Genomic DNA, 71224 nt, shown 5'->3' with positions numbered 1-71224 from the left:
AGCTAGCTAATAATAAGCCTGAGCCACTGATCCAGCATTTATAAGTAATATTAAACCTCTTATTTGGGAACTGGTGGGCAGGAGAGAAATGCCCAGTTACACAGTCCACATCTGAGCTAAGACAGGAACTCAAGGCAGGAACCTGGAGGCAGAAGCTGAAGCAGAGACCATGGAGGGGTGCTGCTTACGAGCTTGCTCCCATGGCTTGCTCAGCCTTCTTTCTTGTAGATCTCAGGTTGGCCTGCCCAGGAGTGGTGCTGCCCACAGTGGGCTGGTCTCTCCCACTTCAATCAGTCATCAAGGAAACGCCCTAGACGTACCTACAGGCCAAGCGGATGGAGGAGATTCTTCCTTCTCAGTTCCCTCTTCCCAGGTGACCCTAGTTAGTGTCAAGTTGGTGAAAGGGACCAGCATGCCATCTGTAGTGTGTGACACATGCCTAGAGCCAGACGGAGATGCTCAAGGGCAGCTAGCCCCTGTGCACAGCCACAAGACAACCGTCGAACAAAGTGGGAGGTGAGGTCACCCTTTAACCTCCACGTGTGCCCGCACTCACACCCAAAAGTGCATACAAACACACGGACATACATTCGACATACAAAATTAAATAAAAAAGCACACAAAATAATTGTTTTCTTTCTTGCAGGAGGAGTGTGGAACGGGAGTCAGTATTTAATAGGCATAGCGTTTTCATTTGGTTCTGGAGACGATGGTGCTGATGACCGGCCCCAAGGCATCTGGAATATGCTGAATGATACTGAGTCACACAATTAAAAAGGTTAAAATGTGAATGTTATGTGTGTTTTTCTATAACAGAGCACTGTATTTTTAAATTTTATTTTTTTATTTTTTACATACCAATCCCAATTCCCTCTTCCTTCTCTCCTCCCATTCTCCCTCTTCTCTCCCCGCCTGCTCCCCCATCCCCAGTCCTCAGAGAGGGTAAGGCCTCCCCTGGGAAGTTAACTAAGTCTGTCCCATCACCTTGTTGAGGCAGAGCCAACTCCTCCCCGGCACACACCCAAGCCTAGGCTGAGCAAGGAATCTCTCCATAGAGAATGGGCTCCACAGGTCAGTTCATGCATTAGAGTTAGATCCTGGTCCCACTGCCGGTGGCCCCATATACTGCCCAATCCACACTATTGTCACCTGTATTCAGGGGACCTACTTCGGTCCTAGGAGGTCACCAGTTGTCAGTCCTGAGTCAGTGATCTCCCACCAGCTCGGGTCAGCTGACTGTGTGGGTTTCCCCATCATGGTCTCAACCCTTTGTTCATATGATCTCTCCTCCCTCAGAATACTGTATATTTTTCTGGTGTGTTTTATTCTTGTATATTTTTTTTTCCCTTACAGATTAACTTGAGAATCAGCTTGTCCTGTTCTATTAAAAGTCCCCTTTGATATCTTTACTGCAGTTACATCAAGTTTATAGATTGCTTTGGGGAGAGCTGACGTTTTTATGGCCCTGAACCTTCCCCAAGGTGGAGCGCCTCCCATTGACTGGGATCTCTCTTTATGCCCTTCGGTAAAGCTGCGCAGTTTTTTCCCTATCAGCATGTCCTTAGCTATGTGACAGTGTTAGTTGTTTCTGTGATTAGAATCTTGGGTACAGCGCAGGGCCCCTTTCTCCAGTGGCTCCAGCCCAGCCCGGGGACGCAGGGCTGACTCCGCTAGCACCTGGAACAGGAAGCTCACTCTGCTGGAGACATTTCACCAGGGCCTCCATGAAGTCAGCAGGGGGGTCTGTGACAGTGTCATGACAAAGGGACAGTGGGGTTGGGCTCAGCGGGAAAGGAGCTGGCAAGGTTCAGCGGAGGGGCGTTCTGGAAGGATCTTCTAGGTCAGAGGAATCTGAATGTGTCATCAAAGGGATCACAAAGAGGACAGGACTGAGGTACTGGAGATTGGAGCTGTTGCTTGTTGGACAAGATGCCTCTCAAGCCGTGGCACCATCGTGGCCTTGGAGCCAAGAGATCCTGCCATGCACTGAGTTTCTTGGTTTCTCAGATCCTTACTTTCCTCACCAGCAGATAAGGGTGGATTCTTTTTTTCTTTTCTTTTCTTTTTTTTCTTTTCTTTTTTTTTTTTTTTTGGATTTTTCGAGACAGGGTTTCTCCGTTGCTTTTTGGTTCCTGTCCTGGAACTAGCTCTTGTAGACCAGGCTGGCCTCGAACTCACAGAGATCAGCCTGCCTCTGCCTCCCGAGTGCTGGGATTAAAGGCATGTGCCACCACCGCCTGGCCAAGGGTGGATTCTAAGAGTAGGTTTCACTGTCCGCACTGGGCTGTCACTGCCTGTGATAGGGACTCTGTCAGTTGGCGTCATTCCTGGCCAGGGTTCTTGCCGGTCGGTCCCCAGTGGACAGAGATGGCTCTGAGTCCACAGTCTGGCAAACAACGGGGCTGGTACTGTGTCCCTACTTACTCTCGGGCCAGGTACCTACCCAGTACCCAGTCTGTGCACCCCATGCTGAGCACACGATGGTGTGTGGGCAGTGAAAAAAAAAAAAGACTAGATATGGGTCTTTGGAGACACGGACGAGGTCTTCCCCCTCCCCAAAGAGTCCTAACTTATGCTCCAAAGGAAGCCCCCTGCTTCCTTTTGTAGAATACCATGGAATCTTCCGAGTGTCTCAGTTTGTTGACAGTAATTTCTGTTCCGCCCAGTCCCGCAGCCATTCAGTCCCAAAGAAACACACAGAGGCCTACATTAGTTATAAACTGGTTGGCCTATTAGCTCAGGCTTTTTATTAACTCTTATATCTTATATTAACCCATTATTCTTGTCTGTGTTAGTCATGTGGCTTGGTACCTTTTATCAGTGAGGCATTTTCATCTTGCTTCCTGTGTCTGGGTGACAACTGCAGACTGACCCTTTCCTCTTCCCAGAATTCTCCTGTTCTGGTTGCCCTGCCTATACTTCCTGCCTGGAATAATAAATGCCTGGAAGCATTTTTATTAAACCAGTACAACTGCAAACCTTTACAGGGTTCAAGACCATTGTCCCACAGCATCAATTTTCATTCTTCTTTCTTTTTACGAGGGGTCTCAGGTAGCCTAGGCTGGTCTCTAACTCACTGTTAGGTCTCAAACCTGGGACAAATGGCTGAGGTGCCTACTTAACATATCAAAGCAGACAGTGTCCGGCCAGGTTCTCCCTGTGTGCCTCAGTCCCCACCTATTACCGGGCCCTCCTGGCTGGCATATTCCACCCATTACTCTAACTTTCTCCAGCCCAGGGGTTGGGCTGCCCTCCCCCAGCTGCCCTTCCCTATATAATCCAGCCATTTTGGTTACCCCTCTCCATTCCCCTCCCCCTCTCCTCACGTGGCCTAACTTGGGCTGGTCACGTCCATTCTGGACTCTCCCAGAAACTTCTGCCTCTGGCTGTGCACTCTCTTTTCTCTGTGATAAACTATTTATCCCACCACACCCAGGACCAGTTATGTCCTTTCCTCTCTTTCCCTTTTCAGCCACTCACTACGTAACCAAGGATGGTCTTGAGCTTCTGAGCCTTCCTGTGCACACTCGGTGCTGGGGATCAAGCCCAGGACTCCATGCATGTTAGACCTGCAGCACCAGAGTTACAGACAAGTGCCATGGGGGTGCTGGGTATCGAACCTGGGTCCTCAGGAAAAGCAGACAGTGCTCTCAACCGCTGAGCCATCTTTCCAAGACCCCTGTTTGTGTTGAGGTACGGGATGGCATGGGACCTCTGCAGGAATGGAGAAGTCGACGATATGGGAGGATGGGTGCTCCTACTTACATTAGACTTGGAAGCATCTGTGGCATGCACTTCTTAGATAGGAGTCCAGCTTGCTTAACAGACTTTGAAGAGTCCAGAGACACGGTTATAAAGAGCACCCAGGGAGGGAAGCTGCATGATACTCATGTCCCCTACAGCTGGCAGCCTTGCTACATTGTCACAACAGGGCTGTATAGTCCACCCACCCACCTATACAAGTGTGCTGTCCCGCAGCCTACTGCTTGTATGGCAAACCTGCCGGCGTTGCCCTCACACTACAGGCCAAGGCTGCCTCCTTTTAATGAAGCGTTTAGCGTGGGTAGAGGCTGTTTGTCTCATCCCTTTTAGGAAAATACTCCTCTATGCTTATGGCCCTATCTCTAAAGTCCTGTAAGTGATCCAATAGCAAAGTCAAAGAAGTTGTGTTTCGAGTCTGTCCCCTCACATCAGTCTCGTAGGTCAGAAAGAGGGAAAGAAGGCCAGGTGTGGGGACACACAGCTTTAATCACAGCCTTGGGGAGGCAGAGGCAGGCGTATTTCTGTGAGTGAGAAGCCAGCCAGGTGTTGTAGGAGTCAGCCATGATAAGCCAAATATGAACAGATCACCCAAAGGAAGTTCTTTACTTCCAACCATTATCACCTGCCAGAGTTGAACTCAGCCATTGATAAGTTTAATGGAGGCCTGAGTTTCAGTAGTTTACCCTGAAGCAATACCTGGTTGCAGGAAGGACGATAAGATTATCTGAGCACCACCCAAGAACAGATCATCCAAAGGAAATGCCTAACGTTCCAACTGCTGTAGATAGGATCACCTGCCAGCACACACTCACCAGGACACCCCTAGGCAAATGTCAGCCAATCAAAACCTCAGAAACCCCTCACCCCACCTTAACTACCATAAAAACCCATCTCTAACTGAGCTGGGGCTCAGTTATTCCAATACTTTGGACATACGGAGAGACCGAGTTTGCAGACTTGCATAAAATAAAGGCTCTTTGCTTTTACATATGAGACTCTGTCTCTTTGTTAACTTCTGGGGGACTTCGCGGATTTGGGCATAACATTTGGGGGCATAACAGTCTACACAGTGAGTTCCAGGGCAGCCAGGTCTGTTTAGAGAGACACTGTCTCAAATAAAGAAACAAACAATAGAAGTAGAAAGAAAAGTCACAACTGAAAGACAAGGAGGTGCCAGGCCCTGAAGAGCAGAGAGGAGCATTCTAGGCTAGGGGACAAACATGCAAAAAGACCTGAGTCTGGATGGCGATGTTTGGTACCTTTGGAGAGCTGAACATTAGCCAGAGTGATTGGCCTTCCTTAGAACTGTCAGCAAATTGGTGTCCCTCGGGATTTGCAATGGTCCTGCCCTCCATGAGCACGGTGAGTGATAAGTTTTGAATTCCTGGTTAATGGGACTCCGCTGCTGCTGATGCAATAAACCAATCAAACTGAATTAATAAAGCCAGGTTTAATCTGAGCAAAACACTCCTGGGTGACCCTCTGGAGGGTGGGGGAGGAATCACATGGCAAATATGTCTACCAGGTCTTAAGTAGCCTATAGGCGTGGTCTTGATCAGCTCCAAAGAGGGGCTGACTTTTGGTATACTTTCTTAAGGACAGAGTTTGAAGAGGGTGGCTCCAGGGGAGGGGGCCACGGCTCGGTGCCCTGAGGGCGGGGTCGGGAACGGGGCTCTGAGCTGGAGATTCCAAACACCCCAGACTTTTTGGGTATATATGGATGCCAGTAGGGTGTCCACCTAAATAGTGAGTTTAAAGGACCCGATACACACTGTGTTCCTGTTTTCCCTTCCCCAGCCTGTACATTACATTCCACAGGTCAGGTGACAATCCCAGCTCCACCTGTGTTGCCTGTGGATCCTGTCAGCTGGCAAGTCTCCTCCTCCATCTGTAACACGGAAGTAAGACTGGCAATTGGAAGATTCAGCCATCAGTAAGTGCAAGGATGGAGGCAGAAGAGCTTGCCCAGTCATAAGGCACTTGCTGTCACCCGTGAGGACCAAATTCTACCTTCAGCTCTCACATAAAAAGCTGGGCATGGTGGTGCGCACATGCAATCCCAGCATTGGGCAAGCGGTGACAGGGCCAGTCCTTAGGACTTGCAGACCAGTAGCCGAGCCTGATCAGCGAGCTCCAGGCCCAGGGAGAGATCCTGACTCCAAAAATAGACTGCGTGCCTTCTGAGGCAGATTGGCCTGTGGCCTCCACGCGTGCAAGCCTCCCTCCCTCCCTTTATCAGATGATCTCGTCACGGCCTGGCTACCCTTCCTCTCACCTCCTTCTCGGTCACAAGCCAACTCACCTCTCACCTTTGTAACACTTGGACACGGGACCCAGCGCATGCTCACATCTTCAGGCATCCATTGCAGAGATCCAGGGATGGACCTTGGACTAAAACTCGGATCACCGTAAGGAAGAAGCTGAGTTCTTCCATCAAAGCCTCGCTATACTGTTCCCCAGGCTCCAGGCTTCCTGCATACCTTCAAACATTTTGCCTTTGGCTTTTATACTCAAACAACAGAACAACAGTTTGGCTGAAAATTAAGTATACCTACATACACACATGTGCACACATGCGCACACACGCACACACGCATGCACGCACACACACGTACACATACACACACTGACACGTGCGCATTCACACACATGCGTGTGCGCACACACATGCTTGCACACACACACACTCACATATGCATGCACACACACACACACACACACACAGGACTTTGTAGGTTTTTACATCTAACACGAGATGCTGCTATGACGGAATCCGAGGCCAGCCTGTGGTTTTCCCACTTGCGTGTTGCTTGTTCCTTTTGTTTAGGCGACCAAAGGATTATTTCTTAGCTTTACAACCTCATAACTTTTATTACAACCAATTTTCCAAGGTCTTAGTAACTTTTCAATACACCTCTTTTTTCTCTAAAACATGTTCTTTATGTTTTAGAATATTTAATGTTATCTTCCTTGTCTTCTTCAAAGATTTCTTATGCATCTATGATCCATGATAGGTCTTTGTCACCGTAACGACATGCCCAATCAATCTTTTATAGAGAAAAGAGATTTATTTATTTCCCACTTCTGATCAGCATGGCACAGACTCTGGTGAGGGTCCTCCTGGAATATGTCACAACGCTGATACAGCTCTGCTTCCATGCCACCTCTCTCCCTCTCCTTGTGAAGACACTCGGACCCAGGCTCGTAATTTTACTCACATGACCTAGTTGGGTCCCTTGCCTCAGGCCCCACCTCTGAACACACAGTCAGACTGAGTTTCCAACCTCTCACTAACCTACCACACTGTGACTTCAACCCCTACGAGTTCATGGGCCTATGTTATTGTCTGTGTCCTGTGCCGCTGTAACAACGCGCACAAATCTGGGTACAGTTTAAAGCAAAGAAGTTGGTTTAGCTCACGTTCTAAAGATCCAAGAGCATGGCACTGGTGTCTGCTGGCTCTGGTGAAGTCATGGTAGGTAACATCTCCGTAGTCAAGCCCCTGTGCAGTGTGGGTTCCGGAACCTTGACTAGAGTCATCGGTGGGATGGAGAAAGGACAGAAACGTGCACACACACACACACACACACACACACACGCACACACGCACACACGCACACATGCACACATGCACACAGACACAGTAAAGCCGAGATCAGGTGGGGTTTTGCTGCAACTTCAAAACCTCAGTGGCCTCTGTAGCTGAGCATCTCTGGCTATAAACACCAAACACCGGGAGGAGGAAGCTGCAGTTGCTAGTCTTTGTAAACACCGGCCTCTGAGCCCTGCCCTCCACAACCCAACTGCCACCCACTAAGCCCCACAGCACCCAACAGTGTTACAGGGCCGGCTGGCCTCCAGCAGGTGTGCGAGGTACTCAGGGATTCCCGGCCACAACAGTCGCTTTCTCTCTCATCAATTAAACTTAAAACGGTTCAACTTCCTTTTCCCTTCCCCTGGGGGCCCGGATGGAACTCAGAGCCTCCCGTGCAGTGCAGGCCTCTACCACTGCACTCTTCTTCCAGCCCGCTTCCTCCTGGCTTTCCTGTTTTTCCCATCGCCTTTGCCCTGCGTTTTGGCAGTTTTATTTCGTGCTACTTTTTACGCTGACTTCCATTCTGCAGGCTCTGTCATCTTCCTTCCGCCTTTTCCTGAGCCCTTTGTTATCTTGTTATTATCTCCGTGAGCTCTCCCATCAAGCACTTCAATTCAGGCTTTTGTTTTGTTCTTGCACTGGTGTCCCGTGTTTATTTGGTTGGTTGGTTCCTTTTTCCATCTCCTTGCTTGTCTTTGCCCTCCTTGGCTCTCCTATCTGCGATCAGATCCATAAGTGGTTGGCTGTTGATTGTTAATATTTGTGTGATGTGAACTTTCTCTAGGCAAGCATTGGCAAGAGGTCGTGGTGGGGAGCAGCCAGGGCTATTTTGGGATAGGAGAATTTTTCCTTTCTGTGTGAATTATTTGAGCCTTTGCTTCTCCACATGTAATGACTGCTTGCAACTGAAAACCTTCCTCCTCCCCAAGCCTCAGTTGACTGGGTGTGATTTTTAATTTAATTTTTTTAAGATTAAGCAATTTAAACTGTGTGTGTGTGTGTGTGTGTGTGTGTGTGTGTGTGTGTATTTGAGCGCATGTCCATGTCTGGCATGGATTTGTGCATGTTAGCATGGTGCCCATGGAGGTCAGAAGAGGGTGGTGGATCCTCTGGAGTTATAGGAGATTTTGAGGCACTTGATGTGGTTTCTGGAAACCAAATTTGGTCCTCTTGTAAGATCAGTGTGAGCTCTTCACCCTCAAGCCAGCTCTCTAGCCCCTAGACATGTTTCTTTAGATGCATGTGGATATGTGTGTGCATACGTGTGTGTGCATGTGTGTGTATGTACGTGCAGGCGTGCACAGGTGTGCATAAAAGAGAACCTTAGATGTCTCCTTAGGAATGGTGTGTGTCTTATTTTTTGAGACGGAGTCTCTTATTGGTCTGAAGCTCACCAATGAGGCTAGACTGACTGGCCAGTGAGCCGCGAGGAGTCTCCTGTCCCCACCTCCCAATTACCGCAATTATAAGCAAACGCTGCCATGTCTTGTGTTTTACTGACAGGGCTGTTCTCCCAACCCCAATCGTGCACACACACGCTGGGTGACAGCTTTGTGGAGTCAGTTTTCTTCTCCACATGGATTCCAGGGATCAATATTGGGTCATTGGGTTTTCCAAGTGCCTTTACCCATTGAACCATCTTTTCTTCTTCTTCTTCTTCTTCTTCTTCTTCTTCTTCTTCTTCTTCTTCTTCTTCTTCTTCCTCCTCCTCCTCCTCCTCCTCCTCCTCCTCCTCCTCCTCCACCTCCTCCTCCTCCTCCTCCTCCTCCTCCTCCGTTTTGTTTTTTCAAGTCAGGGTTTCTCTGTGTTGTCCTGGCTGTCCTGGAACTCACTCTGTAGACCAGGCTGGCCCCCAGCTCACAGAGATCCTCCTGCCTCTGCCTCCCAAGTGCTGGGATTAAAGGTGTGCGTCACTACCACCTGGCACCACTATGCACCACTGAGCCATTTTACTGGCCCTGTTCCAGGCTGACCTGGAATTCTCTATATAGCTCAGATTGTCCTTGAATTTACAACAATCCTCCTGCCTCAGACTTCTGAGTGCTGGGATTACAGGTGTGTGCTATCATGCCCGGAATGTGGATGGTTCTTAATTCAGCCGTAGTTCCTCTGTTTGAAAACTGATCAGATCCTGGGAAGCCCCCACACCCGGGGGGAGGGGGGCTGTGCTTTGTGCAGCCAGGTCCCCTCCCATCCTGCTCTGAGAGGGGAATTCCCCACCCTCCTCAGTTTCCTTCAGTGACTTCTCATTGTCTTCCTTGGGGCTACAGGACTGCACTCTGTTGACCTCTCTGGCCTCATTTTCTATGGGCTGCACACTGTCCACACTGACTGACGGCCTTCCCTTCACTTCCTGCCTCAGCTTTACACAGGGCCTCTTCCTGCTTTTTCTGACTGATTCGCTCCAGGCCTCAGCGGAGGTGAGGGGTGGGGTGGGAGACAGAGGCTCCCAGCAAGACTCAGCCTCCTGCCAATGTCTCAGGACTACACAGTCAGGACACGCAGGGCTGTGTCCACCGAGGGAGTGACAGATCTCTTCGCTGTGGTGTTCAGAGTGCACGGCCAGTGTCCACCAACAGTAGCCTTGGGCTCCCCATGGTCGGCTCCTGAAGCAGAAGCAGAGTGTTCCTGAGTAGACGAGGGCGCAAAGCAAAAACACTGCCAGGCCTCCCACGGGTTTTAGTTTCTATCTTTTGTTCCTTTTCTTTTCTTTTTTTAGGAACAGGGTCTTACAATGTAGCCCAGGCTGGCCTCGAACTCATGGTCTCTCTGCCTCAGTTTCTCTGTTTCCTGAGGGCTGTAAACCAATGAAGAGAGACAGAGGATGACACGGAGGGCTGCCTCATAGTATCGTTCTGGCCTAACCACGGGTGTTGGAAATGGCAGGCTGTGGCTGTGGCCCTGGGAGATCTCTGAGGGAACAGGGGGACATGGCAGTCTAAAGACGGCATCGGTTTATTTATTTATTTAGAATTTTGTTTTCATTGTGCAAATGGCATTCGGGCAGCCAAAAGCCATGTTTAAGAAGCAGCAAAAGCCACTGCCCCCCTCCCCCACCATCTTCTACATCTGATGTGTTGGGAAGGGCCTTGGACCTAGAGTAGTCCAGTACCAAGACTGTCACCCCTCTGCCGGTTCCTGCCTGGTCACTTCTGGCAGGCTTTACCGTCCATCTCTGTGCCTTGCTGTCTCCCTGACTGACTTCACAAGGCTATCAGGGGGCTGAGGGAATTACCTGAGGCAGTACATCTGTGAGCCCTGGGCAGAGAGTTCAGCCGAGGGTGGGCGCTCACTCGGTACTGTTTCTTTCTTTTCTTTTTAACCAAGGTCACTGTTGTCATCTTCTCCCCATTTCCTGCCAAGCTTCCATCAAGTCCAGGTGAAGATTTTGCACACCGTGGCCATGCTTTAAACGTAGCTTCGTCATTTATCCTTGCTTATAACCAAGGCAATAGCTTCGACATTTTCATAATTATTTCATGGTGGAATAGCACGCCCCTGGATTGATCAGGCCTTATTTATGCAGCCATTCTTTCGCTCTTGGACTTTTCTGGTGTAAATGTTCTGTGCTGATGGCTGCTCTCTGTGTTTGTAAAGCTTTCGTTTGTATCGCTTGTTCGTCTTCTCTTGAAGCTGGAATGTTCTGCCCTTCCTAGTTGCTGCCTCTGTCTGTTTTCTGGAATTGTCTGTTCATGGCCTTGGGGTGGACATATTTTAGCAACTCAGATTTTTCTTATTTCTTTCTCTTTCTCTCTCTCTTTCTTTTTTTTTTTTTGATGTATAGAATCTTTCTGTAATACAAATGCTCAGGTAAATTTTCATTTTAGGGTATATTTCTTTGGTCTTTGTATTTTGAAACAGGATTTCTGTGTAGCCTTGGTTGCTCTGGAACTTGCTCTGTAGACCAGGTTGGCTTCGAACTCAGAGATTCACCTGCTCTGCATCTCAGGTGTTGGAACTAAAGGAATGCAACACCACTGCCCAACCAAAACTGTTCTTAAAATGTCACCCAATATCAGACAATTTGTAGACCGGGCTGGCCTCACAGAGATCTGCCTGCCTCTGCCTCCTGAGTGCTGGGATTACAGGTATCTATTCCTGTATCCTTCCACCCTTTCTCTCCCTCCTTCTCTCTTCCCCAGCCCTCTCTTCTCTTTCCTCTCTTTCTTTTTGGGTCTTGTTGATCCCTGCTGGCTTCAAACTTGCTGTGTGGCTGAAGGTGACCTTGAACTTCTGATCCTCTCAGCTACATCTCCTGAGGCCTCCCATGAAGGGAGTGCACCCACTACACCTGGTTCATGCAGGGCTGGGACCTGGGCCCAGGCCTTTGTGCTGGAAAGATGAACATTTTACTAACTGAGCTACACCCCCAGGCCTAGCTTATGGTTTCATTTATTGAGTTTATTCAACAGACATTGTGCAGACTTCTGCTCTGTGTGGCAGGTGCATGAAGAGGGATGGGGTGACAGACAGGGCAGGTTCTACTTTGCAGAAGGCTAGGGGTACAGCCGTGGAAACCACTGCTGTGCGTCCTGATAAACAGACCCAGAAGAGCAGCAGTGGGGATTATGGGGCTCTGCCAGCCTCCCCCCAAGAACTGGCATGTGTTAGCTCCCCTAAACCTCACAAAAATCCTCTGACTGAACAGTTATTTATTTTTTTAGCCCCCCCTCTTTTTTTTTTGTCTATGAGGAGAATGGTTACATGGCTTCCCCAAACTCCAAACGTCACAGCTAAGCCCAGCAGCATTTGAAATCAAGTAGGGGGACTTCAGAGCTTGCCTTCTTTACCAGCTCACCAGCAAGGACAGGTAGCCAGTGGCCATGGTGGCAGTGGCAAGAGGGCCTCTGGCTGGCACAGTCTCCAGGGAGCTGAGAAGGGGAAACAGAAGAGAGTGTCACAGCAGGCAAGGGACTGGAGAGGAACAGTGTTACCCAAACCCGGAGTGCCACCACGAAGGCACTGAGAGCCTTCCTTTGGGACACTGAGGGGCCAGAGGCCCAGGATCCTGTCAGCTCTATCGTGGCCCACCTTTCAGTTACTGTTGACTCAGCACAGGTCCTGTGAGAGCTACTAGTGACATGGAGGTGAGCAAGACACTAAAGTCCCTCCCTGCCTGTGTAGAGTTCACAGTCCAGTGTTGGAAGAGGCCAGAAGGAAGATGTTTAGAATACTTTTCAATTTATCAATGCTCAGTAAACTCTAAGAGTCCTTCCTGGGGCGAGACAGGGCTTGGCAGTTAAGAGCATTGGATACTCTTCCGGGGGACCTGAGGGAGTTCGATTCCCAGCACCCACATGGTGGCTCACAACAGTCTGTAACTCCACTCCCAGGCCAGATCTGCAGGCATGTATATGAACACGGAGCACAGACATGCATGCAGGCAGAAAGCCATTACACATGAAATTTTAAAAGATAATTTTTTTAATATTTAAAAAAAGATTTCTTCCTGCATTTTGAATTGTTCCTGGGAATTTGAATTCTCCCTTACCAAAGCCCACACGAGTCTCCCTTGCATCTGCATGCAGGTGTGTGGCCTAGACTCCTCCAGTCCCGCCACCCACCTGCGATGTTTTCCGTGTGGATGGTGGGCTGGCGTCTTGGCTGTGGAATCGGCAGTGGCTCTCCCTGGAGTCCCTGCAGTGTTCGACTCGGAGAGATTCTCCAAAGCTGCGTGTCGACTCTGTTACTCTTAATGCCCCCAGAACATTCTGCTTAAACCAGCTGCCCACGGCACAAGGAATAAGTGCGCGAAGAAAGAAGGCATCTGTTTAGATACTAGAGGAACGAAGGGGTTGAGAGCTAAGAGCCTGGTCCCACCCACAGAACCCAAACCCACTAGAATGCAGAGAACAGGCCTTCCCACCCTGGTGTTGCCAGGTGGATGCTCTCCAGATGTGCTCCATTCAGCCCTCCCACCCTGGTGTGCTCCGTCCAGCCCTCCCACCCTGGTGTGCTCCGTCCAGCCCTCCCACCCTGGTGTGCTCCGTCCAGCCCTCCCACCCTGGTGTGCTCCGTCCAGCCCTCCCACCCTGGTGTGCTCCGACCAGCCCTCCCACCCTGGTGTGCTCCATCCAGCCCTCTCATCCTGGTGTTGCAAGGTGGATGCTCTCCAAGTGTGCTTGTGGGTGCTCAGGCCCAAGCAAGGCTCTGGAACTTTCGCAGGGACTGCTGCTGAATGGACGTTGTCATGTGATTCTGTATCCAGGTCAAGGATCAGAAATGAATGAGGGGCTGGGGTTTGAAGCCCGAAGGACCTGGCCCAGGAAGAAAGGACAAGTAGAGTCAGTTCAAGGCTGTGACCCTGAGCTGAGGCTGTCAGCTCCAGCTTGCCTTGGTGCAGGCTGGCTCAGTGCCCCCCCAGGAGCCAGACTTGTGCCCTTGATACCACTGTGCTGACCAGCTGTGGAGAGATAAAGAGGGCATTCTGGCTCTGTTTTAATGAAATCAGATCCATGTCCTGGGGGAATAAAGAACTAGGAGAGTGTCAGGGAAGTCCAACGCACAGACGGGTTTAGCCACTGGCCCAGGGCCTGTTAGTGACCTGGGATGCAAGGCTTTTTCTGTTGGTTATATTTCTCTGCGTTCCCCAAGGCTGGTGGATCAATAGCTACAAACAGCCAAAATAAATTTCTGTCTCTGTTTCCCATGCCCTCGGATGGAAGGATGGAAAGCTAGAAAATTCAGGCTCAGATTGGGCGCTATGACTGCCCACGGATCGGCACCCTGGTGCACAGCACTTTACAGGCTAGAGCTCCGGTGCTCGCTCCTTCCTTCCTTCCTTCCTTCCTCCCTCCCTCCCTCCCTCCCTTCCTTCCATTTCCATCCCTCCCTCTCTCCCTCCTTCCCTCTCTCCTTTCTTTCTTTGCTTCTTCCTTCCTCCTTCTTTTTTTTTTTGAGTCAGGGTTTCTTTGCATAGCTTTGGCTGTCCTGGAACTCTCTCTGTAGTCCAGGCTGGCTTCACAGAGACCCACCTGCCTCTGCCTCCCGAGTGCTGGGATTAAAGGCGTGTGCCACCACTGCCCAGCTTCCAGTTTCAAAGACTTGGAGACTGAGGCTAGTAGAGGAGGTACCTGCACCCACTCTGCTGGCCTCGAGGCCCCTGGACGTGTCAGTCGTTCTGAGCATTAGCAGTGTCTGCAACTGGACACCACAGCTGTCTCTGTAAGACTTTAAGACAATCCTGAAGCCATTTTTGACAATTCTGAATCCTCTCAGCCTCTGAGCCATAGTGCTTCCCCTTTCCCCCTGGGAACCAAGGACCTAACAGCTATACATGCACGTACTCAGTTCCTGAACAATTACCCATATACGTATGCTTCGGTTCGGTCCCCTGGGAAACAGGGTCAAAATGACCTCTTACCTCATCTGATCTGGCAACAGCTCTCCAGTCAATTATTGGTAATAGCCCTTTCAAATAAGCCAATCAGAATAGTCAAAGAAAAACCCCCCTTGCTTCTGTGGCCCCTTTAAAAGTAGACTGTACCAGCTATTCGAGGTCCCTCGGCTTCCCAAATGCTGGGGGACCCTGTCATGACAGAATTAATAAAATCCTCATGCTTTTGCATCGGCTGTGGTGTGTGAGATGGTCTCTGGGGGTGACTCCTTCTCGGTGTTTGGATGCCAGAGTCCAACATCTCCTGGGAATGGAAGCTGTTCAAGGTCATACAGCAGGGCTGGACAGAAGCCAGCACGGGGACTGAAGTACCCTTGCCTGGAAAGTTTGTCCTCCTGGGCAATCTGGCCTCAGTACTCAGACTGGGGAATCAGTGGGGGAGACGCGGGAGTTATCCTAGAAGTCTCTGGAGGAAGGAGAAGGCTCCTTCCGGCTGCAGCACCAAGGGTGTGGATGGTGTCAGTTTCGGACTTTGGAAGGACCCGATCCCCAGGGCGGCTGCTCTATTTTTAGCCTCAAATCCATCAATAAATGGAGCCTGGTGGAGCCAGCTACTCCTGGCTGCCTGCTACCAAGAAGAGGGAGGGGATCATTTATTAAACGCTACCCGTGAGGGACATCATGTGGTGTCTCGTGAACTATCAGCTTCTGTCTGTACAACCTTGCTGGGGTCACCACGGTAACCCCATCATTCTGCACACATAAGGAACACCATGGTAAACCCCATCATTCTGTACACGTAAGGAACACCACGGCAACCTCCATCATTCTGTACACATAAGGAACACCACGGCAACCTCCATCATTCTGTACACATAAGGAACACCACGGTAACCCCATCATTCTGCACACATAAGGAACACCATGGTAAACCCCATCATTCTGTACACGTAAGGAACACCACGGCAACCTCCATCATTCTGTACACATAAGGAACACCACGGCAACCTCCATCATTCTGTACACATAAGGAACACCACGGTAACCTCCATCATTCTGTACACATAAGGAACACCATGGCAACCCCATCATTCTGTACACGTTAGGAAATGAAGCTCAAAGAGTTGGTGAAGTTGCTGGAGACCGTGTACCTTACACAGCGAGCCACACTCCAAATGCAGACCACGCTCAGGCCTGTGGGCTCCGAGTCCATGTCCCATGGTCCTCATCATTACCCTAGTGAAATAGGCCCTGGCTAGTGGCAGCCTGGTTTGTGAATAGTCACAGTTCTTAGACGGTCCTGTCACACAGGAGGAGACACTAACTGACCTGAACTTCAGAGTCCCCAGATGGAGGGAGCCTGGTGGTATGAGGCAGGAGAATACCTGCCAACACATATCGGAAACAGGGAACAGTTCAGTGACATTGGGTCAACAGGAAGCAGGCCACGACAAGATCGAGAGAGATCCCCAGGCGGTGGTGGCACACGCCTTTAATCCCAGCACTCAGGGCAGGTGGATCTCTGTGAGCTGGAGGCCAGCCTGGGCTATAGAGTGAGTTCCAGGATAATCAAAGCTACACTAAGAAACCCTGTCTCAAATAAAATAAAATAAAATAAAATAAAATAAAATGAGAGAGAGAGAGAGAGTGAGCGAGCAGATTGAACGAGATCTTGAAGGCAGACCTGGGGAGACAGTTGCTGGACCTGAATTCAGATACCTGGAGCTCTGTGAATCTAACTGAATCAGGGAGCCTGGGTCGGCAAGAGACCCTGTTTCAAAGAATATGATCGACAATGATTCAGGAAGACACCTGATTTCTCTATAGGAACGGCACACACGTGCACATGAGCACACACACACACACATATACACAGCAGATCTTGAACACAAGGCAGCTATCGTCTCTGCTCTTTATGTGGAGTGTCTGCAGGGGAGGGATTTGAGAGGAAGACGGGAGAGAAGTTGGGGCTTCTGGGAATGACAACAACAGCAGTTTACTAACGACCTACTGTGTGCTGTAGGCATCGTGCTAGGGGTGTTCCAGAAACATTTACTAATGACCTACTGTGTGCTGTAGGCATCATGCTAGGAGCGTTCCAGAAACATTTACTAATGACCTACTGTGTGCTGTGGGCGTCGTGCTAGGGGTGTTCCAGAAACATTTACTAATGACCTACTGTGTGCTGTAGGCACCATGCTAGGAGTGTTCCAGAAGTTATCCCCGACTTCCAAAGCAGGTGCTCAACCACCACGAGCTGTTTGGAGGCCATTGTTATCCCTCATTGACGGATGAGGAAACTGAGGCCTTGAGCGAGCAAGCGATGCTCTGACCCCACAGTGGGTTTCTAGTCTGGATGCCTCCAGAGATGCGGCTCTGTCAAGTGGCTAGTGTGCGTGACAGATGTCCTCAAGGGACATCCAGGAAGGGGTGTGTGACAGGTGACAGATGTCCTCAAGGGACATCCAGGATGGGGCGTGTGACAGGTGACAGATGTCCTCAAGGGACATCCAGGAAGGAGGGCAATAGAGCAGAAGTGACTGAGAGCCAATTCTGCTATCTACCTTCTATCTCTGTCTCTCTGTCTCTCTCTCTCTCTTTCTCTCTCAGCAGAATCTCATGTAACCCAGGTTCGCCTCAAGCTCTTGTATAGCCAAGGGTGACCTTGAACTCCTGATCCTCCTCACGCCACATCCTGTGCTATTACACACAATTTGTACGGAGCTGTGGATCAGACTCAGGGCTTCATGCACACTAGGTGAGCATTCTACCCACTGGGCCACACCACCAGCTCTTGTTTCACACCCTCAGAGGGAGGCAGTTACAAAATGTTCCCTGGGGCTGGGATGGAGGAAAGACTCAGCAGGGGAAAAGGGCCATTTCTGCAAGGGTGAGCAGGAGGGGAAAGGGCAAGGTCTGCAGTCCCAGCTCTGAAGTCCACCGAGGTACAGCCAGAGGGCAGGAATCAGAGCCGATGGCAAGCGGGAGAGTGGGTGGAGAGAACCAGTCTTCTCAACTATATTCAACATGAGGGGGACATCGAAGGTCTCTGTGGAGGTAGGGAATCGCTCTCTGTCTCTGCCTGTCACACACAGGACAATGCATAAATGTCGAAGAGATTAGAGTGAGCAAAACAGATTTTTTTAAAAAAATTTGCTTTGTTTTTTGAAACAATTTATATAGCCCACTCTGGCCTCAAACCTACTATGTTGCTGAAGATGCCCTTGAATGTCTGAGCCTCTGGCCTCCTCCTGGGTGTTGGGTTTGCAGGCATGAACCATTGTAACCAATTTATGAAGTGCCGGAGAACAAACTCAAAGCATCATGCATGCTAGGCAAATCCTATGCTCTGCCAAATGAGCTATAGCTCCAGCCCCCAAACGGAATTACTTTCAACACAAAGTACAGTTGCATCTCGAGTCCACACTGAGATAAATCACTGAATACTGTAACCGAGGAATTGGGATAGAATTTGCCTGTGAAATTCCAGATGATACATGGAGCTTCTGCACCTGTGGGAAGTGGGACACAGATCTCCGTTGTGGAAGACTGTGGCCTTGTATGATGGCTTCCCCATCAGAGTTCACAGCGGCCAGGGGCAGGAGAAGTGGAGCAGGCTGGCAAAGTGATCCAGGTCACTGTCAACAGTGATGTCCTGTTGATGTCAAGTGTGTCCTTGTCAGCCTTGGTCAGGGTGCCAGCAGCACTTGGCAGTCTTGGAAAAGGGCCACTTGTCGTGTGCGTACACATAGCCACCTGCAGTTCCTTCTGCTGACTGTGACTGCCAATGTCCTTGCAGGATGAGGACCCTCCAAGTCCCTGGCTGTGTCCTCACTCGCTATAATCCCAGAGGCACAAAGAGTCCGGTCCCTTCACTGCTGCCCAGGACAGAGGCGCAGTCATGTGTGTGACCTCTCCAAAGGGCCCTTCTAAGAGGACAGCATTGCCCTGTGATCTGTAGTTATGGGGTTGGCAGTGTCCAGTTGCAGCTGGCGTGACCTTGAGTGCAAAGGAGCCACTGTGTCTAGAGAGTCCCCAAGGAGCCAGAGGGACGGTGCCACCTTGTTGGTCTCAGAGGTTCCTGGGTGCAGTTATGTCTGACTGTAGGTAGAGAGCTGAGCCTCGGGATACAGGACCTTTGAATAGGGGTTTCCAAGGTCTATTCTTGGTTTTCTAGTTCATGAGTTTGACCACTGTGAACACATCCGTCAGCAACTGAGGGAGCCTGGGAGTGTGGCCCCTCACTCACAGCTGGGGTTTCTGCCTGTGGTGGTTTGAATAAGAATGCACCCCAAAGGCTCACAGATGTGTGACCTTGCTGGAGGAAGTGTGTTACTGAGGGTGTCCTTGGCCCAGGCCTTGGCCCAGACCCAGACTCAGTCTCTTTTTCCTCTGCCTGTGGCTCAGGATGTGGCTCTCAGCTACTGCTCCAGTGCCCTGCTGGCTACTGTGCCCCCTGCCATGATAATAATGGACTCTGAACTGTAAGCAAGTCCTCAGTTAAGTGCTTTTCTTCATAAGAAAGGTCATGGTGTCCTTTTGCAGCAACAGAAGAGTCTCTAAGACAGAAGACAGAGCGGGGTATTGACGTGGCAGGGCTGACCATGTTGTTTGTTGTCAAAATACGGACTTGGACTTAGGAAAGCAGTTGACCACTTTAAGTAGGTGTAAAAGGCCATACTAGTAGGAGCACGGAAGACAGTAGTCTTCCATGTAGATTATGAGAGCACATATCAAGATGTTTCATAGGGGAAGAATATTACTAAGTGTTCTAGAGATCTTTCTTATGATAATTTGGCCAAGAATGTGGCTGCTTTCTACCCTTGTCAAAAAAAAAAAAAATCTGCCAGAGGCTAAATTGAAGAGTTTTTGATTAATGATTGCATTGGCTGAGGAGATTTCAAGACAGCTTAGTATTGACTCTGTTGTGTGGTTATTAGTATCACACTTATGCAGAGCTATAATGAAAAGGAGCAAGCTGGACAAAAAGAAATACAAAATGTGCATTTTGAGGAGAAAAAGAACTCCAGGAAGTGTCTTAAGTGTAAGTGAATCCTGTGGTGGGGTGATAGGAAGTTTGAGGAAAACCCTGAAGCTAAAGGGATTAAAAGGAGGTGACCTCAGGACAAGACCCCACCCAGTTAAGGTTCCAACCTGTGAGAAGGAGTCAAGGGGAAGCTTAAGCTGTGGGGGACACCATCAACAACGGAAAGCTGATGCAGACGAAATTTAAGGAGGGGATCAAGTTCCAGCCCCATCAAGCAGCAGAACTTGGCCGCTTTAGCCAATAATTTAGGGTCAAAAATACAAGAAAGGGATTGTGGGATCCTCCTCCATGGCTGAGGAAAGCTGCTAAGGATAGGCATGTGTGTGTGTGGGGGGTGTCTCTTCATGGAGGCCCGGAGAGGCCACTGCATGGAGCTGTGGAGGTGAAAGCCCGACTGTGTTAGAGACCCTAGGATGTCAGAGCTGCTGGAACCATGGGATACCTGCTGAGGAGCGCTGCAGACGGGGTGTGGAACCGCCCAAGAGACAGAAGTGTGCAGCCGTCCACAAAGCTGAAAGGAGTTGGCAAGCTGAAGAGCATTTGACATCAGACACAGAAGTGCAGTTGGAGCTTGCCCTGCTAGATCTCAGACTAGCTTTGCTTCAGTATCTCCTCACCCTGCTCCCTCTCCTCACTTTAGAATGGTAATGTATGTTCTGTGCCACTGTATGTATATTGGAAGTGTGTGATTTGCTCTTTGATTTTGATTTACAGGGGGTTACCGTTAAGGGATTTTCTTTCTTTCTTTCTTTCTTTCTTTCTTTTTTTTTAAAAGATTTTATTTATTCATTATGTATACAATATTCTGTCTGTATGTTTGCCTGCATGCCAGAAGAGGGCACCAGATCTTAGTATGAATGGTTGTGAGCCACCATATGGTTGCTGGGAATTGAACTCAGGACCTCTGGAAGAGCAGTCAGTGCTCCTAACCGCTGAGCCATCTCTCCAGCCCAAGGGATTTTCTTGAGACTCAGAAGAAACTTTGAACTTTGTAGCAGCCTTGAGACTGAAGGCTATGGGGACTTTAAAGCAGGACTGAATGTATTTTGCATTATGGTGTGGGGTCAGGGGGTAGAATGTGGTGGTTTGGATAAGAATGGCCCCTATAGGCTCGTATAGGTGCGGCCTTGTTGAAGGAAGTGTGTCTTTGGGGGTGGGCTCTGAGGTTTCAAAAGCTCACACCCAACCCCAGGCCCAGGCTCAGTCTGTCTATCTGTCTGTCTGCGTGCTCTCTCCCTCTTTCTGTCTTTGGCTTGCACCCCTGTTCCACACATTCCCCCTCAATTCGCTGATGTTCCAGTCTCCGTGACCTGCCCGGCTACTTCTCCTACAGTCACCAATAAGCTAGAACCTCAGGATGGGATCGTCCTTAGCCTTTACTTTCAGGTCCTTAATGCCCCATTGTTATTTAACAGAAACTACTTGGAAACATAAAATTTATTTCAGCTTCTGTAAGATGGGCCTGGCGGCACTCACCTTTACTCCCCCCACTCAGAAGGCAGAGGCAGGCAAATCTCTGTGAGGCCAGCCTGGTCTACCAAGGGAGTTCCAGAATAGTTAGATCTACACAGTAAGACCCTGTCTCAGAACAATTTTTGTTTAATTTTTACTTCTAAATTTAAAAGAAATACAGCAAAAAAAAAAAGGTGAGAGGTGTTTATGGCAGGGGAGGAAGAGGTATGAAGAGAAAGAGGGGTTTTGTAGAAGGAGAGAGAGAGAGAATGCACCGAATACGCCAGAAATTGTATAAGCCTGGGGATGCCAGGGGTCCAGAAGGCGTGAACTCCCTGCTGACAGAGTGCAAACTGGCACAGACATTTGAGAGCAGGGTTGGGTTTAGTTAGGTCAATCATTCATCATTGCCAACTGGCAGCTGCCTCTGGAGCCAGTGTTGCCCTCCCTCATCTCCCCCTATAGTTTAAGAAGTTAAGAGCATGTGCTGTTACACAGCACACTGCATACGCAGACACAGAGACACAAATACATATAATTGAAGATAAAGTAAATCTTAAAAAAGATATTTTTTCTAGTATGCCTGCACAGCAGAAGAGGGCATCAGATCCCACTGTAGATGGTTGTGAGCCAGCATGTGGGTGCTGGGAATTGAACTCAGGACCTCGGGAAGAACAGTCAGCACTCTTAACCTCTGAACCATCTCTCCAGTGCCCCCAAAATGAAGTAAATCGTAATGAAAGAAAGAAAGGAAGGAAGGTAGGAAGGAAAGAAAGAAAGGAAGGAAGGAAAGGAAGGAAGAAAGATTTGCTAAGTGAGGTGGCACATTCCTTTAATTCCAGCACTCAGGAAGTAGAGGTACAAAGAACTTTGCGACATCGAGAGCAGCCTGGTTTATGCAGTCAGTTCTAGGATAGCAAGGGCTACGTAGAGATTCTGTTTCAAAATAAATAAAAATTAATCAATCAGAATAAATTTTAAAAATTTTATGTCATATGTGTTAATTGTGGAACAATAGAAAATATAGAAAGCAAAAGCAGAATCTTAGGAAGAGCTGGGCAGCACGGAGCCATCTGTCCCTCCGGACATGGCCTTCCGCTGTTTTCTTGTGTTTGACATCACAGAATGCCACTTGAAACAGTCTTTGAAATCTTACCCCTCTCATCTTAATACTCTTAAAATAGTAACTTGGCTGTGACCAAGTCTGGAAAACACGCTATCCGTGATGAAGGTTTATGCACTGGTAGCTGTCACACGCCCCAGGAGGACGTGACAGAAGGCACCTCCCCTCAGCAGCACTCTGAAAACGGCCTAACATCAACTTAAGCAGGAGAAAGCCATTAGAGAAACCCCACTGATAAGCCTTGCACAGGGGTACCCTGTCAAAAACTGTCATGATTGTGAAAAGGAGGAATGACTGGGACACTTCAGAACAGGAGAGAGGAGGAGATTAAGTGCACTCTGCTACCCTGCACGCGCTGGAGCCCGGGACCCAAAGGACAGAGGGGATTCAGAGATCAGCAGATAGCTTTCCACCGTGGCTGTCCGCTTGGCTGTGGCCTGTGTTCCTCCATAACACACGGTACAAATGAGCAGGGAGCAAGCAAGGCGTGCACGGAGCGTCTAGAAATATATACATTTGCACATTTTCCTTTATCCAAGCTGGAAATTACTCTGAAATATATGAGCTTTTAGGACGAACAATATCCTTGGGTTCCACGTATTTTTTTTTTTTTTTTTTTTTTTTTTTTTTTTTGGTTTTTCGAGATAGGGTTTCTCTGTGGCTTTGGAGCCTGTCCTGGAACTAGCTCTATAGACCAGGCTGGTCTCGAACTCACAGAGATCCGCCCACCTCTGCCTCCCAAGTGCTGGGATTAAAGGCGTGCGCCACCATCGCCCGGCTCCACGTATTTTTTTAAGTATGGTTTCGTATGCTTCTAAAAAATGGTTATGAAATACCTAAAGCAGGAATTTACAAACATAAATCCACAATTTTAATGTGAGATTTAAAAATACCCCCCATTGACGTGGGGTATTTTTAACCCATGACTGATATTTAAAAATACCCCACTGAGGGGCTGGAGAGATGGCTCAGAGGTTAAGAGCATTGCCTGCTCTTCCAAAGGTCCTGAGTTCAATTCCCAGCAACCACATAGTGGCTCACAACCATCTGTAATGGGATGTGGTGCCCTCTGCTGGCCTGCAGCATACACACAGACAGAATATTGTATACATAATAAATAAATAAATAAATATTTAAAAAAAAAATACCCCACTGAGGGCCTAGAGAGAGTACTTGCCTAGCACGCCTGAAACCCTGGCTCTGTGCCTGGCACTGCATAAACCCAAGTGTGGTGGTCCAGACCTGGGGTCCCTGCACCCTGGAGATTAGAAACTTAAAGTTACCCCTGGCTACTCACTGATTTCTAGGCCCAGCCTGAAATTCATGAGGCTCTGTCTCAAACAAACAAACAAACAAACAAATAAAAAATATGACAAGAGAGAAATCGATAGATTAATTAGACGAAAAATATTTTCAAATATTGCTGCCATTCTCTTATCCCAGCGTGCCGTCCCACTCTCTCCAAGGATGGGACGTGGAAGTGGCTTCCCAGAGTCCCTTGCAGCTGATACTTTATTTATTCGTATCTATTTCATTTGGGATAGGGCCTCATACATAGGCTGTCCTCTGAACTCAAAGGGTTCTTGAGCTGCCTTCACGCTTTCTTTCTTTTATTTAAAAAAATTTTTTTGAGACAGGTCTCCCCATGTAGCCTTAGCTGTTCTGCCTGCCTCTTGGGATTAAAAGTGTGTGCCACCATGCCCAATAAATGCAATTTTAAAAATTTATTTATTTACTTATTATGTATGCAATATTCTGTTTGTGTGTATGCCTGCAGGCCAGAAGAGGGCACCATACCTCATTACAGATGGTTGTGAGCCACCATGTGGTTGTTGGGAATTGAACTCAGGACCTTTGGAAGAGCAGGCAATGTTCTTAACCACTGAGCCATCTCTCCAGCCCCTAAATGCAATTTTTAAAAATTAAAAAATACACCAAAAAAAAGAGGGCGGGGGGGGGGGGGGGAGAATGGTAGATGACACCACGGCAAGTGGGAATAAACACTATAACAATTCAGAAACCAAGTATAATGGTAATGAGACTGTTGCCCAGTTAGGAAATATTAGGCAAAATATAGACCACAAAGAAAACCCCCAAAGTTTCCCAGAGTGGAGTGCTGAGAAAAAGAGAGGAAGTTAAATCTTTCTATTTCTAGGTGTTCTATTGGGCTGGAAGGCACACGTGCATCTAGATACACTGTATTCCAGACAACATTAAAATAACTAGCTAGTAAAATTAGCAGCTTTGAGTCTATCAACCCCTTAGGTCCCCGACACCTCCCCCACTCTGTTTACGTTCTCAGGCAGCTTTCAAGATCCAGGGGGCCTGGGACTCCTTTGCCCACGCACCAGGCCACGTTGCTGGGAGTCAGAGTGATTGGCACCTCCTCCCAGAAGCCCTCGACGAGGAGCGAGTGCCCCCTGCTGGAAAACAACACCAGCACCCCTAGCGAGCTGCAGCTGCTCGCTACCGGGCCCCGCCCCGCTCCCCACCCCCACCTCCACCCCTACCCCGGCTTGGGATCAAGGACCCGCTCCCCCGCATCACATGCTCCCCCTCATCCCCCCCCCCGCCCCCCAGGAGTGGGTGGAGAGGAAGCTCTCGCACTCCAAGCTTGAGCGGCTGGAGTTTTAGGCCTGGGGGATTCAGGTTGATGTTTAGAGGAGTCGGGTGTAGGGGCGATAGGTTTTTGCTGGGCTTTTCAGGGAGAAATCCTCTCTTTTGTGCTGTGTGCTCCTCGGCAGTCCCTGAATTAGGTAGGATGAAGTAAGATATTAAACAGTGTCATTGATAAGTAGTGATTTTTTACCCTATCCTGTTTAAGCAGATGTGGAGAAACCTCAGAGGATCTGGTCGCCCTATCTGAGGGCCACCTTCTCCCCCTGGATCCCTTCCCTCCTGCAGGGCGGTGAGGTAGGGCACTTCTAAGAGGTGAGGTTGCTAGCCAGACTATCACAGAGGACCCCGTTCAGGCTCCAGGTCTCTCTGCACGACTTCTTGGCTACCGGAAGCTTCAGAAATCTTTGCCGTCACTGGTCTTCCCAGATAGCAATCACTGGTCTTTCCAGATAGTGTGGTGGTCTGCACCCAGGGGCCAGCAGGGATGGAAGGGGCCATGGCTGAAGGAATGGGTTTCCCAAAGGATGATGGAAGAGTCCCTACACTCATCAGGGAGGGGTACAGTGGAAGGGGCCCGCACCCTCGGAGGGTCCGGAGGAAACCCAAGAAGTGTGGCATCTGTCCCCCGGATGAAGAGGAGGCCGACTTTTTCTTCAAGCTTGGTCAGAGCCTTGATGGGTACTGTTGGTCTATGCAAGGCCCTCCCCAGAGTGCGTCTCTGGAGTTGTCTGCAGGTCCTCCAAAGCTTATTTCTTCCAAGGACACTGGGCCTGGAGAGTCAGGTGGAAGTTGGGTAGACTGCACCCAAGAGGCTGAGCTTGAATGCATGCTCTTTGCTAAGGATGCGGCTCAGTCAGGCAGCCCTGATCACTTGTTTGGATTCCAAGGGCTCTTTGGAGATGAGTCCCTGAGTCTGGTCACACAGGACCCTCTCCAGAGTCCAGCCTTGTACCCAGGGCTGCTGACTGAGGATTCTACAGAACAGCAGGAAACACAGCCCATGTCTGTGGTTGGCATCTCTGACACTCCACCTGACCTGGAGGGGCCCGAGGGCAAGGCCCTGCCAGTGTCCGGGCTGAGGCTGGGACAAGGACTTGCTGCTCCAGCTGAGCCTTTGGGTGGTCTCAGTGATACATCCCTGGAGCAGAGAAGACCGCATGCAAGAAAACGGCGATTGATGGGTCCAGTGCCCTGTGCCCAAAAGCCACGTATGGATGGCTCCAGCCGGGATCACCGGGAAAGAGGTTGCCCCGGAGTGGTAAGTTGAGCCTGAGAGTTAGCATAGGCTAGCTCCTGTTCTCTCCTCCAGGCCACGACATTTAACAGAGGTAAACTCTTATTTTCTTAGTGAATTTTCTCTCATCCTGGTGCTGTTTGGTTTGCTGGGGATTGAATCCAGGACCTCAGACAGACTAGGCAGACACTCTACGTATGACTAAGCTATATACCCAACCCCCCTGTAATATTTTAGTTTGATAGAGGGTCTCACCAAATTACCTAGGCTGTCTTTGAACTCACTGTAGCCTCCACTAGCTTTGAACTTTGGATGCTAATGCTTCAGTCTCTCAGGTTCTGGGATTACAGGTGTGTGCCACCGCACCCAGCTTCCCAGATGGTGCAAACTGAAATTCTGGAGTCAGGATAGGAAAAAATAAACTATATTCCTGAGTTCCTATGAGAGTCATTATCTTTTGGAGGCAACAAGTCCTGGGTTCTAATCTTGCTTCAGCCTACGTCCTGGAGGTGGAGTACCTGCCACTAGTTTTCATAAATTTTCTCTCGTTTAAAAATAGGAACCATGATACTCTGGGTGAGTAGGTTGTCATAATTAGGGTTTCCTCTTGCTGTGAAGAGACACCATCCATGACCAAGGCAACTCTTATAAAGAAAACATTTCATTGAGGTGGCTCGCTTACAGTTTCAGAGGTTCTGTCCGTTATAATCATGCTGGGAACATGGCGGCGTGCAGACAGACAGTGCCGGAGCCCAGAGTGCTACATCTTGCAGGCAACAGGAAGTCAACAGAGTGTCACACTGAGGGAAGCTTGAGCAAAAGAGGCCTCAAAGCCCAGCCCCACAATGATACACTTCTTCCAACAAGGCCACACCTCCTAATAGTGCCGCTCCCTTTGGGGGCCCGTTCGAGATAGGAATTAGTCCCACTTTACCAGATGGGGAAGCTGAGGCTCAGGGAAGTTTAACACACTTCTCTCGACACACACAGGGATGGTTGGTGCTCAACCGTGTTCCTTCTCTTCACTATTTCTCTTTGTATGCATTGTCTGTTTAATTATGATACTAATTTTGCAATAATTATGTCTGTCTAATGTCTATAAGCCTGGGGTGGAAGATGGCGTTTTCCCCACATAGTTGATGGTTTTTACATTTATTGAATGTGTGTTATGTGCTGGGTGTTATTGAAATAATTATAAGAAGCATAGAGAGGGAAGGAAATGACCCGTGGGTCACAAACCCAGGTAGCTTGTCTGGTCTGGTGGGCTTGAGGTGCCGCCTGCTCCTGCACTTCCGGTATTACCACCCTGGGTGCTGAGGGATGCGTACCTGATCTGCAGTCTTGGTAACAACCTTGGAGGCAGACACGGATGCTATATATACCCATTGCACTGATGTGGTCACAAAGGCTTAAAGAGATCAAATGACTGATCATGCTCCGATAGCTCATTCCTAAGATTGAGGCAGGAGGCAATGAGCTGCCCATGCGTTTCTCCCTATTTGTACGGTAATTGGATCCCAACGCTATGACATTTTTCATGCCGGCATCCTATTTTGGCATTTGTGGTAGTAAGTCAAGGTCTTGGGTAGCCCAGGCTAGCCTCAAACTCCCTGTGTTTGAATTCCTGACCTTCTAACCTTCACCTCCTGCATGGTGGGATTGTAGGCATGTTTCACTATACCCGAACAAAACCGCTGATCTGTTTTGTTGTTGTTTAGACTGTTTTATTATTTACTTCGCATACGTGTCTGTGTAAGGGTGTGTGCACATGAGCGTAGGAGCCAAAGGAGGCCAGAAGAGACCTTTGGATTCCGGAGCTGGAATTACAAGTGGTTGTGAACTTTGAAATGGGTGCTGGGAACCAGACTTAGATCCTCTGAAGAACAGCGAGCACACTCGTCTACCAGGTACAAAGTTCTAGGTTCACCACCGGGGAACACTATCTAAATAGCGTGTAGTGGGGTACACCTGTAATTCCAGTACCTGGGAGGTTGTGGGAGGAGGATCAGGAGTTGAAGGTTAGCCTTGGCTGCGGGTGAGTTGGAAGCCAGCCTGGGAAGTGTGAGAGACCTTGTCTCAAACAACAAAACCAAACCCAGAGCTGTAGAAATGGCTTTGCGGGTGAGAACGCTGCTGTGTGAGCATGGAGCTGAGTATGGGCGGGCGTGCCTGTGTCCCCGAGCTGTGGGGATGGGCAGGAGGCTCACTGGGGCTTGCTGGAGACTGTAGCCTACATCCAGGTCCAGGGAGAGACCTCGTCTCAGGAATAAGGCGAAGGGGTGATAGAGGGCAATGTTCTGCACCCTCCTCTGGCCTCTGAGGGTGCAGATGCTTGCTCGCCCCCCCCCCCACACGTGTGCATATACTACACACAGAAAATTGATACCGAACATTTATTAGTAGAGTCGGAAGTTTTTTTGAGTGCCTCTGAGACCAGCTACCCTCGTTGGAAAGTGACAACTGTGAGTCTTGTGTCTTTCAGGTCACTCAGGTCCTGAGTGTCTGTACAGATGTGAACATTTGGTAGTGACCCTTTTGTGTGTGAGCAGGAGCTCAGACTGCGTGGTGTGGGTTTTGTTTTGTTTTGAGGCTCTGTGTTATTTGAACCCGAGCCTTTACAGGCTGGTGCACACTGTTCTGCATGAGTTCTGCCTTTCCTGACCCTGCATCAGAGCCATCGATAGCTCTGTCATTGCCAGGGGCACTGTGATGAGAGGATGGGCAGGGACTTCCTTTTCTCACTTCCAGCCACTGGAGGGTACTGAGAGCTGCCACTCATCCCCGCTTTGCCTGATGACCCAAGCAAGTGCCTTAGCCTTCCGGGATGTCACTCTTTTCTTTGGAAGCCCGTGGGTATTAATAATACTTACCTTGTGGGGTGGTGGCGAGGAGTCAGTGCGATGACACATTTGGCATTTAACTCGATGCTTGTCACGAGAAAGCTGCTCCAGGATGTTCCTGAAATACGCAGTTCTGTTGTGCCGCAAGGGATGCTGGGGTGAGGTTCCTGGTATGTTGGGCTTCTCCCTGCTTCAGACAACTTGCTTGGATTGGACTCCAGGATTGGCATCGCTAGGGCTCCAGTGCTTTCAGGGCAGCTTGTTGGACTGCAGCAGCGTAACCAGGTCTCCTGCCTGACTGGATACAGCCCACAACTGCGTGATGCTCCCAGCCCCATCCTTGATACTGCGGCATAGCCTGTCATCCCACAGCTGCCCAAACAACCTGTTTCCATGGAAACTAGTGCCAGCTGCAGGAGAAGAATTGGGGCTGGGTTGTGACAGGGACAGGCAGTGGGTGGTTGAGGACAAGGCTGAGTGGGGTGTGGACAAGCATGGGCACTGAGCCCAGCGAGTCATCTGCCAGAGCCCCTGGGGGACCCAGAACTTTTTCCTGGAGGTTGCCTGGGTGGAAGCAGGGGCAGACTGAAGAGTTCAAGGTCAGGCTCTCAGTACACAGAAACTCCAGGTGGAGACTTTTCTGAGTTATAATTACCTTCTCTGTGAGAGAGATCCATCCCCTCAGACCGAAGACCACTGAGCTCTGACAGGAGAGTTAGGCCACGTTGTGTTCTGCCTTGAAACTGAAAGTCTTGGAGGGGGCAGGGACAGGGAGGAGGGTGTCAGGGTGCCATTCTCCTCTCGGTTTGTTGCTCTGCAGTCTGTAGAGAGGTCAGGAGCTGCTCTGGGAATGGAGTAGAAGGGGATATGGGGAGGGCGGCCCTGCCAGTTTGTCCTCGTCCCTTGGGATGCTCACTGTAGCTCCTCTGGCCTGACCCAGACACCCTCGCACAAGGTGCAGTCCAGAGATGCCAAGTGTCAGGAGGCAGGGAGGGAGGAGAGAGTGTGCCCAGTGGATGACCTAAGAATAGCTTGTTTATCTGGGAATGTAGCTCAGGAGTAGAGTCCTGGTTTAGCGTGCACAAGGCCCTGGGTTCAATTCCCAGTTCTGCAGTCAACCAACCACCAATTTCACTCTCCCTTCCTCAGCTCAGCTTTTCGTGTGTATTTGTGATACAGAGCCTCATGTATTGTATCCCAGGCTGGCCTCAAATACGCTATGGAGCCAAGAATGACTTTGAACTTCTGAGCCTCCTGCTGGGATTACAGGCCTGTGTACCAAGTCTGGTTTGTCAGGTGCTGTGGACTGAACCTAAGGTTTTTTGGGAGCTGAGCAAACACTCTACCAGCCAAGCTGCTCCCCAGCCCCCAGTTCTTTTTATTAGTGAATTTCTTTGCTCTGTCGGGAGCTTCACACACATCATCCCATTTAATCCGCACAGGAGCATGAGAAGCCACTGTTAATCTCCCCATTCGACTGACAGAGGAAAGAAAATTGGCTTTCGGAGGTTATTGACTCCCTCAGGCTAACATGACCACAAGGGGTGGAGCCTGTGCAAGGTCAGAAGCTGGCAAAGGCCTGGATCAAGGGTTTGGATGTCTAAGGGATCTTATTGTAATTTGTGGAATGATTAAAGCAGATTGGAGGTGGGGTGGCGTGGGTGTGTTCCTGCCTGGATCTTGAAGTCTAGTGGATGGCACAGACAGGGTAAGCAGAAAGTTGAAGTTCAGAAGACCATGGATGCTCAGAGGGTGGAGCAGGGCAGAAGACCAGCCAGTCAGAGCTGGATCTAGACAAGGAAAGTAGATGCTCTCGGCACACAGGGGAGGTAGGAGGCCATAGCGGGATGAGAGCAGGGCGCGCATAGCCTCACTGAGCCGGGCAGCTGTGGTGTCACAGGGTGGTAGGTGTGGCCGGCGAGGGGTGAGGAAGATCTGCAGAGAAGTTGCTGTTTGGAAGAAGTGTAGAGGTGCATGTCAGGAGGGAGTTCTTCAGAGGCAGGAGCCAAGGAACCTATGGCATCAGTGAGCTTGACGCTGTGAGTCCTGGTCTAGCGTGCACAAGGCCCTGGGTTCAATTCTCAGTTCTGCAGTCAACCAACCACCAATTTCTCTCTCCCTTCCTCAGCTCAGCGCTGTGAGGCAGAGGCTGGTGGTGTCCCCATTTGGATGATGGGAAAACTGGAGCACAGAAGGACTAAGTAGCTTTCTCAAGACTGCACAGATCCTAAATGGTGGCAGCAGGTCCTCATCGCATGCACAGGGCACAGTTATAGTTACAGCGTTTGGGACTTTGTAGTGTTGGGGGTTTTTGTTGTTGTTTTTTGTTTTTATCACACATGGAGATGCTGTGCATAGCATCTGCTCTTTTGGCACAGCTGGCCAAGAGTATCTTCAGAGGGCACAATCTCTGGAGTTGGATTTCCAGGTACTCCCCAAAGTGGCTGAGGTCAGGTGTGTTCAGGGTGCTATGACCATAGAGAGATTGAAGCATGTGCACCCCACAGCAGCGTAGACACGTTCCAGTCACCCCATGTCTTTACTGACACTCGCTGCGACCAGCCTTTGATTTTGCCAAAGCAGAGATAGATAGCCTGTCTTGATTTTATCTTCATGTTAATTTCCTAATACAAGAAATCTTTCACCTCTTTTAGTCATCCTTGCTAAACTTTGTCTAAAAAATGTTTTGTTTTGTTTTTAACTTCTTATGAACTCATAGGAATTCTTCATATATTCTGGATACAATTCCTTTTCAGTTATGTTTTACAAATATATTCTCCTGGTGTGAAACCTCATGATTTCACTTAAAGAAAAAGGTTTATTTCTTTTGTGGGTGTGTGTGTGTATCTGTGTGTGGGTTTGTGCACAGGAGAGTGGGTGCCCTTGGACGCCGGAAGAGGGCATCATATCCCCAGGAGCTAGAGTTACAGGATGTGATTCATGTGGGTGCTGGGAAATAAACTTGGCTCCTTTATGAGAATAGCAAGCTCTCTTAACCGCTGAGCCAAGGGCTCTTCAGCCCACAATTTTGCTTTTCTTACAGTATCTGTTGAGGAAAGCAATTCTTAAATTTGTATATGCGTATGTGTAAAATACACACAACTGCCAAGTGGTGCCAGTGCACGCCTTTAATCCCAGCACTCAGGAGGCAGAAGTAGAAGGATCTTTTTGAGTTTGAGGCCAGCCTGGTCTATAGAGTGAGTTCCAGGACAGCCAGGGTTACACATAGAAACCCTGTCTTGAAAAACAAAACAACAACAAAAACACACACAATATAAAGTTTGGGTGTTAATCATTTTTTAAGCATACAGGTCAGTGGCATTCAGTACATTTATATAACTGTCAGGACTTTTATATACACGTGTGCATGCATGTACACACACACACACACACACACACGCAACAGGCAACTAAATCTCTCTACTTATCAAACAGTAATTCCTCATTTCTGTTTACCCCCAGTTCCTGGTAACCACATTTTACTTACTTTTATTTTTTTTCGAGATAGGGTTTCTTGGTATTCCAGCTCTGTAGACCTGGCTGGCCTTACTCAGAGATCCGCCTGCCTCTGACTCACGAGTGCTGGGATTAAAGGTGCGCGCCACCACCACCCACTGCCTGGCATATTTTACTTCCAGTATCCATGAATCTGTTTACAATAGACACCTCATTCTTCTTTGGAGACTGACCTACTTCACTTTGCAGAACATACAGGACTAACATGCTGTTGTGGGTATGGCCTGCATTTTGTTTGGCAATGGTAATCTATCCGAAACTGAGTTTTGACTGACATGGACTAGGGATCCAGGTAAATCCTTCGTATGGACATGCAGCCGTTCCAACACCATTTGTTGATTGAGCCGGTCTTTCCTTGCTTACATGCTATGTCAGCACCATCACAGATTAAGCTGCTGTGTGTATGTGGGGTTGGAGTTCCAGTTTTACCACGCTGCCCCGCCTGTGTTACCATGGCTTTTTCTTACACTTATTAGAATTTGTCCATTTACAGCCTCCTCTGAACCTGGTGAGACTTTAGTTAGTGCTGTATTGAACTGTCAGTCAGCTTGAGGAGGAATATCTCCACAGTACATGGTGTACCTCTGTGATTGTTTGAATTTTCTGGAATCTCTCTTAGTAGTTTTGTTTTGCTTTTTTTAAATCCTATACATCAGTTTCCCCCGGTTTTATTCCTAAATAAAACTTTTTAGCTATCTTTTTATTACGGAGAATCAGCACATATAAACATAGGTTGTAAGTGGTGGCTGGCTGATGTGTTTTGGTTCATGAATTGGCTGTGCCACCTGGCATGTAAGCAAACATGGCTGTCTGTTTTTTAATTGCGTAGGGGGGCGTGTCAGAGTCGAACAGTTCTCACAGCGACTGTATAGCAAACATCAAAGACAGTTCTCTTTAATCTGGTGCTGGTTAGGTGGTCAGCACAGATTTTTGTCAGGGATGGCTAGTTCGGTAGAAGGAAGTGTGTAGCGTACACTGAGCCCAGCTCCTTTCTGTACAGAGACAACGGTGCGTTTTAAAGATTGAGGACAAGGGACGGGACAGGCAGGGACTTGGTCAGGGAAGTGAAAATCCCAGAGTGCTGGTTGGTTATAGTGTCTGCAGAGTAATTTATCGTGTAGATGACAGATATCAAGTCTAGGAGCTGGGCCCTTCAGAGATTGGCAGGGATAAACCGTGAACTTGAGGGGCACCCTTGGGTTTCCTCAGACAGGTAATTTAAGTCTAGGGCCATCTTAGGGATATAGTCTTGAGCTTTTAAGTCCTTATAGACATAAGTTTGAGACCTAGTTCAGAGGAGCACTCGAAGGGACCTGCATAGAGTTTGGTCAGTGAGACACAGTCTTTGTCGCTGGCTGTGTTTTCTCTGTAGCCCTTGACGGAAAATGATTTCTGAAGCCCTGTGTGCTCTCATCCAACGAGAGCCACCAAGTGTCACTTTACCTTTATGCAGGCAACAATTCCGTCAGTATTAACAACTGAATATTCATTCGGTACCAGCCTTCCGGTAGATGCTCATTCAGTCTATATAATTAATTAATTAATATTACTTTCAGACATGTTTTTTTTTTTTCTCCCGGGTTGGCCGGGGAAAATGGACCACTTTGAGACAAGGGTCTTGTGTAGCCCTGACCGGTCTGAATCTCAGTATGTAGATAAGAATGACATTGAACTCCTGAAGCTCCTAAGTGCTGGGATTACAGGAGTGAACCACTGTGCCTGGATTCTGTGCTGGGGATGGAACCCAGGGCTTCACAAATGCTGGGCAAGCACATTACAACTGAGCTATGTCCCCAGTCTGACCTTGAACTCAGATCCTCCTCTTCCCTCCTCCTGATTACCTGTGTGCATCCCTGTACCCGGTTTATGTGGTGCTAGGGATGGAACCAGGGCTTTGTGCATGCTAGGTGAGTAGTCTACCTACTGACTTACACCCCCAGCTCCTAATTCTAGTGTGTGTTTACATATGCATATATACCATAACATATATTATTTTTGAGATAGGGTTTCCCTGTGTACACCAGGCTGGCCTCAAGCTCATCTTCCCCCAGCCTCTGCCTCCTTAGTGCTAGGATAAAGGTGAAGCATGCGCCACCATGTCTGTTCCTGATTATCTTTATAGTTTGCCTTTTAACGTTGGATCCAAACGAAGTCTGGACCTGTTAGGTGGTTGGTAAATCCTTCATGTTTCCTCTAACCCACATGCTCTCTCTGTCTGTTGTTTTATTTTCTAGCAAGCCGAAGAAATGAGGTTGTTTATTCTATAATTGATTGCATTCCTGTTCCATAGTTAAACATGGTCCTTGTGTGCGCTTTCCCATCGCTGTGAAAAATACTGGAGAAAAGCCACCCCAGGGAGGATTTATTTTGGCATGGGACTTCAGAGGTTTTCGTCCACCATGGCAGGGAGGTCAGGGTGGAGCAGAGTGGGCACACGGTGACCAGGAATTAGATGGATCACCCTCGCTACAGACTTCCTCTTACCCTTTTGTTCCATCTAGGCTTCCAGCCAATGGGATGGTGGTGGTCACAGTTAGGATGGTCCTCCCTCCATGAGTTAGTTCATCTTCTCACAGGCCTCTCAGAAGTGTGTTTTGCATGCTGTCCCGGTGTCTCTCAGTACTGTCAGGCTGCAGCCAACCAACTCTCTCCCTCTTCCGTTCCCCATCGTCTCTGCAAAATGGTGTTCGAATCAGTTCAGCGAGAATTAGACGCCACTTCTTGGTGGTGGTGTGCTTTCCGTCAGAGGCCCACACTATCCACTTTTGATGCTTTTCTGATGCGGTAACTTTAAAAATTGCAGTCTGGCTGTGGCTGGCACGAGAAAACGCAATTGATTTTCGCTTATTGATTTTGTATGTAGGAATCTTGATGAACTCTTACTAATTCATGTAATTTATCTGTTTGGCTGCTCCTGTGTTCTGTAGAAACAGTTCCATGTGGACAAATGGCAGTGGTGTTACTTCCCCTACAGTCCTTTGTGCCGTCCCTTCCCCTTCCTCACCTGCTGCATTAATGTAACCCCGGGGAAGGCTGGTTGTGGGGATTTTGATTTGTTCTGAGCGTTAAATGAAATTGTTCATGGTTTCATGTCTGAAGTGTTTTCCTTCTGACGCTCTTTAGCGGGCTGGGGAAGCTTTTTTCTGTTCCCAGATTGCTAATTATTCTGGATACACTGTGCATTTGGGGAGATAATCATATGACTTTTACCCCCTAATTTATTAATGTAGGAGAGTTAATGAGTTTTTAAATGTTAAGCCTATTTTGCCTTATTGAAACAAACACAACTTGATAATGTCCTGGTGGGTATTTGTGTGTGTGCGTTTCCTATTTTCCGAGATCTTGTTAATAATTTGCTTGCAATTTTTTGCCACTTCAGTTGACGAGCTAACTGTCCTGAAATGACTGATCTGTGGGTTATGTTGTCCTCTGGAGCAATGTCTATGAAACTGGAATTATTTGATTTTTGAACACTGTGGGAATAGAGCATTGGTTTAAAACAAACAAGGATGGAGAGACGGCTCAGGTGTTAAGAGCACTAGCTGCTCTTGCAGAGGACCAGGGTTCGATTCCCAGCAACCACATGGCAACTCAACGACTGTCTATAGCTCCAGTTCCAGGGGCTCCAACACCTTCTCATCAATGCATATAAAACAAATCTAAATGAATTATCTAAACAAACAAACAAAACCCCTAGAATGGTAGTTCCTTCAGGAGAAATGCTTCCTTCCTGTGGATTGGGTGTGCACTATGGTTGCAGTTGTGTTATGAGTCAGCTCGCTGGCTGGTCTTTCTTTGCATCCAGAGAGAAATGGCGGGTCAAGTGCTGGCCCTAGGAGGCAGTAGGCAGGTGGGAGCCACAGCAAGCGATACCTCCTGCCTTGAGGTTCTTCTGTAGGCCTCAGGTATCAACCTTTTTGTCCTAGAAGGTAATGGTTCCTGGATGGGCTTAAGAAGTTGGAATTCTTCTGCCCTTGCTTGCAAATGGCTTTGCAGCTTCCAGACAGGTCTAGGTATTGAGATTCCTCAGCCTTTTACAGCCCTGCCGTAGCCTAGGAAGGCAGGATTCCTTGGACATTAATACCACCAGCGTCTGGTGTTAGAGTTCTGTCTTGGGTCTGAGGCCCTTGGGCCTAACGCAGCTTGGCTTGGCAGCTTCATGGAATTCTTCTGGCAATCAGGGCCTATAGCAACTCTTCTCTGGGTCTTTACAGTCTTTTCTCCTCCTGCAGCCTCAGCTCTCGGTTCTCTCTCCATTTGCCTTGATGGTCCTGTTCTTTCTGGACTGGTTCCTCTTGAATTGTTCGGGCTGCTGCTGTAGTTCGGGCAGCCGGGCATGCTGTCTGCGGCTGTTGCTGCCCGCTGCTGTTGCCGCCTGCCGCTGCTGTTGCTGCAGCAGCTTCTGTCGTGTTACCAGCTTGGCCCCATGCTCCTGACGGTAGACATGAAAAGACCATTTGAGAGATGCCTTTATTGGGTCTAATGGTACAGCATCAGAGAGGCAGCATAGGCTAGGTCTCGCAGCCATTTCCCTGGTGGCTGCGTGGCTGGCTTCTGTACAATCTACAGCCTTTCTTTTTTCCTTCCTTCTCTCCTCCTCCTCCTCCTCCTCCTCCTCCTCCTCCTCCTCCTCCTTCTTCTTTTTTTGAAAACTCATAGATGAGGCTCTTAACACCAATCACAATCATTAAGACTTTTGGGAGGACCAATCACAGCTAGTTGTTTTGGACCAATCACAGTCATTTGTTTGGGCCAATCCCAGACTTTCTTAGTGCCAGTCATAACCCTCCTTCTGAAGGAACACTGGGGAAATCACTCCCTGCTGGAATACATGGCCATAGTTGCAGGGTGGTCTAGAGTTCTCTGGGATGTGTGCTAGCGTCTGATAGAGGCTAGCCCCTGATAGCGTCTGATAGAGGCTAGCGCCTGATAGCGTCTCATAGCGTCCTTCAGGGCTCAGCAATGAGCTGCTACAGCCTGTAGTTTGTTTGTTTTAAAGATTTATTCATTTTTTAAAAATGTGTATGGTGTTTTGCTTGCATATATGTCTGCACACCACGTGCATACATGATACCCACAGAGGCCGGAAGATAGCATCAGATCCCCTGGAACTGAAGTTATAGGTGGTTGTGAGCCCATGTCCTCTGAAAGAGCTTTTGGTGTTCTTGCCTGCTGATCTCTCTCCAGACCATCCTGTAGGTTTTTTTTTTAATATTCTGGTACTGACAAGAGACAGTCAGGGTGCTGTTTGGACTAATAGTCTGTTTGCTCAAGGCAGCAAGTGAGAGTCCAGCGGCTGTGAACCAGGGCATCAGGTCGCCTCATCACCTGCATCTTAATAAGAGGAAGGTGAACTTCAGAAGAGGTACTAACAGTACAAACTTACAGAAGATGGGGCCAATGAGATGGCTTAGTAAGTCAAGGTGCTTGCCAACAGACTTGGGGGGCCTGAGTTTGATCCCCGACATCCAAATGGCGGAGGAGATAACACTCATGAGTTGCCATCACCTCCACAGCATGCCCCCCAAATAAATAGATGTAATACCCCCCCCAACTTATCACTAACAGTGACTTGATGACTTGAGCAGATTTTAACGGCACCTTACCATTCTGCTTACCGCTGCCCAATGCCCAGGAAGAGGGAGCCAGTCTCTCCTGCGTCTCCATTGTACTAACTATGCCGAGTCGCTTTTGTGGGGTTGTGTTTTCCGTGTTATCTGCGTTTACAGATTCGCTGGCACGTTGGCATGCGGATTGCACAATGGCGTCTTGCCTTTTCAGTGCTGTGTGTTCATCATTGCTCATTCCAGCTCTGTCCAGCGGTAATTCTTCCTCTTTCTTCCTCTTCTAGGATCATCCTGGCCAGGGAACTGTTTTCTTCAGACAGTCCATGTTTGCTTTTGTTGATCTGTTTTCCGTCTCCAGTGTTGTCTTTCTTTGGCACATTATTTCATAATGTCTTAAAATGGTACTCAGTTCATAATTTCCTTTTTTTTCCCCAATAAAGTCATTTAAAGCCATAAATGAACCTTTTAAAGATCGCTTTTGCAGCACCCACAGGCTTTCACCTTTTCCTCAGCCTCAATATTTTATAACTTTATTACAAAGTGTCTTTGTGTTGTTTAAAGTCAGTGTCCCATCCTTCCCTTATTCTCCTTTTCCCTCATCTTCTTGTTTAAAATGTTTGTTTTGTGTGTCTGAGTGTTTTGCTGCCTTGTTTGTAGGTGCCGTGTGTGTGCAATCTCTTCAGAGGTCAGAAAAGGGCGTCAGAGGTTAGAATGAGAGCTACTTATGGTTATGAGCCATCATGTGGGTGCTGGGACCTCTGCAAGAGTCAAAAGTGTTCTTAACTATTGAGCCCTCTCCAGGCCTTCATCACTTTTCTGTTACTGTGAGAAAACAACATGGTCAAGGCAACTTACAGAATAAAGTGTTACATTTGGTTTATGGTTTCAGAGACTTCAGAGTCTATAGAAGTTCAAAGGTCTCCAGAGTGAGTTCCAGGACAGCGAGAGCGACACAGAGAAACTCTGTCTCGAAAAACCAAACAAAAAAAAACTAATGGGGGAGCAAAGGAACAGTTGAGAGCTCACAATTTGATCTACAACCAGGAGACAGAGACACACAGAATCCCACAATCTTTTGAAATCTCAAAGCTGGTCCCCAGTGACACACCCCTCCAACAAGGCCACACCTTCTAATCCTTCCCAAACAGTTCCACCAATTGAGACCAAGTACTCAAGCATATGACCCTATGAGGGCATTCTCATTCAAACCACCACAGATGATTTAGTGTTAAGAGCACTTGCTGCTCTTGCAGAGGATCCAGGTTCATTTCTCAACACCCACAGGGGGGTTTATGGCTACCTGTTAACTCTAGTTCTAGGAGATCCAGCGCCCTCTTCTGGCCATCTTAAGCAATAGGCACACACATGGTTCTCTTACATGCAGGCAAATCCTCATTAAATAAAATAAATAATACCAATCTTTTGAAATTTGCTAATCTTTGGTTTTTGGCCTAGCTGTGCAGTATGTTTATGTATGTTGCATGTATATTTGAAAAGAATGTGTGCCCTGCTGTTGTTAGGGGCGGTATTGTCTATATAAGTTAATGCAGTTGGTAATTTGTTTCATCTAATCTTTTTTGTTCCTGCCCGTTGTTCTGTCAGCTTGATTCAGAGATACCTGCTTGTGGTGATGGTGAATTTGCTTTTTACCTGTAGTTCTGTCGACGTTCGCTTCCTAGCTTTTGAGATTATGTTACTTGATGCTCAGAAGTTCCAAGTTGTAGCTCTTTGGATCTGCTTATTGCTGAGTTGCGAAGCCTTCGGTTTATATGATTCTGGCTCTGAAGTCTCTTATTGGCTGTTGATATCGCTCCAGTACTTTGTAGTGCTTGGCACATGCCTGATCTCAAGTTACTCCATTTTGTCTCTTGGCTTTTTGGCTTTTTTCATCATTATATTTTAGAAATAGCACTTATACCCGACTTCCTTCCTTCCTCCCTCCCTCCTTCCCTTCCTTTCTTCCTTCCTTATTTTTTTTCTTGGTTTTGTTTTGGTTTTTTGAGACAGGGTTTCTCTGTGTTGCTTTGGAGCCTGTCCTGGAACTAGCCCTTGTAGACCAGGCTGGCCTTGAATTCACAGAGATCCGCCTGTCTCTGCCTGGGATTAAAGGCGAGTGCTCTTTTTTGGTTTTTGGAGATAGGATTTCTCTGGAAGTAGCCTGGACAGTCCAGGAACTCACTCTATAAACAAGGCTGGCCTTGAACTCATAGAGTTCCACCTCCCTCTGCCTCTGAAATTGAATTAAAGGTGTGCACCACTACCATCCAGCTGGATTTTCTTTCTTTTTCTTCCCTGCCCAGAAATGGAGCAAATTTGCACTCCTTGCAATGGAGCAAATAAGCATCTTTTCTAATAAGTGAATAAATAATTAAACCCAGATAATTTTTGTAATTGTCTGAATATTAATTCATTTTTGTGTACTTTTTTCATTTGAGACATGATTTTATATAGCCCAAGCTGGCCTCTAACCCGTGGTCTCTTGCCTCAGTGTCTGAGATTGCAGCATTTGCTACCATACCATGGTGCATTCTTACAGCTGCTGGATTATCTGCATCTGCTCTGTCCGTCTCACTGTGCCCTGCTGTGTCCTCTCAGTGGCCCTCTGGGAATTTTAACACTAATAATTTAGTCACCAGAGGCTACATCTTCCCCTGAGTGGTAGAGAGGCCTTGAGATGGTTTAATTCTAAGCACGCACCATCCAGTTTGTGGACTATTGTTATCCAGTAAATTGGTCCTTTCTTATGCTTTTAATCCCCCAAATTACACACCATCATTGTAATTCTAGACAATGTTTAGGTTCAACACAACATTTTTCTTTCTCTTGGCTCAAAGTTCCTCATTGCATCTCATCTTTCCTATGTGGGATAATTTGTCTTTGCTTCCAACTCAGGTTCATCCTTGAGCATTTTAAAATTTTGCCTTCAGTACTTTTTTTTCCCTGAGTAACATACAATTATATAGAAAAGCAGCTTCTGCTTTACTCTATGGTGCCTTTTCTCATTTTATGCTCCAAAAAGGTCAACAGTGGACTGTGGATGATTGCTTTGTTTGAGCACCTTGGAAAGAATCTCCTGCTGTCTTCTGCTTTTCCTTCTTGACACTGGGGAGCCAGTTGTTTGGCTAAGAGTCCGCCCCCCTTCATAGGCACAGTGTCGTTTAGTGAGTGTTGTAGCACAGTGAGTGAAGGTGGGGCCTTCTAGAGTCAGACTGGCTGGGTCTTTGGTTTACTGGCTAGTTAACCTCTGTGCTTCAGTTTCTTCTTGTGTCAAATGTGTTAATGACAGTATTGGTGCAGCCTTGAGGACAGAGAAGGGAGTTCAGAGCTCCAACACCGTTCTCCGCAGTAGTGGACCGTTTTAATATTCTTGCTGGCCGTTATTTTTTCTTTCTTATTTTAAGAATCATATATTTATGTTTTAAAGATTGATGTGTCCATATGTGCACTATATGTGTCTAACTACCCTGTGGGTGCAGGTACCTTTGTAGCCAGAAAGGGTGGCAGGTCCCTTGGAATTGGAGTTACAGGTGGTTGGTGAGTTGCTTAATGCGGGTGCTGGGAACTGAACCCCAGTCCTCTGCAAGAACATTAAGTACTCTTAATCCCCGAGTCATCTCACCAGCAGCCCCCCTTTAAACTCTGTGTGTGTGTGTGTGTGTGTGTGTGTGTGTGTTTGTGCGCGCGCGCACGCTCGAGGACATTTGGAGGCCAGTGAGGGCATCGACTCTCCTTGGACCTGGAGTTACAGGCATTTGGGAGCCGTTAGGCATGGGTGCTGGGCACAGAACTTCTGGTCTTCTGGAAGAGCTGTTGAACAACCTCCCCAGCCCCTCTCCTGGTGTTTTCTGAATTCCCTGATTACTGGGGATTGATGTCTGTAGGTGTGAGATTCCTTTAATTTTCCTGTTTGAACTCCGCAGGACTTTTTAAATCTGTGAATTGTTGTCTTTCATCCGTTCTGGGAAAACTCTTCCCTGTGTACCTTCAAGTGCTGCTTCCACCGGCTTTCCTTCCCTCTCTCCTAATTAGTTAGATTAATTAGTCCCGCTCGCTCCTATCACTTGCATCTTCCTGACTTCGCTCCACAGCCTCTGCGCTACGACTGTTCTGGATAACTTCTTGAAATCTAGCTCCCAGCTCATTAATTGGCTTCAGCTGTGTCTAATATGCTATTAAACCTATACCCTGAGTTTTTAATTTTAATTATGTTTTTATTTCCAGAAATTGTGTTTGGTTCCCCACAGAATCTGATTGTTTTCATCTTTGCCCTTTCGCTCTTCTCTTGCTTTAACAATATTACACACCCATCCTGTCTGTATTCTGTCTGCTGCATTGAGAGACCAAGCCTCGTGGGACTCGTGGAAGGACCCCCTGAGTCGAGAGACAGGCAACGGCTTTCAACTATGAAGGAAAGCCTGGCCTAATACCTCTGCTGCCTCCCCGCACCCAGGCCCCTTTTTCCTTTTTTTCTCCCTCATTCTCAACTTTTTTTTAAGGCTGATTCATCCCATGGTTTGAAAAAGAAACCAAGGGCAGAGTCTCTCTCCCCGCACCCAGTGCACGCCAGCAGCCGGGACTATTAGGATCTGCAGAGACTTCCAGATATATTTTATGTGTAGTCAAGCAAATACACATTTAAAAATTCATTCTCTCTGGAACGCAAACGGTGGCATGCTACGTATATTGTTCTGCACTTGCTTTTTAATAAAAAATATGTTTCTGGTTATGAGAGAAATACGTGCTCATTTTGAATAACATCAATTCCCAAGTGTACACATGTAGAAAGTGAAAGTCTCCCTGGAATTCATTCCCTGGAGATAACATCTATTTTGCATCTATAAATATATATTTACATAAATGGGCTTATGCAACAGACACTGTTTTCTAACCTATTTTCCCCCCTTTTCTCCCAATAACACATCACGACATCATCCCATGAATCTTCCCACAGCTCCACGTTGCCCCACAGTGTGGGGTAGGGCCTGCGGAATCAGGGAGAATTAAGTTCCAACATTAACTGCACAGCTCAGTAGCGTAGGACTTTTTACAGCCGGTTAAAGCCTCGGTTTCCTCCTCTGTGAGGTGGTAACAGAGCGTACTGTATGATCTGGGGCAGCAGTGAGTCCTTGCAGGGGGCCCTCTCCAGGCCCCCGGGAGCACGATTTTTAAACAATTCCCTCCCTTGTTCAGTGATCACACAGAATTTACAGTCTGGATGTGACGTAAGTATTAGAAGTGCCCCCATAACAAATGCCAGCCTGGCTATCCTGCCATTCCTGTGAATTCTTGGGGGGGGGGGCGTTCCTGGTCCTCTGGGTTCTAATCTCTATGCCCTCTTTATTTTTTCTTTAAGGACGCGATGAGAGTCCCCCGCGGAGTGAAGCTCGTGTACTATGTAGGTCCTTTTCCTTCATCACCGCCCTTCATCCTCCTTTCCTTTGGGATGTGAGTGGGCCGGTCCCCCTCAGCAGAGGCTCTGAACCCTATTCCCCACCCTCCCCTTACCTCAGTGATGTCGAAGCTTAGACTTCAGTTTCTCTCCAACCTTCCAGCCCAACTCCTCCCTTCTCTCTCTCTCTCTCTCTCTCTCTCTCTCTCTCTCTCACACACACACACACACACACACATATGCACATACGTGTGCATACAATTGCATGCATGCATACACGCACACACACACACATGCTTCCAACACAATTCTCGTGATTTGTAACATACTAAAAAGATTTAAAATGCACTTTTTAAAGAGACAAAAGTCCAAAGGAAGCAAGAAAAGGAGGAAGCACTGACTGTCTGTACAACAACACCCTTACCACCAATCCTAAGAAGGCACAACTTCTAGGTGCCAAAAAAAAAAACACTGAGTTTCCTGGGAGTAGTGGTAAAAAGGGAGCAATATGTCAGGCACTCTGTGTAGTCCTGACTGTCCTGGAACTCATTCTGTAGATCAGGCTGGCCTTGAACTCACAGACACCTGCTTGCCTCTGTCTCTCAAGTGCTGGGATTAAAGGCATGCACCACCACTACCTGGCTACTCATCACTTTTAAATATCCATGAAGAGATTCCTCTTAGGGACAATACATAGGTGGTAGTGGCTTTAGTTTTACAGTGAGTCCCTGACAGAGGCACAGGAGATCTTTGAGCAGGAGGAGGTGGAGTCAGGATAAGTGTTTCCTTCCTGACGGGCTCTGTCCCTGCAGGTCTGCTCTGGGCCGGTGATCCAGCTCCTGGGAGCCTTCAACAACAGCCAGCCAGGGGGGCAGCTTGAAACTCTGGAGGACATGAAGGACAGCTCAGCCAGGAGGCAGAAGAGGCCCATGACTTCTCACCCTGCCAGTTGTCAGGTACAGAGCTAGCTAGGGTCTAGTGATTAATCTTGCTTCTATGGCTACCTTCCACATAATGTCCCTGAGGCCCCGGATGGGGTGACTTGGCCAAGGTCTCACAGATTAGTGTTTCGAGGTAGGTTAGCCCCACTTGGCTGTTGGCCTCGGCTCTGCGGGAGTTTGGGGACACAGGAGCTGGGTTTTCATTGTGTTTGGAAGGCTCTAATGTGATCTTGGCTGACCCCACAAATCCTGCTGCACCAGGGTTCCCAGCCATCTATTGGAAACGGGACCAGAGAGTGCTCTTGAAGGCCTCCTTTATCCCAAAGCTCCGTAGGGATCTCTCCGTAGAGGCTGAGGGACCATGAGTAAGTACAGCTCCTGCTGGCACAAGACAGCCTTGGCTGGAGTGGACCTCTCCACTACGCTTTTCTCTCTGCACAGTGTGACCTCCCGGAAATGGAAAATGAGGAGCCTCTTCAGTCGGGGACTGAGGACCCAGGTGATGGTCCACAGAGCTTGTGAGAGGATGCTCACCCCCCTCCTGGCTTCGGCTGGGATCCCTGTCTTCACCATCAGCCCAAAGTTCTCCCCCAAAGGCACTGGGATCCGAGGTCCTTGATGGGATCTAAGCCCCCTAAAGTCTGCCCCTCCTCATGCTTCTTGAAGTCCCTGGGATCACATGACACATTGCCTTACCCCAGGTGAGCAGGAGACTATGCCTCTGGATGTTGGAGTGCGAGCCACCGTGGTCCGTACCATGCAGGAGGTGCTGTGGACTCGGTAAGGCTTTGCTCCCTACTCCCAGCTGTGCTGACTGCTGTTCTGTGTAGCTCTGGGCCGGGCCACTTTTGAGTGAGTGTGTGTGTGTGTGTGTGTGTGTGTGTGTGTATCCAAACACATTTGGTGCCAGGAGGTCACTGACTCACACAGCCAGTGGCGAACTGCAATGTAAACCATGTGTCTGTAATACATGGTTCCAGTTGCAGTGAGCTTCTGGGCTGGGAGGGTCTAAAGGTCTGAGCCCTTTGAGGTTCTCATGCACAGATGGTGAGAGCAAGCTCAGAGAGGGCAGGAGTTGGCAAAGGCTGCACAGCAAGTCAGTAGTAAGTCAGGGTTATGTCTGTCCATCCCTTGGTTGATGTTTCATTGTTCCCACCCCAGCTCGGTTCTTTGCTTCAGTTGATTCCTTAACCTCCAACCTCAGGCTTAGTCCTTTCCACACAGACCCAGGAGCCTGGCTTTGACACATGTATTGCCCCTGATCCTTAGGGTGTAGCCTTAGGATGAGCCCCTAACTCTGAGTGCTCCCCGTGTAAATGGAAGATACACCATTTCTTTACAGTGCTGGGGTGGGAGTTACTGGGTCCATGGGGAAATACCCACAGTAGAGAGGAGATAGTCCAGCTCCTGTCCCCTACCCCTGCATTTCCTCCTGGGGTTAAATGAGAGGACAACTTCCCTGCTCAAGGCTTGCTTGTCCTCATAGTGTCCAGGAGCATCCAGACCTGCTGTTGAGGGAAGAGGAGATAGCAGGCATTGCAGAGGGCATTGAGGCGGCCCTCTTCCACCTGACCCAAGACACGAACCTCCGCTACAAGACCAAGTACCGCAGCCTGCTCTTCAACCTGAAGGATCCTCGAAACTCCGTGAGCTGGGGGAGGTGCAGCCTGCCCAGCCCTCCCTTGGGGACACCACGAGCAGACAGTAGGTTGGAGTGGGTGCTTTCAGGGTGAAATGGTGCATTTTCTTCCCCGACAGGACCTGTTTCTCAAAGTGGCACACTGTGATGTCAGCCCTCATGACCTGGTGCAGATGAGCTCAATCCAGCTGGCCCCCAAGGAGCTGTCCCGCTGGCGGGACCAGGAGGAAAGAAAGGTGAGCTGCTGCACAGACAAGCCACAAGAGGTGGGAGGGCCCTGTCGGGGGTGGCCCTGCAGTGGAAGGTGGGGACAGAGGAAGCAGGACAGCCAGTCATGATTGAGAAGAAGCTGGAGAAAACAGAAAGCAGGCCTGAGGGAGAGTCTTCAGGACAAAGGTAGGAAAAGAGGCCACACTTGTGTTTCTCTGTGGAGTTGGGCTTTGTGGGGCTGGGAGGACTTTCGTGAGGAAGTTGCCAGTGGTCTTCCCCTCCTAACTTCAGGATTGGGAGAGGGAGTCCCACAGCTCCACCCTCCTCAGTTAAATCCCCCTGTACCCTGCCTGACCCATGACCTCACCCTACATGGAACTCTGGGAGCGGAGAAGATACGGCATTGAGCTGGCTTTTGGCCTGCTGCGTGGTGGCCAGAGGCTGACAAGACTGGTCCAGGGTTGAGGTGCTGAGGAGGAGAGCCATTCCATTTTCTCAGCTAAGTTTCTGTCCAGCACTGGCGGTGTCATAGGATAGGAACAACTGTGTGGTTTAGAGGTCAGTGAGGCCTCTGTGAAACAACCATTAAGAGCTCCGGGGTGAGTGGGGCAGTGGTGGCGCACACCTTTAATCCCAGCATTCGGGAGGCAGAAGCAGGAGCATCCCTGTGAGTTCCAGGACAGTCAGAGCTACACAGAGAAACCCTGTCTGGAAAAACCAAACCAAACCAAATCAAATCAAAATAATTCCAGGGTGGGGGGCTGGGAAGGGAGCTCAGCCAGCGGAGTGCTTGCCACACAGGCATGAAGCCCCGAGTTCGAGTTCCAGTATCTATGTAGGTATGTGTTTGTAACCCCAGTGCTGGCCGGGGAGGTGGAGATGGACAAATCCCTGGGGCTTGCTAGCAAGCCTCACCTGGAGAGACCTCAGGCCGATGGCTCCTGAGGAAGGACATCACAGATAATCTCTGGCTTCCATGGGCGGGCGCATGTACACACGTACACACGCATCTAGCTGTCCACTAACATGCATGCCCATGTGTGAAGAATTTTAAGGTAATGAACACAGAGCCTGAATCAAGTGTGGGCCTTTTGGGGTACAAGGGTCATGTCCTCATCATGGAGCCCACCTGCCTGGGTGTGGTGGTGCAGGACCCCCATTTTCCTGCGCCATTAGAAAAGGAGAGACGGGCCTGCAGTTCAGGTGACGCCGATAGCAACAGTGGCAGCCAGCTGGGGATTACTGTGAGCCTCGGACTAGACTGGGCCTTCTTCGTGTACTGTTTAATACCGTGTTCTTAATCCCCAGAGAACAGATAAACTGAGCTTTAGGGAAACTAAATGGTGGCCCAAAGTCAAACTAATCTTTACATCTTTATTAGTGGCCCATCTGGGACTCAGTTTGTTCCAGAAACCACAGCCTCCTCAGGGTGGAATGGGGTGGGGCAGCCAGAGACACTAATCGACTTGGGTGAAGACTTCCTAGAGGAGGCAGGACTTCAGTGAGTGGCACCTGGAGGGGTGGGGCTGAGGGGCTGACTTTCTAAGTGGACAGAGAGAGGCTTGAAAAGGAGGGGAGCTGCCAAGGGAGAAACCTTGAAGGGGGGAAGGGAGTGACTGGGAGCTTGGTGGGCCGATACCCTGGCTGAGTTTAGCATGCCCTCTGCAGGGCCTGGACATCATTGAGCAACAACAGAAGGAGCTGTATAGACTTCCCACCTCCAAACTGACTCACAAGGGTGAGGTAGAGATCCCACGGGACTCAGATCAGATGCTGACCCTGGAGGACCTGATGGTAAGGGACAACCTGACTTAGGCACAGGTACCCCACATCTATGGGTCCCTGAGCAAGATCACTGCCTACTCCATGGGCTGCATGTTCTAGGTTTAGTAGGGTCTGTGACTCTGGCTGTTCATGGTCGAGGCACGAGAATAGGTGGTGGCAATCGGCCGGGGGCTGGTCTCCCTTCTTTCTGCCTAACTCCAGAACACTTGCAGGAGGGCACTAAGGCTGGTCATTGTGGTCACCCGAACCCCAGCCATTCTGACTTCAGGCAGTGGCTTTTCTAGATGTGAAAGATAAGGACTTGTTTTATTAGTGGATTTATTTGCTTGGAGTTGCCGCAGGCAGGGAATGACCCACACCCTGGGCAGTCTAGTCAGAGGACGACCTCCTCACCTTGCCCTTGTGCCTGGAGGAAGCCTAACATCTACGCCTCTCATTGATGGGTTAGCTTCATTCCCTGGCACCTCCTTTACCATTTCACACTGGAGCCCCTCCATCTTGCCCGGAGCCCGCCAGCTTGGTTAGCCAGCATCTCAGTGTCCTGTGGCCCTTGCATTACATCCATCACCCTCCAAAGGCCACTCTGGCTTGGTTGGGGTCTCCATAGATCAGTCTTCACCTGACTTTGTGTGTTTCTGATCAGGAGACGGGAGGAAGGCAGGCAAGTCCCTTCGCTTGTGTTCATTCCCTCAGTACAGATTTGTTAAAACTCCTCCTGGGTGCTAGGCCTTGGGGGGACATGACAGCGGGCGTGACAAGGCAGAATCCAGCCCCCCCCACCTCGCACTCCCCCCACACCCCGTATCCAGGCCAAGAAGAATGAGTGCCTGTGTAGAGAGGAGCCCTCAGGGGGAACAGCTGCTCCCCAGCCCACCCCAAGTCACATTCCCTCCCTCAAGAGGCTGTGTGTCAACACTGGAGAGGGACTGGAGCCATGCAGAGAAGAGCTCCAGGAGAAGGGAGGAGAGAGGGGAAGGTGACAGAGAAGAGCAATCTTTACTCCATATTGAGTACCTGCCATGTGCCCCTTTTACAAACGGCACCTCATTTGAGCACGGCAATGACTGACACAGTTCGTGCCTTTCTGAAACCCGAGCCATCGACTAAGCTTAGTGTAGTGGGCAGGAACGGAGCGGAGCTGAGATAGGAACCTGGTAGCATTTCGAGGATCCCTCCAAACCCTCTGGACGCAGCCTACGTCTGTACTAAAGGGATTTCTCTTATGAGAACGGTGATTAAAAGGTTGTTCCTCTGGGTTCTGTCACCTGCTTCTGAGAACTTGACCTGAGGAAAGGATGCAGAATTTTGGAAAGCACTTTGTGTGTGAAGACAGACGCTTTCAGGGCTCCCAATTGGTGACTGGCAATGCAGGTGACAGTCTGCCCCATAGTCTGTCCAGGGTCTAGAGAAAGGGCAAATGTCTCTATTGCAATTAGTGGGCAAAACGAGAGTACAAAGGATACTTGACCCCAGCTATTATAGAAAGGACCCCCAGACTGTCTGCGTAGAAAAACTATGATAAGGAGTGCCCAGCATCTCAACAGTTGTCTGAACAAGACAGGGATTCTCCGTGTAGCCCTAACTGTCCTGGAACTAGCTTTGTAGACCAGACTGGTCTCGACCTCACAGAATTCTGCCTTCCAAGTGATAGGATTAAAGGTGTGCTCCTCCACCTCCTGGCGGTTTTTCAGTTTTTTGATTTCCCAAGTTTTCTTTACAAATTTCCAGTGTCTTGGAATGTTTTTTTTTTAAAGACATATTTAGAAAAACAAACCACATATTCCTGAAGCTCTCTACCTGTAGAGGACTGCTGGCCTCCCTGGCCACATTGACATCTGTCCCATCTTCCCAGGAACCCATGATGCTCCGAGAGTACAGCCCACCGGCCCTGATGACCCCCCTGGAGGACACTACAGATCAGCATCAGCACCACTTCTGGGACTCAAACTGCCACATCTGCAAGGGCGGGAAGGAAGGCAGGAAGGGCATCAATAGTAGCTGTCTGGAGCCACTTGTGGGCGTCAGCCACAGCACGGGTGGGTGGCCCAGTTCGCAGGAGGCAGAATGGGATTGCCTGTGTTGCAGGTCACCTTGGCCGTCAGGCTGTGGGCTGTTTTCTGTCTCTGCCTGCTCATATCAGTGGTTGCTTCTGCTCTTTGCAGATTGGAAATCCTCAACTAAACTGCCAGACTCCTCCATCATCATGAATAAGGAGGAAAATGCCATCCGGAACACCCCAAGTCCAGCTCCTGTGTCCTCTCCAGAGATGCTCAAGGCTGGGGAGACATCTTCCAAGGAACCACAGGATAGGTATGGGACTGGGAACCTTCAGGGTTCTGTGCTAGTGACAGGGGAGGTGAGCGGCTCAGCAGCATGGGTGGGAGAGGCCACCAGCTGAAGCTATAACATATACAAGCTGCAGGAGCTTCCTTCCTTTATGACCTTAAGTCTTCCCGGTCCGTGAACCTCTGTTTTTCTATATGTGAAATGGAACTCATGCGGTCTCTTGGCTCCCTCTGCACAAGGTCATGCTTGGCTCAGTGCTCAGGTCTCTGCAGTGAGAAGGCAGTACTGACTCTGCAGAGGAAGGGGTGCTGGGGACATCCTAATGACTCTGCTTGTCCCTCCCCGTCCCTCCTTTTAGGCTCCAGATACCTGCTGAGCCCAAAGATGTCCCTCCCAGCCCTCCACCCTGGGAAGGCTCCCTAGACATGTTCTCTATCAAGCCATTCCGGGCCAAGGCCCAGCTGATTTCCGGACACAGCTGCCAGCTTCTCCAGGTACTCCACTTCTGCTTACTAAGGACCTCCTCACACACACTGCTCAACCCCATTGGTAATTCATCCATCGCTTCTACAGATCACCAGTGAGCTTTGAGGGCGTTAACACACTGAGTGTGCTAGCTCTCTCACCCTCAAGGCCTAAGGCACGGGAGGGGGGGGGGGTTCTGGGAGAGCATCCTGGGGCCTCTCAGGTCGCAGGAAGGTTTAGGAATGATGGTTGAATGACTGACTGATGAACAGTGAGGGAGGGCCCCTTAGACTTTGGCCAGGACAACCTGTAGGCCTTCAGGGGGAGTTAGAGCTCTCTGGGGGAGTCCCTGAGGGTTCAGATACTTTCTCTACCCTTCTCATCAGGCTTTGGCTTGAGGTAATGGGAAATAAAACTGCCTAAAAGGGTGGGAAGCTGGGTGCTCACCAATCACTCATCCCCAGGCTCTGCCGGAGGTCATTCGCTCAGCAGGCTGCCTCCCTCCAAATGACCTTTGGGATCTTCTAGACAGCATGTGCCCAGCCAAAGCAAAGGTAAACTATCTGCTCTTAGGGAACCTTCTCTTTTTGCCTTTCCTTCTTAGCTCCCCCTCCCCCCCCAGTTCCCAGACTCACTAATGACCCTGTGCAAGTTCCCACCCCTCTCTGGCTTCTTCCTAGAGCGGTGGTTCTCAACCTGTGGGTTGCCACCCCCAGGGAGGCCAAACAATCCTTTCACAGGGGTCGCATATGAGATATCCTGCATAATCAGATATTTACATTTTGATACATAGCAGTTGCAAAACTCACAGCTATGAAGTAGCAACAGAAATAATCTTATGGGGCTGGAGAGATGGCTCGGAGGTTAAGAACACTGGCTGCTCTTCCAGAGGTCCTGAGTTCAGTTCCCAGCAACCACTGGTGGCTCACAACCATCTGTAATGAGGTCTGGTGCCCTCTTCTGGCTGCAGACACACAAAAAGACAAAACACTGTATACATAATAAATAAATAAACCTTTAAAAAATAATAATAATATAATGATAATAAAAGTAATTTTATGGTTGGGGCGGTCACCACAACATGAGGAACTGTATTAAAGGGTCGCAGTTTTAGGAAGGTTGAGAACCGTTGTCCTGTTGAGTCTGAGTATGCCTGCAGGCCCAGAGGATGAGGGCTTCTTTGCCACTTCCTTTTGTATCCCAGGATATCTGCGCGGCCAGGCTGTGTCCCCATGGGTCTTCGGACATCCACAACTATCGCCTGCTCTACTCCTACCTCAACAACAAACAACGCCACTGCCTGACCACTGTGCAGCACGTGAAGATGGTCCTGCTGCCTCTGCCCGTCTTCCAGGCTTTGCCAGCCAGACTGCGCCCTCTGGGGGGCCCAGGTGAGAACTGAGTATACACCCGCATAGAGCTACAGAGCAGCCAGGCTTGACCCAGGTTTAGCAGGACAGAGGCAGATGCAGACACAGCCAGGAGGAATAGGTGCGACTCTGCAGCCACATTAGCCAGGCCTGGCTTCAGGGCAAGGATCAGTCTAGGCGTGGCCCTAGGAAAGCACCTATGGAAGAGGGCTCTAGGGACTCAGAGCAGCTTTAACACCTTTCTGAGCTGCAGTTCCCAGTATTGGAGGCGGAGTGACATATTCTCCATGAGGCAGTTCTGGGCAAAAGCCCAGCTTGTCTTGGGACATAGTTGCCAGCTAGTCCAGGTACACCTTCTGCGTTCGCAGGTCTCTCCCTATGATACTGCCCAGCCCACAGCCATTCAACTCTCATTCATTCATTCTGCAGTAAGTCATTGCCTGGCTTTGTGGTAGGCACAAGGACAGATGATGCACCAACCTCCCAAATGGCACAGACTGTTAAGCCTTGAGGCCAAGCCATCCCTTGATCACCTAGACCAAGCATTCTGAGCCAGGCTCGCTTGCCTGCTTGCTTTCTCCCAATCTCACTGCCAGGAGGTTCTCATGAACAACCTTGCAGATCCACGGCAGCTTTTAGGGAATCCATGCTGACTTCCTCCAGGTCTTGGGACCCTTCCTTCTCCTCTTCTCAGGCCTTGAAACCACTCACCCGAGCCTGTTACTAGCTGTGTTGTTCCCGAAGGATGGACTTCCAGACATAGCTTTGTCCAGCCCTCTGTGGAACAAGATTCCAAAGACTGTCTCCTTCAGCAAAAAAGTGGAGAAGAGATTCTACCAGCCAGAGGACAGTATATCAGAGGCCACCCTAAGAGGATCACCTTCCCACGAGGAGGCCCCAAAGCAGAGCTTGGCCAAGGACAGCTTGGCTCCAAGGAATGTTTGTGACTGGCAGAACCTCCCCAGAGGCAGGGGGAGGCAGCAACCTAGGTGGGAACAGCAGTCCCCAGAAGCAAGCTGGTGCCACCCCCAACATCCCAATTCAGGTGGACCAGTTTTGCCTGGCATTGGTCATGGACAGCACCTCCATAGGGCCTCCTGTTTCCAACAAGACATACTCCAGCACCTCAGTATCTTAGTGAGCATGACTCACCAGTTCCAGGCCTCGCTGTGGCCCCCAGGCCAGGAGCCCCTTCTCCCATCCTCTGCAGTATCTACAGTTCCAGACCCCCACGGGCCAATCCCAGACCTTCCTGTGGGCCCTGTGGATGGAGATGGCTCGGAGTGTCCCTGGCCAGAGAGGCCTGACCCTTCGGACCCATCAGAACAGGAGCGTTTGTTCCCTTACCAGTGCTGAACAAGAGAGAGGTGAGTCAACCCCGACCCCCCCACCCAGTTTGTATCTGTTCTGCAACCTGTTTGATGTTGATTTTTGGTTCTATAAAAACTTAGCAAAATAAAAATGGCATCTGATAATTGTGTAGGAGCATCTCTAGTCCCATCCAGGTGTGGCTTGAAGTGTCTTTGAAAATGTATTTTTCCTACAAAGGCATGACCTCCCCCATTGCTGATCAGGGGTCCTGAACCATCAGTTTGTCCCAGGACAAAGGTTTTGCTATGTGACTTCTGGAGGCATTTAAAAAACACTCTGAGTCAAGTGTGGGTGGGCACACATTCCAGAAGTACTCTGGAGGCAGGGACAGGTAGAGAGATCTCCTGAGTTTGAGTCCAGATTGTTCTACATAGCGAGTTCCATGCCAGCCTGTGTTCCACAGCGAGATCCTGTCTGTCAGTGATGGCTATTTTATTTTATTCATTTTTGGCTTTTGGAGACAAGGTTTCTCTGTGTAACCCTGGCCCCCTGGAAACTTGCCCTGTAGACCAGGCTGGTCATGAACTCAGGGATCCACCTGACTCTGTCTCCTGAGTGCTGGGGTTAAAGGTGTGCACCACCGCCCAACCCATGATGGCTATTCTTGCCTCTCAGATTGATCGCATCTGGAATTAACTAAAAATCCAAACAGCTGAGCACACTTTATGAGGAAATTTTTTTATTAATGAAATCGTTTGAAGTGGGAAGACCCACTTCCAATCTGGATCTTTGAGGTAGAAGATCTTTAATCTGGGCCACACCAGCCTATGTAAAGGACGTGGAAGAAGGAAGTTTGCTCTCTGCCTGCTTGCTCTCACTAGTGAGTCCCTTCCTTCACTGGCATTAGAGCCTACTTCTTAGGGATTTGGCGTGTACTGAAGACCAGCTGAGACATCCCCTCGCCTTGTAGAGTGAGCAACGACTGGATTCCTGGACTCTGCATTGGTAGGCAGCTGTTAGACTAGCTGAGCCACAGCTTGGAAGCCGCTCTAATAAATATGCGTGTATATATTCATATGTATATATATATTCATATATATTCATTCTGTAAGTTCTGTACCTCTAGAGAACCCTGGCTAAAACACCGTCTCAAAAAAAAAATCTGAATTAAGGGAAAGAATCCGTGTTGGGAGAGAAGACAGACTGGGGTTGGAGGAGAAACTGACAGACAGAGGGTCCAAGGAGGTAGAGGTGTTTGTTAGGAAAAGGAAAGGGGTGGCTTTGTGCTGTTCATTTAGTTACGGTGTGTGAGCGTATCCGTGAGCCATGGAGGTCAGAGCAGAGCTTTGGCATCCTCTCCTCTCCCTGTCCTCACTTTGAGACAGGATCTCTCCCTGAACCGGAAGCTCACCATTTTGGCTAGGTTACCAGCGAGCTTTGGAAATTAGATAGCTGTTATCCCCCTGCCTCTAATGCTAGGGTTAATAGGCTATGAGCCATCCGGGCCTTCTCTCCAGCTCCAGGAGTGATTTTACCTTTCTGATGTCCATTTTTCTTTTGGGATAAACCGAGGGATGGCACACAGTACCACCTTGTTCCCTACATGTCTGTGTCCATGTACACTGGCGAGGGCCTCTCAGTACAGGCTTGTGTCTACAGGTCTCTGTGTGGGTCTCTGTTAAAGGGGTCTGCTTTGTGCAGGTCCTGCCAACTCCCAGAGACAGCCAGGGTCTAGGCCTGGGAAGACATTCAAGCCTGTTGAGGTGGAATTGTGGCTTGACGGCTGCCCTGCCTTGGATCCGGAGTGAGCTTCTCATAGCAGCTGTGAGTCTGGGCACTGACTTGGGAACTAGCTGCCCCAGGCTGATTCACCCAGGACACCGCCCTTCGCTGCAGCATCCGAAGTATGCCTCATTCGGGAGCCTGCTGGGCTGGAAAGGGAGAGATGATTAATAAGAGGTGCCCCTCTTTCTACCCCAAGAGCTCTGCGACTGCCCTACCCCCAGCCGACAGCAGAGGGGGCCCTCTGCCTTGGGATGGAGGTCGGGGCTAGCAGGACAGAAGCTGAGCTGGGGGTGGGGGGGGTGAGAGAAAATGGGAGGAGGAGTTGGAAGCGGGGGTGGTGGGCGAGGGTGGATTGTAAGTGGGAGCAGGGAGAAGGTTCTGGATAGGTGAACCAGGGAAAGGAACGGGGCTCTTGAGGGAACTCCTCTGGCTCAGAGGGCACGGGAATGCCGCAGCTTCAGCGCTAAATGCAAATTTTGTCAATTACTATGCAAACCTGCAGCTCCTCTTGGAGCCTGCAACTTGGGTGGCTTTCCTAACGCAGCGGGGTTGGGGACGCCGCGGCGCACGCCTCCCACTGGCCGCAGCTTTCTCTTCGGGAGACAGGAAGAGGCATCGGAGAAGAGCTAGCCTTTGCCCTCCGCAGGGGCCTGCCTTTAGAGCTTCAGTTTGCCCTTCCCTAGGTGGGGATGCCAACGCGGCCTTCTGATAACTCGCCCCCGGGAAGTGGGATATAGATAGATAGATCGATAGATAGATAGATAGACAGACAGACCCCGAAACTCTGTATCCTGCCTCGGGATGGGGGCTGGACACATGACCCCCATCCACCTTCTGCTCCTAGTTCACAAGCTCTTTGCTTATCTCTTGACAGGGACCAGGAGCGCAGCTTGGCATGACGTTGCTAGGGGGTGTGATCGGCGGTTGCTAGGTTCTAGGAATGTTGCTATGCAACGCCGGGCGGGGCCCTAGTTGCTAGGCCGAGAAGGAGTCGCCTGCTGCCCAAAGGGTTTTAGCGGACACCGCCCGCCCCCAACCAGGACCGGCGTTGGCACCCCCAGGCTGGGCGCAGTCTCTGGGGTTCCTTCCGGTTCACACCCTCTGTTACTCCGTGATCCTCTGGGCTCCAGAGCGAGGAATCCTGGGTCTTTGTACACGTGTCTGTGCGCCTGCTGGTGCGGGGCGGCGGGGGGTGGGGGGGGGGAGAGTGTCTCTTTTGAATTTCCATAGCAACTGCTCCCGTGTCACCCTATTGCTCCCAAAGGTTTAAGCAGTTGCGTGTGCAAATTTACATATATCTGCATGTCATTAACATAGAGGCGGAGCCGGAACTTGTTTGGGCAACTATCCCTGGACAGTTCCCCTCGTTTTGCTTTCATCCCGTCGGATGGCCACCTGGACTGCGCATGCGTGAGTGGTTTGTGGGTGTTTCTTTTTTGTGTGTGTGTGTCTCCGTGTTCTCGGTTTTGAGGTGGGTGGGAGACTTCTGACAGTGACCATCAGCTCTGGTCCGCTCATGCCCTTACCGAAACGTCCTAACGGAAAACTCAGTTCCCTGAGACTTGTTGGACCCCAGTTGCGCCTATCTTAGCTGTGTCGTCTTAGGTTGGTGCCCTTCTCTGTGACTCAGTTTCCTTCTCTGTAAATAGGCATACTAATCTCTAACTCACTAGGTTATGTGAAGGTTCGAGGCATGCCAGTGCCACTTTGACACATACTCGTTGATGTTCTGATGGACGGACAGTAGGCAGAGTATGGTTGTTCCCCACCTCTTTAGAACCCAGTTCCATCTACACAGAACCCAGAGAAAGCAACGGAACTTCCTTTTCAGCTCCAGACATGGCAGGAAGAACTTCCATATGTCAGGGCAGCCTGGATTCCCAGGCATGGGATGAGAACTGTTGGTCAAGTCAGGTTGGTGTACCATGGACCCTGGCCTCCCACTTCCCTCTTGCTCTCAAGGAGTTCCCTGAGTCAGGAGCCCTTGTATTCCTGCAGCAGCAGCAGCTGACTGGGAGGCCAGACTGAGAGGCCTGTGATGGGGTAGAGGGAAGGAGAGCAGGAATTTTGTTCAGAGAGTTGCATGTTTGAGCTTTCACCGGAGAGGACTGAAGAGCTCTGGGGGTAACTCCCTTGCCCTTCTTGGACCTCAGTTTCCCCACTGAGGACACTTGGGAGTCTCTGCTACAACACAGCTGGGACGGGAGAATGAAGAGCCGTTTCGCCCTGCACTGTTCCCCAGTCTTGGGACTATGCAAGCAGAAGTGTGGCTGGGGTGGAACAGAACTTCCTGGAAGCTGCTTCCTTGAAAGGTGGGGAGTCCTTGCTGGGTCTGGTTTCTGCTCTTCGTGTTCTGGGAGAGTCTTTCTTGCCTTTCTCTCTCCCAGTGTTCTTCTAACCTTAACAGCCTTGACTGTTAGAGCCACAAGGAGGCAGAAGGGGCATTAAAGGGCAAAACCCAGTTCCATTCTGTGCTGGGATAGCTCTCATTAGGCTTAATTAAAATAAATGGGATTGCTGCCTGTCTTGGGTAGAAGAATATGCTTGTTGGTGATGGAGAAAGGCATAGGAGCTTGACTCTGATTGGTCAGTTGGCTTCTGGGAGGAGGAGGGACTATAGGGACAGTACTTTGTAGTTGTCCTTCCGACTGCTGTCTACAGGACTACACTCTGCTGGCAGCACACCGGCCCGTTCCCTGTAGCCAGCCACCTGTGCCCCACAGGTGAGAGTTCCAGGGACGGGCTGAGAGCCTGGCAGTGCCCGGCTGGCCCGCCTGTGTCCCACTCTAGGGGCCAATTAAGTCGCTATCCCTAGCCGCGCCGATTAACAGTTAATAAGGCAGCAAACACCTGCAGCTATGGAGGCGAATTAAGAGCAACAGTCGGCATAATACACAACCCGATAAGTGAGCAATTAACAACCGGAGAAAGATTAATAGAAGCAATTATGTCCTCCTCGGAGCTCTGTAAATACGACTGTCAACCGCTGGGGAATTCAGGCCAGTTTCACCTGGCCCCACCCTGGCCATAGCCTCCGGTAGTGGAGCACTTGAGCTAGCCTGTAGAGGCTGGACGACAGAGCCATGGCAGAAGGGGCATGCCCAGATATGTACGCATTGGCATATACATCCTGGCGCACAGAGAGATGGCCCATAGGACATAGTTACACAGACTTAAACTCACACAGATGGAGAGACACAGGCACGTGGAAGTCCTTCCAGAAATAAACACAGACATGCAGAAAAATAGCCAGTGTCACAAAGAGACACTCATATGTCATACAGAGCTAGAACTATGCAGATTATGAGACATACAGTGATCCAAAGGTAGACATATAAACACAGCTTCATACACATGGGGCCATATTCGCCATCTTCTGATGTCCACCTTGCATGGAGTCATCCGAGACCTAAAGCAGCTGAGAAGCGGACGGAGGGCAGGAAAGGATGCGAAGGGGCGGAAGTACATGAATAGATATGCAAGAATGATGCACGCTTATGGTTCTAAGCATTCCCATCTCTGTGTGCATGTGTACATGTTATCAGTTTGTAGATATGTTCCAACATGGAAACATGCATGCACCTCGACGTTTCCGTTTATATTAAGCTATATTGGTGTGTCATGATATAAACATGATTATGTATCCATCACAGGCTTGCTTCGAATGGGCACGGGACTCTGTGTGTGTGTGTGCTTGACTCGTACTTAGTTCTGCATGAAACACCACTGTCCATAAGAGGGGGTTTACATGCGATTGTCTCTCTGTGGCAGGAGGAGAGGATGCCTTAACGAACCCAGGAACTCTGGTGATTCGTGGATCCATGAAGCTAGAGCCCACCTCCAGGAAGTGGGGCTCGGGAGACTTAGGGTGCCTTAGGGCTCCTTGACTGACTTGGATTCCCTCATAGGATCTTCCAGCCGCTCTGAAGAAATGAACCTAAAGGTTCAGTTTCTCCTGATCTGAGAGAGGTCCCCATGGAAAACCCCCAGACTGGGAATCTGGGGCAGAAGGACGGTGTCTTTGTTCGGGTGTCTATTGCTGTGATGAAACCTCATGACCGAAAGCAAATTGGGGAAGAAAGGGTTAATTTGGTGTATACTTCCACATCATAGTCCACCTTTGAAGGAAGGTAGGACAGGACCTCAAACAGGGCAGGAACCATACAGAGGCCCTGGAGGAGTGCTGGCTTACACCCTCTGGCTTGCTCAGCTTGCTTTATTACAGACCCAGGAATGCCCCCCCCCAACAATGGACTGGGTCCCCCCTATCATGGATTAAAAAAATGACCTTAAATATAATTTATTGTTTTTAATTGAGCTATACATGTTTCTCCACTTCCCTTCCTTCATCCTCTCTTCCCTTCCACCCTTCCCCCGACCCCCATGCTCCCAATTTACTCAGAAGATCTTGCCTTTTTCTTCTTCCTAGGCAGATCCATGTATTTCTCTCTTAAGGTCATCTTTGTTGTCTAGGTTCTCTGGGGTTGTAGACTGTAGGCTGGTTATTCTTTGCTTTCTGTCTAAAAGCCACTTATGAGTGAGTACATATGATATTTGTCTTTCTGGATCTGAGTTACCTCACTCAGTATGTTTTTTTTTCTAGTTCTGTTTATTTGTGGGAATATGATGTCATTATTTTTTTTTTTTACCTCTAAGTAGTACTCCATCGTGTAAATGTACCACATTTTCCTTATTCATTCTTCAGTTGATAGGCATCTAGGTTGTTTCCAGGTTCTGGCTATTATGAATAATGCTACATAAATGAGCAAATGTCTTTGTGGTATGATTGATCATTCTTTGGGTATATACCCAAGAGTGGTATTGCTGGATCTTTAGGTAGATTGATTCCTAATTTTCTGAGAAATTGCCATAGTGATTTCCAAAGCGGCTGTACAAGTTTGCACTCCCATAAGCAATCGGGGAGTGTTCTTCTTACTCCATATCCTCTCCAGCATAAATTGTCATCAGTGTTTTTGATCTTGGCCATTCTGACAGGTGTAAGATGGTATCTCAGAATTTTGGTTTGCATTTCTCTGATGGCTAAGGATGTTGGCTTTTCCTTAAGTGTCTTTCAGCCATTTGAGTTTCCTTTGTTGAGCGTGTTCTGTTTAGGTCTATACCCCATTTTTTATTTATTTTTTATTTTTTTATTTTTTGTTTTTTTTTTTAGGATTTTTTTTTTAGATTTATTTATTTATTAAGCATACAATGCTGGCAAGGAAGGCACCAGGTCTCATTACAGATGGTTGTGAGCCACCATGTGGTTGCTGGGAATTGAACTCGGGACCTCCGGAAGAGCAGCCAGTGCTCTTACCCTCTGAGCCATCTCTCCAGCCCTATACCCCATTTTTTAAATTGGATCATTTGTTATTTTGATGTCTAGTTTCTTGAGTTCTTTGTATATTTTGGAGATCAGCCCTCTGTCTGATGTGGGGTTGGTGAAGATCTTTTCTCATTCTACAGGCTACCGTTTTGTCTTGTTGACCGTGTTCTCTGCTTTACAGAAGCTTCTTAGTTTCAGGAGGTCCCATTTATTAATTGTTGCTCTCAGTGTCTGTGCTACTGGGGTTATATTTAAGAAGTGGTCTCCTGTGCCAATGCATTCAGGTGTACTTCCCACTTTCTCTTCTATGAGGTTAAGTGTGAATGGATTTATGTTGAGGTCGTTGATCCATTTGGACTTGAGTTTTGTGCGTGGCAGTAGATATGGATCTATTTGCATTCTTCTACATGTTGATATCCAGTTATGCCAGCACCATTTGTTGAAGATGCTTTCTTTTTTCCATTTTATAATTTTAGCTTCTCTGTCAAAAATCAGGTGTTCATAGGTGTGTGGGTTGATATCTGGGTCTTCAATTTGATTCTCTTGGTACTCCTGTCTGTTAGTATTTGCCAATACTAAGCTGTTTCATTACTGTAGCTCTAGAGTAGAGTTTGAAGTCAGGGATGGTGATGCTTCCAGAAGTTCTTTTATTGTACAGGATTGTTTTGACTATGCTGGGTTTTTTTTCCATATGAAGTTGAGTATTGTTCTTTCACGGTCTGTGAAAATTTTTGCTGGGATTTTGATGGTTATTGCATTGAATCTATAGATTGCTTTTGGTAAGATTCCTATATCAGGATCTTAGGGAAGAATTTTCTCAATTAAGGTTCCCTCCTTCCAGATAACTCTAGCTTGTGTCAAGTTGACATAAAGCTAACCATCACAGGTAACAAGTTCAAGGCCAGCCTAGGCTACAGAGAGAGTTCTAGTTCAAAATTATACAAATAAACCTAATATTCAAGACTGAGAAGGTAGTTCAATCAGTCAAATACTTGCTGTGTCGGCAATGAGAACCTGAATTCAACCTTCAGAACCCACATGACACATGCTTGTAATTCCAGTGTGGGAGAGGCAGGGATGGGAGGATCCCTGGCCCCACAGGCCAGCTAACCTCACATCGTCTGCAAGTCCCATGTTCCAATGAGAGACCCTGCCTTGTTTCAAAAACAGACAAACAAACAAACAACAAAGTGAACAGTTTCTGGGAAACAGTACCCAAGCTTGCCCTCTGACCTTCATATGCATACACACACACACACACACACACTATACCCAACACAACAGACCTAATACAAACACACACAACACATGAACTAATACCTTTCCCACAAAGAAAATCTCCGCACCAAGTCTCCAGTCTAGGACTTAAGCCATCATACACAGAAATCCTATCGTGACACAGGCCAACATGTAAACATGGAAAGTCATGAATATAGACATATGAAATGCTCCTCACAGGTGCACCAGGACCTTACCACTATGCCCGGACTCCCTCTCTCTCTCTCTCTCTCTCTCTCTCTCTCTCTCTCTCTCTCTCACACACACACACACACACACACACACACACTATCACTCCTATAGGCTCACACACCATCGGTGTCTGATGAGAACCTATGACTAGGTCAAGGACTGCAGACGGTGTCCCTTGACAGGTTCCCCCACCAGACTGGCCAGCTGGTGGGAGCTGGCAGACCCCAAGAGGGTTCTTCATCACGGCTAGACTGCCTGCTGCCAGGCAGGTGCACTGAGGGATGGAGGGTAAATACGGATGTAACATTGGCATCTCCCCCAGCCTCCCTGCCCCACACCAAGGTGGACAGTGAGTTGCCTCAGAGTCAGCCCTACACTTAGACCTTTGAAGGATCTATAGGACTCAGAAGGACCAGGGCCTAGGTGGACACTCTAGCTCCCACAGGGAAGAGCCACCTCCCAAAGTCAGGACTGGCTTGCAGACACCACAGTAGCCAGCTACTCCCCTGCTGACCAACATGTACTGAAAGTCAACAGAAAGTGATGGTTGGGCAAAATAGATCTGGGGACCCCACAAATCTACCACCAAACATCTGCCTGTCCTATTCCCCCGACCAAGTCCTTCCAGCCTGTTCTTTGTTTGTTTGTTTGTTTTTTATTTTGGTTTTTTGAGACAGGGTTTCTCTGTAACTTTGAAGCCTATCCTGGAGCTAGTTCTTGTAGACCAGGCTGGCCTCGAACTCACGGAAATCTGCCTGCCTCTGCCTCCTGAGTGCTGGGATTAAAGGCGTGCGCCACCACCGCCCGGCTGCTGCTCTTTCTTTGACTCAGCTTAGCCCCAGGTTTTCATTTGTCTTCACATTTATTCAGCCAATAAAGACATTAAAGAGACCATGGCGGTTAGTACCCCTGCTTTGCTGGATGCTGGGCGTCCAGAGTGAGTGAGGAGCAGAGGCAGTCTGGAGTACAGGGGTATCCCAGACCCTGCTACTTCCTCAGGTGGAGGGAAAAGCACCAACTCCCGGTGATGGATAATAGCTGATACACGCCTAGTACGCAGCGCCAGGCCCAGTTTTGAGTGCTTTACACGAATTAGCTCAGTACTTCCCCACAACAGCCTGCAGTGACAGCTACTGTTTTTTTTTTTTTTAAATATTTATTTATTATGTATACAATCTTCTGTCTGTGTGTATGCTTGAAGGCCAGAAGAGGGCACCAGATCTCATTACAGATGGTTGTGAGCCACCATGTGGTTGCTGGGAATTGAACTCAGGACCTTTGGAAGAGCAGGCGATGCTCTTAACTGCTGAGCCATCTCTCCAGCCCCAGTGACAGCTACTGTTATTAACCCCATTTGTGGTCACAGGGAGATTAAGTAACTTGGCCAAGGCTAAACAGCTTGTCAAAGCCACCCCAAGTGTTTAAGGCATTCCAAAGAAGGCAGCTAGCCATCCAGTCCCTCCCTTGCCCGGCAGCTCCAGGGACCTTGTATGTATGCCATGGGCACCTCAGTACTCCAGGGACCTTGTATGTATGCCATGGGCACCTCAGTCTCCAGCTTGTTGCCTGGTCCTCGTTCCTGGCAAACAGCCACTCTGAGGAGGGGAGAGGACCCCGCAAGCTCTAGTGACTGACTTCTGACTGTGTGGGAGTTCTGGGTTGAGGTGCCGGTTATAAGAGGGCTGGAGTCCCGCGTCACATAGCTCTTTGGTCCTGTGCACCTCTGCATTCTTTAACTGTGGTAGAAAAGGGCTAAAGTGGGGTCATCTAAAGGAGGAGACCCAGGGAAGAGATGTCTGTTGCCTGGGTCCCAGAGCCCTGGAGGAGGTAGGCCAAAAGTGACTGGTCCAGGATATAACCGGAGATCAATCATTCTGCAGGAGTGGGTGGAGAGGCAGAAGCGGCTGAGTGCCCCCTCTCGCATCTCAGCCCAGACCCTGCCAAGTTCAGGCTACTTACCCCCAGCAAAAATACTTTGGGTTCAGATCCATGCTGGAAGCCAGGGTGGGTGTCTCAGTTTCCTCTCCATTTCATCCCTACCCCTCCTGCCCAGGGGTTAGGGAGGAAGTCGGGTTTCCAGGGTGGATCAACTGGAGACCCTCTGTCCACAGGCAAAACCCCCTGCCTTGACTTCTAGGGCCCTAAAATGCCTGCTCAGTCTCCCGAGGCTTTTTCGACACAATTACCCAGGCCAGGAATTTCGATCCCTGGTGCCAGCCCGGCCCTTGTTATGCAAATGTAAGCAAATGAGATGCAAACAGAGCGGTCCCAGATTAACAGAGAAATCCCCAGCAGCTGGAGGAGTCACCGCAAAGTCAGCTTGCTCTGGCTTCCCTGTTAGGCCCCCCCCCCCCCCGCCAGGCTTTATCCACCTGGATTTGCCAGGGCCACCATCCTGTCCTTCTACCCTCTAAAACAGTGGGTCTCCACCTTCCTATGCCGCGACCCTTTAATACAGTTCCTCAGGCTGTGGTGACCCCCCCCCCCCGCCACCATAAGATTATTTTCGTTGCTACTTCATAACTGTCATTTTGCTACTGTTATGAATTGAAAGTAATTATCTGTGCTTTCAGATGGTCTTGGGCGGCCCCTGTGAAAGGGTTGCTTGACCCTAAGGGGGTCACGACCCCGTAGGTCAGGAATCACTGCTTCAAATGCTCTCTGCTCAGAAAGGGTCTGGGCAAGAGGGGCTGAAAGCCCTCCACCCTTCCAGTCTCCTCTCTCCTCACATTTACCAAATCATGGTAGGAATGGCAGTTTGTGGTGGTGTTTCCCAATTTTGTTCCTTGTAAAAGAGGGGATTCTCTCTCTCTCTCTCTCTCTCTCTCTCTCACACACACACACACACACACACACACACAATAGAAGAGTCCCTGCTAAGAACACACAAATACACTCATTCACACCCAATTACACGCACACACAGCCTTGTCCGCTTTCCCTATATAAATCAGCCCAAGTCCCTGCCCCTCCCTTCCCCTGACACACTGTGGATTAAGCGACAGCCATCCACAGGCTCACAGGCTATGGTGTCGTGGATCATCAGGCTGTGTCCCCTCTCTGGGACCGGAGGATGGAAGTACTCCTGATAGACAGCCACAAGTCAGGGTGAAGACAGGTGAGCAAGAAGCCCCTCCCCTGGGCATGACCCTGGGGAGGGAGCCCAATTGTAGGTAGTGCCTACCAGAGCCCTTGGAGGTTCTGACTGGTGTCTGTGCCTGTGGGAACCTGGCCCCTGGCAGGCCCAACCAGTCCAGGTCCAACTTCTAAAAATAAGAGCCGAGGATTGAAGCCTCTGGTTGGTTCTGTGGGAGCCTGTTGCCGTGGCAACCCTTCTCAGAGGCCTCCCTCCTGGTTGGGCTGCCCCGTTTGGCTGTAGGTCTCCGTGCCAGTCCCCCTGTGCTGGCCCCTCTGCCAGTCAGCCCTCTGTCCTGTCTTCCTTGGTGGGAGGGAGCAGGTGTGGGGTGGGGTGGGGGGGGTGGCGCAGGCGGGCGGACCTTGGGAACTCTGAGGGAGCACAATGGCCTGTGTGTGAGACCTAGGCTGGATCTGCTTTGTGTGGAGTTGTGTGGCAGTGGGCAGTTTGACTGTGTGATGGCCTCTGCTGGGCTTTTTCCTGGGTGTATGTCAAAGCTGGTGACGGGACTGTCAGAGTCCCTGTGGGTGACTGTTTTGTCTCTATGACTCTGCAGCCATGTGTGACAGTGTGTGGGGGGAGCTGAGGGAGGGACCTGGCCATGGCTTCCTAGGAATGTCCCTGCCCTATCCCTTACCTTCTGGGTTGTAGGCTGGCAATATGGAAGAGACAGTAGTGCAGAGGTACCTAGAGTAATCCCGAGGTGAGCAGGATGTGATGATGGCGCTAACTTCTCCTAGGACCTGCTATGGAATACCACATAAATGCCAGTCTTCCCATATGGGAGCAATAGAGAGGGAATGCTCTAGCTAAACCCAGGAGTGAGTGAATGTGTGCGTGCGTGTGTGCGTCTGTGTGCAAGTGTGTGCTCCAGTCAGCAGCACAGCCTCCATCCCCCAGCCCACCTCCCCTCCCCAATCATTAGTGTTCCAGAGTCCCCTCCCACCTCTCAGCCGCCTGGCCAGACCAAGTCCACCCCACTCTCACCCAGGCCCTGCGACAGCCTCTTCAGGATAACCTGCTGGTTTAGAGGCTTCCTGTGTGGCCACGCCCACCCCTCACATCCCCATCCCCTCTGCTTTCTTGCCCCTCCCTGAAAGACCCCTCCACAGTTGACTTTCTGTTCAAGGCCAAATGCACCTCTTCGGCCTTTAGATCTCCCCAGTTTAGATTCTTCTCCCTGCTTCTTGTAGCTTGAGCTACTGAGGGCTTCCAGGAGTGTTCAGTCCGTCACTGTCTCTGTGCCTTCACTCGTGACTCTTACCTAACCACTGAACTTTCCTGTCCTGGTCAGAGCTACTCACTTTGGGATTCAGGGAAGATGACACATCTGTCCCAGGGTGGATGGATATAATTAGTTTCCTGACAGACCGGCTCCCTCTCTTCCTTCACAGTGCCTGTGCCTCTGTCTCTCTCTTTATGGGGATTGAACCTAGGACCTTGCACATGTTTGTTGGTGTTTTGCCTGCATGTCTGTCTGTGAGAGGCTGTCAGAAGCCCTGGAACTGGAGTTACAGACAGGTGTGAGCTGCCGTGTGGGTGCTGGGAATTGAACCCGGGTCCTCTGGAAGAACAGTCAATGCTTTTGACCACACTGAGCCATCTCTCCAGCCCCTTGCATGTACTTCTAATGACATTTCCCCTGAACACCTGGGGAAGATTTGGAGGAAAGATAAAAGTATAAGTTGGAGTCGGGTGGTGGTGGTGCACTTGGGAGGCAGAGACAAGTGGATCTCTGTGAGTTCAAGGCCAGCCTGGTCTACAGAGTGAGTTCCAGGACAATCAGGGCTGTTACACAGAGAAGCCCTGTCTCAAAAAAAAAAAAAAGAGAGAGAGAGAGAGAGAGAGAGAGAGAGAGAAAGAAAGAGAAAGAAAGAAAGAAAAGGAAAGAAAAGAAACCACCCTTTCAGATCAGCAGAGTTTATTTCTCCCAGACCAGCTGGTGCCCTTCCTTTCATGCAGTTTTGTTTCTCTTATACAGCAAGCATTCCCCACCCCAGGTGATTAAAGATTCTTTGAGAACATGCCTTTTAATGTTTGCATAATATTCTCCTATATGGATGGATCCTAATTTATCTAACCTACCCTCCACCCCTAGACATTTTTGTCAGCTATGATTTTTCACAGTTATAAATACCAGCCCTGAATGTCCTTGTGCATGGCTCTCTCTTATTTATTTTTTAAACATCTCTAGTTAATTCTTAGATTGAGCCCCTAGAAGTAGACTAAGGGGTGAAGAGGTCTGTGGGTTTTTAAAGCTCTGGATACTCACCGCCCAGTGACCTTCCAGGAAATCGGCTCTAGCTCCCCTTCATCCACAGAGCCTGGATTTCAGTTCCCATCAACACTGCAGCTGTCTTTAAGAAAACAAAACAAAGCAAAACAAAAACCTGTATTAATTTCAGTCGATGGAAACAGGTATTGTCCTGTTGTTTTAATTTGCATCTCTTTGGCTCCCGGTGAGATGAGCCCTTTGTACTCCTCCCTAGCAGGGGAGCGGAGCAGGAACTGTAATTACATCTGTACTCCCGGCCTCTGCCACGCCCTCCTCAGCTCGAAGACTAGAGCAGGAGGGGGGACTGTGTTCCTGGATTACCTGGTGGATGAGGGGGGGGGGGGTGACTGAGACTCTGCCATCAGCCTGGCCTCCAGCCTAGCTTAGCTCTGAGACTCGAACCTAGATGACTCCCCTCACCTTTGTGGGCCTGGGTTTCCTCACGGGTTTGAATGTGGCCTAATGTGATGTCGGAATAGGTGTGTGAACAGCAACCAGTGTGGCAGGGAGAGACCACGTGAGCTAAGGGCTTCCCCAGTGAGGAAGCAAGGTGTAAGAATAGCTAGTTCCTCCCTTCCAGAGGCCAGAAGGTTCTCCAATGCCTCTTGGTTCAGAGGCGGGCAGGCTTATAGAGAAAAGGGCACAGGCGAGACTTGGAAAGGCTGTGGCAGCAGACGGGCCTCGGCTCAAATTCAGCTAAGACAAGGCGGTCTGTGTCTTTGTGTCGAGCCAGGCGCAGCTCTGTTCAGATCAACAAGCTTTGTGTGTTGCGTTCTTTTTAATCTATTGCCTTTGGCTGGAAGGATTTAATTACTATCTTTGGTGCTCAAGGAACAGAGAAGGAGAGTATCTCTCCCCGGGTGGCACAGCATCTCTTCAGGAGCTGGCCTTCTGCCACAGGGAACATCTTGGAGGCAAACCTCGGCTGGGGTGCCCTCACCCGTTCTAGCTCAGGACATGTTCCAAGACAGACACGCACAATTTCTCTGCACATTACCAGCCTAATGATACTGTCGTTTTGAGTCTGGGAATGAGGAGAAATCGGCTTTTCCTCGGTAATTAACGTGAGTGATGGGCCCTGAGATGGAGCGGTAGCCCCCCAAGTGAGAGAACGGAAGATCTCAGGAAAGTCAGCTGGGTCATCCCCCTGCCTCAAGGAAGGTCTGTGTGCTAACTGTGGCCTCTTCCTGTACTCCCCGGGACTGAGCAAGCTGCACCCCCCTTGCTTGTTGGCTATCCCTCCAAGAATCACTAAATGCTAAGATAGCCCAGAGTTCTTCCTTAATGCTGCCCACAGTCCTTCATGCTGGGGTTCACATTCTGCTACAGCCCCAAGGGAACTGCTGTTTCTTTGGGGGATCCTCAACTATAGAGATCCTGGGGGGGAGGGGCTGCCACACCCACTCAATTTTCCTATGTGTTGGAGATCTGAACACCCTTCCACCGCGGGTACCTTATTCACTGAGCCATCTCCCCAGGCCCTGCAGGGATTGTTTTTTTTTTTCCCCCTTCTGTATTTACTGATGGCTGAGGTGAAATGCCTGGGACGGAATGAGTGGAGGCGGCTCCTGCCGGCTTAGACAGGAGTGGGCAGGGGCTGGGAGCTGACCTGGCTTTTCTGAGAGAAACTTGGCTATGCCCTTTGCTCTGGGGTTCTGCCTCAGTGTCCCCACTGTCCTCAGGAACTCGGAGACCCACTCACTGTTTTCTTCAGTCATTTGCTGTCCTCAGTGCCGGGTGGATCAGAGGTCATCACATCAGCTCCACACTTTGGCCCTGAACAGCTTAACTCCAGGGACTCGGGGAGCCCAGTGCACAGCTGCACAGTGACCAGGGTCCAGTGGACCTTGAGGAGGATGGGGGGGCAGCTGGAGGAGGGGCCGGGAAGCTGCACTTGCTGGCGAGAAAGGGCTATTGGCAAACAGCCTGGGCATGGGGGAGCAGCAAGGGCTTGGAGGGGTACACAAGCCTGGCCCCATTTGTACATGGCATCCGGGTCCTGGAGCACAAGGGAGGATGGGAGGAGGGACGAGAATGCTGGAAGTCCTCAGGGGTCAGATGGTGGAAATCAGCCATGCAGAGGGTGAGAACTTGAACTTTATTCTGACAGCACCGGGGAGCCATGGGGGATTTAAACCAAAGAAGAATACAGTTGGGTTTGGCACAAAAGTGTTTAGAAGCGACATGGGTAAGAATGGGTGTGGGGAGTGTGGGGTGGGGGTGGGGGCAGGGAAATGGCTCAGTGGGTAAAAGTGCTTGCCATCCAAGCCTGACAACCTGAGTTTGGATTCCCAGAATCTATACAAAAAGCTCAATGCTATAGACCACATTTGTTGTTGTTGTTTTTTTAATTTTTATTTAATGTGCATTGATGTTTTGCCTGTATGTATATCATATCTCCATGAGGGTGCCAAATCCCCTGGAACTGGAGTTACTGACAGTTGTGAGCTGCCATGTGGGTGCTGGGAATTGAACCCGGGACCTCTGGAAGAGCAGTCGGTGCTCTTAACTCCTGAGCCATCATCTCTCCAGCCCATAGTTGACATTTGTAATTCCAGCATTCATGAGAGCTGGAGACAGGAGAATCTCCTGGAAGCTCATTGACTAGCTAGCCTGGATTATATGGTATAGCAGCAGAGACAAGAGAGACCTCAAAGAGGGGGAAGACAAGAATCGGCTTTGGAAAGTTGTCCTTTGACCTCCACATGCCACGTGCACGTTGTGGCAACATACACACACACACACACACACACACACACACACACAGAGACACAGACACACACACGGAGATACAGACACACACACACAGGCTCACACACAGACACACACACAAATACACACACAGACACACAGAAACACACACATACACACAGACACACGTGCACACAGATACACACAAACACACAGATACACACACATACACACACAGATACACACATATACATACATACAGACACACACACAGACACACACAGACACACACAGACACACACAGACACACACAGACACATACACAGCACATACACAGACACACACACAGATATACACACAGACAGACACACGCACACACAGACACACACAGACACACTGACACACACACAGAGATACAGACACATGTACACACAGATACACACGCACACACAGATACACACAGACACGCACACACAGACACACACAGATACACACATATACACACAGACAGACACACGCACACACAGACACACACATAGACACAGATACACACAGATACACACATATACATACATACAGACACACACACAGACACACACAGACACACACAGACACACAGACACATGTGCACACAGACACATACACAGACACACACACAGATATACACACAGACAGACACACACAGACACACACAGACACACTGACACACACACAGAGATACAGACACACGCACACACAGACACACACATGCGCGCACACAGACACACACAGATACACACAGACATGCACACACAGACACACACACATAGACACAGATACACACACATACACACACACTCCAGTGTATAGTAGTAGAAGCACAGCTATGGTCTCCAGAGGTTGGGTTAAGAGTGGTAACCTATGAGGCTGGTAAGATAGGAGACTAGACCACGATCCATGAATCTGAAGCTGGACCACCAGCAATCACATAGCCTAAGATGAGCCTCAGCAGCCCCTTCCTCCTCCTTTGGATCCTCAGTGACTCCATAGGCCTCCAAGAAAAATGTCCTGTGACGAT

At 49.3% G+C, this 71224-nt stretch overlaps 1 protein-coding gene across 1 annotated transcript; it reads left to right on the top strand.

Moving 5' to 3' along the window:
• The first annotated feature begins 43450 nt into the window (after positions 1-43450).
• Spocd1 (SPOC domain containing 1) lies at positions 43451-53532 on the top strand. Its single transcript, XM_041652953.1, has 13 exons — positions 43451-43486; positions 44293-44436; positions 44863-44920; positions 45123-45201; positions 45908-46067; positions 46180-46296; positions 47939-48064; positions 49908-50091; positions 50218-50365; positions 50700-50835; positions 51271-51360; positions 52011-52197; positions 52871-53532. Exons 1-13 carry the CDS (start codon positions 43451-43453, stop codon positions 53530-53532), a joined length of 2127 nt encoding a protein of 708 aa, XP_041508887.1.
• The last annotated feature ends 17692 nt before the right edge of the window (positions 53533-71224 follow it).

This window comes from Microtus oregoni, unplaced genomic scaffold, assembly GCF_018167655.1.
Source record: "Microtus oregoni isolate MIOR12 unplaced genomic scaffold, Mior012 000005F_ref0000423, whole genome shotgun sequence".
Taxonomy (NCBI): Eukaryota; Metazoa; Chordata; class Mammalia; order Rodentia; family Cricetidae; genus Microtus; species Microtus oregoni.
Note: the sequence above shows the minus strand (reverse complement) of the source record. Positions and strands in the feature narration are given on the sequence as shown.

Bases quoted from the DNA above. Each gene is read 5' to 3' on its own strand.
- Spocd1 (XM_041652953.1), top strand. From the start codon at position 43,451: ATGAGAGTCCCCCGCGGAGTGAAGCTCGTGTACTAT. The intron at 44,437-44,862 runs GTACAGAGCTAG...CTCTCTGCACAG, and splicing joins CTCACCCTGCCAGTTGTCAG to TGTGACCTCCCGGAAATGGA. The intron at 46,297-47,938 runs GTGAGCTGCTGC...TGCCCTCTGCAG, and splicing joins GGGACCAGGAGGAAAGAAAG to GGCCTGGACATCATTGAGCA.